Source organism: Hibiscus syriacus, unplaced genomic scaffold (genome assembly GCF_006381635.1).
Source record: "Hibiscus syriacus cultivar Baekdansim isolate YM2019G1 unplaced genomic scaffold, ASM638163v2 tig00110384_pilon, whole genome shotgun sequence".
NCBI classification, from domain to species: domain Eukaryota; kingdom Viridiplantae; phylum Streptophyta; class Magnoliopsida; order Malvales; family Malvaceae; genus Hibiscus; species Hibiscus syriacus.
Genome location: NW_024062715.1, coordinates 6,144,697 through 6,216,785, shown reverse-complemented (window position 1 = coordinate 6,216,785; position 72,089 = coordinate 6,144,697). Strand labels below are relative to the sequence as shown.

The window sequence follows — 72,089 nt, the reverse complement described above, 5'->3', positions numbered from 1 at the left end:
GTCAGCAAAATAAAGAATAATTTATATGTATTAAAGAAGTTTATGAGGTGGTTATGTGATGATAGAATAAAAAGTTTGGTCATTATTGTAAGGCAATTAAAGATTGATAAGGAATTTTGATCGATTGAGTAATAAGAATTGATGTTATTATTTACATGATAAGTGACCGTAAAGAAAGGTAGTTGAAGAACTAAAGGAAGGAAGGCAAGTTTCTAATGATGACAGGAAAGATTAAGCAAAAGAAACAGTATAAGAACATTAGGAGATATGTTTTTATCAATTTGCGCAGTAAAAATTCGAGGATGAATTTTCTTAAGGGGGAGATTTGTAACATCCTCAATATCGGGTTAGTGACCAAATTATTAAATTTCAAAATTTAGTGGATAAAGTAGAATAATGGAATAGTTCAAGTACTTATATGAAAATGTTGTGTAGGATTAAATTATAAAGAGGGAAGAATTGAAGGACAAAATGGGTCTTTTTAGAAAGGAAATAATTAAATATTGGTTGTGGGTATTTTATAACCCGCTGGAATTCATTTAAGGAAACAAAAAGTTTTCAGACTTCTCTTCTTCATTTTCTTCTTCTCCAACGTGAAGCACATAAGCTAAGGTGAGTTTGCTTTTTCATGGTTAATTCTTAAGAGTCAAGAGAGGTTTTGGTTAATAAAGCCTAAGGATAGATAGTGGGGATAATAAAGAACCTAGAAACACAAAGAGTTCTAAGTTATAGAAGATTAAAGGAAAGAAGTTAATAAGTGGAAATTTAAATAAGAGGGTTTAAATGAATTTGGAAGTTGAATTTGACTTGTCATCTATGAGAATTAGAAGTTATAAGAGTTAGAATTAAGTTTGGATAACATGGAAAATGTGGTAAGATTTTTAGTTTTAAGAATTTGGATGAACTATGGGAGATTATAAGGTGTTGGAATGATAGAAATTGGTTATAATGGTTATAGATAAGTTTGATAGCATAATAAGAGTTTTATACATGAAAATTTGAGTGAAGTATTAATGAATTTCGGGTGAAAACAGCCTATTCTGGGAAGGTGTATCGGTACACTATGAATAGGTACCGATGCACTAAGACCAAATTTTGAAGAACAGTTACATAGTGCATCGATACATTCAGGGGTGCATCGATACCCGTGTATCAATACATACTGGCAGGCATCGATGCATGGAAATTTCGAACCTAATTTGTGTATTGATACACCCATAGTGCATCGATACACTCCTAAAGGAAAAATTGAAGTTTGGTTCATTAAATTAGCTTAAGTTATTAATATCAAGTTATAAGGTTTAGGCTTCTGATAATTGTCTTGAAAATTATATTTATGTAGATACAGAGCCTAAACGAGTTCCGGACAATTGGGAAGTAAGATCGATCAAGGGAAAGACAAGGAGATCTAGTGAGTGCATACTAGTTGTAAATGATGTGTATGGAATAAGACTTGCGGTAAGTCTAATTCCAATATTTGATTGCATAAATATATGAATGTTTGTATGTGTTTGATAGGACTATTATGTATGCATAAATACATAAATAGATTCATAGAGGTTATATGTTATTGGGTGTAATAAAAATACATAAATAATTATATGGTAATAATGTATAAAGTAATGAATTAAATCTAAGTGATTGAATGAAAATGAGAATAGAGCCTAAGTTAAAGGATATTGACATAAATTAGTATACAAATGTGTGTCAAATAAGTTATATAGAAAAGTTTATATGTTTAAGTGGAATGACCTAGACTTGTTTGATTCCTATGTAATATGAGTTAGAATATAAAGATTCAGAAATCTTGTGAGAATGTATGTCTACTCTATGAGACGTTACCCGAATATTTTATGGTATACTTAATAAGAAAATAGGAGTTTATATGTTTCTGTGAAATGAACTATATAAGTACATGTTTATAGAAATGAGGGATATGACTATGTGTTTATTTATGAGAAACATAAACATAGCAGTCATGTGACATGTGAATATGAAATATGGAAGTGTTTTATATGTTGATATGAAATAGGACATGAATATATATATATATATATATATATATATATATATATATATATATATATGAAATAATAAAAACTATGAGACATGATCTATGCGATTTCTTGTATATGTGATACATGTTATATGATGACTATGTGAATTATGTTTATGAGAGACATAAGAACAAGAGCATGTGACATTGAATATCATATGGAAGTGTTTTATATTTGTATGAATAGGACAATATATATATATATATATATATATATATATATATATATATATAATATGAAATATAAAACTATGAGACATGATCTATGCGATTTCTTGTATATGTGATACATGTTTATGATATGAGATAGTTTTTATACTACCTGTGGTATTGATAGAAGAAGTAACATGTGATTATAAAGAATGCTCATGTTATATGATATGAGAGATATAGGTATAGTTGGCATGCCAAGAGTCGAGAGTTACCTATGTCTTTCGAGACATATGAATAGTTTACCTATGTCCTTCGGGACATATGGAAAGTTACCTATGTTCTTCGGAACATATGGATAGGTCCTTCGAGACATAGAGTTCATATGCCCTTTAGTGGATTCTATACGAGCTTTGGTGACAACATATGTGTGCACAACTTCATAGTACTCATATACCTTGAGTTCTCAATAGTGTATATGAGCTTATGATGGACATAAAGAGTATGTATATAATTGTATTTGGATAGTATATTACATGTTTATATTTGTAAAAATTCTTTTTTATATGTTTATGCCTCACTAAGTCTATAACTTAGTGTGTAAGTGATTTACACGTAGGTATCGGAGAACAAGAAGACCAGCCTTAAGAGCAGTAGGGCAACATATCTCTGTGTGATGATCAGATCAGAAGTACTTTACACAGTATGTTTTGGTTATGTAATAGATATGTTGGCACGTAAATAGAGTCGTGAAGTACGCATGCTCTGACCAATTTTGTAATGGTTCGAACTTCAATATGTAATTACCAGTTTATGTTAATAAAAATTTAAAATTTCCTATAGGTTTTATAAATATATATGTTTGAAAAGTCAATGTGACACCTCAGATTCGTATCCGGGTCGGATACAGGTTGGGGTGTTACAATTTTGGTCATGAAAATAGAGGGGAGGTGTTTGGCTTTTAGGCAGTTGGGTGGTCGGAATAGTGGTTCTGGTTATTAGGTGAGGGCCAACATCGTTCGTGAAACAGTTTGGATGATGGTCGGAGATGGAGGTAGCCACCGAAGCTTGGTGGCCGACGTTAAGAGCTTTAGAGCTTTCGGCGAAAGAAAGAAAAGGGGTGAGGAAGAGGAAGAGGAAGATGAAGAGGGAGTGGTGTTTGTGGTGCTAAAAGATTAGTTTAGTTTAGGTTTTGTATAAAATTTTTGGGTTAATTGTTATTTTAGCCACCGAAGCTCAGGGATAAAATCATGTTTCAGTCCTCCTAATTTCAGTGTTTTTATAAAATAATCATCTATATGACCATTTTCGAATTTACCCTTTTGTATTTGTCTTGGTTTCGTTATTTTCAAAATTTAAGTTTTAGATATAATTTTCGGGCTATTTATGGTTAAGTCATTCATATTCTACGCGTGTTTTATTTTAGTCCCTAGTTTTAGTCAAGTTATTTATTTGTTTGACTTTTTATACATTTGGTTTGTTATTTTGAAAATTTTCCATTATAATCCAATGCATGTTTAGGGATTTATTTTTTATTTCAATGTTAGTAATTATGTTAATTTATATTTTAGTCCCTTGGATTTTGTTGTGTTATGACTTATAATTTTTAGTTTTCATGTGACTTGAGATGTTTATAAAATAAATTTACATATATATAGTGCATATAGTTTATTTCGTGTTTATTAATTATTGAACATGTGCTTTGTATTATTATATATATATATATATGTGTGTGTGTGTAAATCTATGTTTCTTTGGGGGAATCTTTCTATATATATATATATATATATAATGTATAATCATAGATACGTATGCCATATGAGATCTTTTATAATAGTAATAGTCATTCGCATAATGTGTTTATATCCTTTAATTACATTTATCAATTTAATATGTTTAAGGCCATGTGAATTTATTTGATTAGGAACATGTAGACTTATTTTTTATATACTTTTCAATTCGAAAGAAATGTATGAACCTCACGAGCATAACTCGACCTATCACGTAATTAGATTAAGGGTAATTCACATTTAATTTAAAATTGTTTTGAGGGGCTTGTCTTAACTTATTATAGGGTTACTTTCGTGATTTTAAATTAAAAGTGTATCCCATCAGTGACACCTAAAAATTGGTTCATCGTTTAAAATTATGGAACGAAAGAAAAAAAAGTTCGGTTATTTAAATTTTTCGAGAAAAGATTGTTAGAACTTATCTAAGATCTGGTCTCAATATTTTTAAATAGTCGAATATTCTTTATCTTTCTAAAAGGCTTGGTAATTTTGATTTAATCTATTGTGGTGCTTTTGAATATTTCATTATGAAATTTGCATCTTTGTTGTGTTATAGATCATAAATCAAATTAAAGTTGAATTTGTAAATTTCATTGCAAAGACGTTAATTAATCGACTAGTACATATTTAGGGCGTTGTGAGGGTGTTAATCCTTCCCCACACGTAACCGACTCCCGAACTCATTTTCTGGTAACGCATACCTCAATTTGTTGTTTTAATTAAAATTAATTTTATTTAAAATGAAAAAATTTTTGGGTGCCCAATCACACCCTAATAAAGATTGGTAGTGACTCAGCGAACCGTATTTTTCTATAGTAAAGGAAATCCCAAAATTTTCAAGACGAGAAGTTTTTTTAAATCACGTTCACTTTTAATTAAAAGTTAATCATAAAGGATAATTAAAATGACGTGGTTTTTTAAAATCTCATTTCTTAAAGCGGTTTCGTGAAACGATGGCCAGAGGTGGGCTATCTTTTTTCCCGGCGAGGGGGAAGGGAGAGAGCTTTAAAGGGAAAATGGGTTTTCTATTGTTAGCAAAAAAAAAAGGGAAATGAAGCAAATTGGAGAGTTTAGCCGTTTTGGGCATAGTTTTGGGCTTAAATACAAAACGCTAAACGGTGTTGTTTAGGGAGAAGAGGTCTCCGAATTTTGGGTTAGGGAAAATAGCATTTTAGGGCCTCCTTTGTATGTCTTTCTCATTTTGATCATCTAATGAAATGGTTTATTTATGTTTTAAGTCATTTACCTTTTTTATGTTTATTTCCTTATCCTTATTTATTATTAAATGTTATTTGAGTTTAATGTGGTTGAATGGTTATTTATCCGCACTTTAGGCCCTTCTGCTTTATTTGTGTATGTATTTTAGTCACTATTTGAATGGTTTATTTCTATATATGGTCCCTATAATTTATTTTTCTTGTGTTTTAGCATTTTTAGATTAGTTAAATCTTGTAGATAGTCCTTATTTTTTAGTATATTTCCAAAACAGTCATTTTTAGATAAATGCATGTTTTTAAATCATCATGTCTTCTTGTATGGGCAATCCATAGAAAAGTCTCTCAGATATAAGGGAAGTGTTTTCCTAAGGATTATTCATACATTATATTAGGTCGATGTAGTTTTAATATTAATATTTGTAAAATACAATCTAAGGCCACCTTAATTAAAGATGAGTCACTATTATTTTGTATTGGTAGTCATTGGAAAAGTCTTTCAAATACAAGGGAAGTGTGTTTCCGCGAAATATTCATACATAAAGGTCATAATTAAAATACTATTTAAAATTTACAATTCTCAAGTATAAAAGATAACGTATAATCAATTGGGTATCAATTCTGGGCACTATAAGGGTGCTCACCCTACCCACGTGTAATCGACTCCCGAACCCCATTTTAAAATGAATTTCTAGTTCAACGTAGACTGGTCTTTTTATCTTTTAATTTAATTGTTTTCTAAAATTGTTTTAAAAGGTAATAATTTTAGGTATTTGACCTACCTAATATAAAGGTCGATGAAGACTCCAAATTTGTTTTTCAAACCTAAGTTTTAAAATTCTGTTGGTTCGATCTCATTCTAGCTCGTCAAAAAGCTTAAGGATCTTTCCGACAGGGACTTAATTGCAAGTTTGTAAATGTGATGGTACTATTTGAGTATGATACTACAATGCTGGAAATAATTACTTGAATGTTGATTTTCAAGTTTAAGTATTTGTTTGGGGATCAAATTTCAAGTTGGTAAAGTTAATGGTTTAATTTCAAAAAACTATGAAAATTTAGGATGAAATTGCAAGTATTCAAATGTTAAAGTATTGGATTGGGTGTATTATGTACATGCTGGAAATTTAATGTTTGATTTGAAATAAGTGAAAATGATGAAGGGCCATTTTGAGCTAAATGGAAAGTTGATGTGAATTCTAAATAGAATTCATAAATGGTGACTATAATGCAAAGTTTATGCAAGTTAAATGATTGATGATGGAAATGAATATTCATGGAATTGAATAGATACTTTGGAAATGTTGAAGATATTATGGAATAGTAATTTGATTTTATATCAATTAAATATCGAAATTTATTTTATAGAATTTTATGTTATTGAGTTAATATTATGTTAGTATAATACTAACATATATGTTGAATATTATATTATGTATGTGATGTCGTACAGAATACGACAAATCTTTTGATCCTAGTAATTTGAAAGTGAAGGAAAAATCACTTGAGTAAAAGGATATCGTACATAAAGTTCGGTAGTGAGGCAAAGATGAGTACAGTATATTTATGTAATTATTCTGATTGAGGAAGACTTGTGATAAGCCAACCTCGTATGATTTTTAAAGTATTATTTAATTCAAATTATGGAATATTTCCATAATGTTTATATAAAGGTTTAATGAATGTTTTTAGGGTATGAACTGCCCAATTAATGATTTTTATATTGATGAATTGAAAATGACTCTGACTGGAAATGTTGATATTTAAATGAATATGATATGATCTGAAAGCCCATTGTATGTTGCATTAAGAGTTGTAGGTACGCTTGACATGCCATGAAGTTGAGTAATTATTATTCTTATTCTGATCTGGTACATTTTGTGTACATTATGTATTTCATCGTTAGTGCAAATGATATGATTGCACTTGGAGTGCATATTATGAATCTGATGATAGCACCTGGAGTGCTTAGTGCGTACATTTATCTGACTCGTGTACCTTGCATTCTATTAAATATACATTGGGCTATGAAAATAGAATATGAATGTTCTAAAATGTGTCTGAATAGAAAGATTATGATTTTTCAGGTTTTTGATGGGGAAAATGACTTGAATAAATCGGTTTGAAAGTTCAATGATTTTATTGAATTACATTTTAATGTTTTGACGTATTTATGATATTTTTATGTTCTATCTCACCTTGAATTATTAATATTGCTTCACTAAGTTTTACTTAGCGCATGATGATTTTCGTGCTTAGGTTCATATGAAGAAAATGGTGTAAAGTGAGGAGCCTTGCGAGCATCTTTTTGGAAATCGTACCTACTATCAGTATCAGTAAGACATCTTTAATATTGTTTTGACTTTTTAGTGACATGTACAATTTATCTGTTTGGTTACTCTGGTAAAGTTAAATTAAAATGGTATGTAATATTAATTTAGAATTGTTTTAATTTTGGTTAGTAGTAAGTATAATGGATAGTATAAATGAATAGTATGTGCATATGATACTATACTTTAAAATTAATGCTTTGTTTTTAACTCAAGCAATGTTAGGTAGTTTAATATAGTTTATGAAACAACATTGAACTGCTTAGTTGCTGCTTAAATTCAGATTTGACTTGATTGATAAATTATTATGATTTTACCCAATTATTTAAATAGATTTAAATCGTTAAATTTAGATTTTAAAATGGTCCAAAATTTTAAGGCTTTTGTACAAAGGATGTTTGGATGTTTAATGTGGAATTTTTAACTCGTATTTCGAGATGTGTACGGATTATAGGTGTTATGTGGTTCTCAGAGTTAAATTTAAATACATGAATTTGTATAAGTAATACATATTCAAATAAGCGATATATAAAGATGCTTATATGTCTGATTCTGAATTTGTGACAAACAATAATTTTAACACTTAAAATAATAAATTATCTAAATTAAAAAAATGATCCAATATTTGAATTTGTAATTCAAATTAGATAAAAGAAAAAATAAATAACAAATTAAACATTGAAACCAAATATAAGATATTAACTCTTTATGATTCTATTTATAGGAATCATATTTTCCACCGGCGATGGGCTGCAACAGGGGCTTTTCTACCTCCATCAGGCCTCTCTCTTTATGAACTTAAGCAATGGGCCTAAATAGAAGCTCAAAGTGTTGGGTAAAACTTTGAACATTATACAAAATATTGTATACATTTGGATATATATGTTGAACAACATCCTAATGGAGCTCATTTACCAGGAACATGGGTATCTACTATCTAGACATTATATATATATACATATATTAGTTTGCTTCAGGGAATGAGCCTGCATCTCTTAGGGAGAAGTGACCCCTTTTTTCTTTTTGGCAAAACTTCAAGTTATCGGACAGTACATGCATCAGAGGTCGGTACAGAATATGCAGATTCAATTGTTCGAACTAAAGTCATTCGAGAGATTCTACTACAAAATTAGAAATACGAAGTTAAGTCGATTTTTTTAATCGAAAGGGAGAGTTTCAATTTCGATAGCTGTCCACTAACCACCAAGAGGGGCAGAAAGGGGACCATGGATGCATTTGGCTTCTTTTCAACAATTCGAACCAAATGGGGTCTTACTGGAAGTCACCTTCTTCGTTAAAATGCAATGAAGTTTCTCTTTTTTTTATTTGTCATTGATTAACAGAGATAAGATCACCGATGTACCATAACCCATTTTGTGACAGTTGGTGAGGCTATAGACCATGTTAAATGACACCACTGATGTGTACCAAGAGGCCCCAGGTTTTGATATATCTGCCTTGTCAACTTTTAGCTGATTTTTATGCGCTTTCACCATTGGAAAGACATGTAATTTACTGAGTACAGCTGGGTTTAACGATAAGACAGAGATTAATATCCAGGGAAGGTAACAGGAGAGAAGAAAAGAGGATCTGTGATTGGTGCTCACCCAAAAATGTCAAACAAAAACCAACAACTTTGAATATTATATGGAATGGCTCTATTCCATGACCCAACTTGGTCCTCCTTTTTTGACTTAGTCTCCTCTCTTTCTAGTGATATTTTTTTATATCTAATAGGGGCATTAACTTCACCATAACCATTAACTCTCTCCCTCAAGTTGATTGTCGTTTGCAAAAACCCAGATTATTTTCATCTACCAAGGAATAATTAAATATAGGGTAAACAATGTATTTAATCACTTATCTATTCTAACAGTTAAGTTTTGATCACTCAATTTTTTTTTCAAAATCATATATAATATTACATTTTAGTTTCATTATGGTCATTTATTATTAAAATTTAACAGTGATGCTAATTGCTAACGTGTCATCATAAATAATATCACATCATCATTGAATTTTTTTAAATATATATATATATATATATATATATATATATATATATATATATATATATATATATATATATCAACTGTTAGTGTTAGATCCAGAAATTTAAAAGGTTCAAAATTTTAATACTCATTTTTGGAAAAAAATAATGGATATGCACTTGCTCCCTTAGGGAACTTAGTGCATTCGTCCCTATTAGCAGTTTTGATTATTTTTTAATAACAAATGAAAAAAAGAAATGAATACATAATATTAAATATGATTTTTTTTAAAAATTAAGTGATGAAAACTATAAGAATAAGAGAAAACAGAAATAATTAATTTACCCTTAAATATAAGTTCGATTTTTCTAAAAGTATGTATAGATTTGAATTATTTTTGTGCCTGGTTTCCAGTCTTAGAATTCTGCTTGCCAACCAAACTGCGTGCAATTAGCTTTACGATCCTTGGAATTCAATCCATCTTTTAAGGAAAAACAAAATAAATAAATAATCCTTGCATGTTGATCTCATGAGAACTGATTAATTGGGATAAATTGTTTTTAACGTAAATTTACATGGAAGAAACAGAACCACGTAGTCTGTCGGAGAAGGAATATTAATATATTATTATCTGGAAACCAATTAACTTCATAGTTGTATTATCATAATATTATTATCAGTATTTCTAGTATTTGGAAACTGTGTTTTTTTTATCTTTTTTGTATTTGAAAACTTTATTTATTATTATTAATTTTGTTGGTATGTGCAAAGAAAATGGGATGGGAACAGATGTTAGGTAGCACATGTTTTTCCAAATTAATTTTGTTGATATTTGAGCATTAATACATGTTATGGACGACTGACTTTTCTGATGAGGGGAGCTGTCCTCAATTACAGGACACTTGAGAACCTGAGCCAATAAAATACAAAATTATTTAGGTTTCTTTTTTATATAAATGATAAAATGTATAATTAAGGAATCGGAAATTGTTGATTAATATCTTCTATTGTTATTAGAGTCAGTTCAAACTATAAATTTGATATTCGATTCAATCCTTAGCATCTCATTTCTCATATCATTATAAAAATAGAAAAATAATGTTTTTACCATTTTTAAAATATACAAAATTTCAATGGCTAAACTGCCAGGTTAATGCAAATGGGAAACGTTAATTCCCAAAATAATGTTGTAATGCTATTATTTCCCCAAATGGGGTGTTTGCTACAGAAAACTAAGATTTCCCGGCGTCTTCAGAGGTGTGAGATTCACTAACAGATCTCTCGGCGTCTTATAGTGCTGCTAAGAGTGGGAGCTGTGCATGTGGCCCTGGTTGGCAGTGGGAGCTCTGCATGTGGGGCTGTGGGAATTTACGGGTGAGCAGGGAAATATCACGGGGCGAGCAGAGAGCTGCATGGGGTCTGGGCGTCTGCTGAATCGTGAAGCATGCATGTGAATCATTAGAGGATTACTCAGCGTCTTCTTCAAATTGGGGTGGCGGCGTCTTCTTCATAATAATGCATGCACGGGACGTGTTGGAAACATGTTTATAAGAGTGCTCGGCTCGGCGTCTTTCCTCATTGTTAGATTATCATTACAGAAGCTTGGCAAGCAAAGAGAGTGAGTGAGAGGGAGGATATCGAAGCAAAAAGAGTGAGGCATATACATCATCGTCCTCAAAATTTGAGGTAATTTAAACTAAGCCCTAGATCTCATTTTCTTCTTGTTTTATAGGTTTGGTGTTTCATATGGATCTAATAATATTCGTTTCAACATTTAGTAATTTTGTGATTATATGTTATTACATACGTCGAAATAATGATGTATATGTTGTTACATAATTTGAAATAAGCTTTGGATCATTTTGGAATATTTTAAAGTTATAGGGATCATTTTGCAAACTTTGAGAAATTTAAGGAATAAGATGTAAATTATTAAAAGTTGGTATACTATGCTGGAATTTAGTATTAATATGTTTAATTGGTTCAATTTGAAGTAATTTATAAATTTAGGGATTATATTACAAAGTTTGAAAATGTTAAGAATCAAATAGTAATTAGGAAAAGGTTATTGGAGTAAATTAGAAAGTAAGACTTGAAAATTCATGTGAGACCGATGAGTAATAGACAGACGAAAATGAAGTAATAACCAATCTAAGCTCTACTTGCAAAGGTTGATCGTTTTATATTTGATGTTTATTTTTATTTTTTATTAAAGTAGATAACATGCAATTGATTATTTGAATAAAACAATGTAATATTTGAGTGTAATATTTAAATTTTTGTCTAGATTTGTTGAAACATGGCAGAATAAAATGTTCTTTTGAGGCTAAATGGTCGATATATTGAGTCATTTGGGAGAACTGGTAATATGATCGACTTATTTTTTTTATTTGAGAACGGTGAATTAATTCTAATTACATGGATTAACAATTTGTAGGATGATGAATAACGAGTCCTTCGTCCTTGACTTATCAACTGTGAGATGCCAGATCAATGTATTGTTGATAATTTGAAAATAGTTGGTTTTTATGATGTTGCATTTGTAAGAGAATTTCGGTTGATCCTCGGTTTGATAAGTGCATTAATTGAACGGTGGAGACCAGAAACTCATACTTTTCATCTTCCATGTGGTGAATGTACGATCACTTTCGAGGATGTGGTTTTACAACTCGAGGTTCCTATAAATGGAATGGCAGTGGTGGGAAATATCGATATTGACGTGTTTGCAATATGTGAGTGTTACCTTTGAAGGTACCAGACAAAGATATAGCAAAAGGGTCACGGTTGAGATTATTCTGGTTGCCAAATGAGTTTAAGCTCGATCCTCATTGTAGTGAACAAAACATTATATATGTAACTCGAGCATATTTACTATTATTATATCAATAAATATAAATAATTAAAGTCAAGTAATTATTATTAAATCATTAAAGTTAAATCATTAAAATTAAATAATTATTATTAAATCATTAAAGTTAAGTAATTATTATTATATCGTTAAAGCTAAGTAATTATTATTAAATCATTAAAGTTAAATCATTAAGTAATTATTTTATATCATTAAATTTAAATCATTAAACTTAAATAATTAGTATTAAATTATTAAATTTAAATCATTAAAAATTAAGTAATTATTATTAAATCATTAAAGTTAAATCATTAAATAATTATTATTAAATCGTTAAATTTAAATCATTAAACTTAAATAATTATTATTAAATTATTAAATTTAAATCATTAAACTTAAATAATTATTATTAAACCAATTAAAATTAAATAAATATTATTAAATTATTAAATTTAAATCATTAAAGTTAAGTAATTATTATTAAATTATTAAAGTTAAATCATTAAAGTTAAGTAATTATTATTAAATCATTAAAGTTAAATATTTAAAGTTAAGTAATTATTATTAAATCATTAGATTTAAATCATTAAAGTTAAGTAATTATTATCAAATCATTAAAGTTAAATCATTAAAGTTAAGTAATTATTATTAAATCATTAAAGTTAAATCATTAAAGTTAAGTAATTATTATTAAATCATTAAACTTAAATAATTATTATTAAATATGTACTCAAGTAATTGAATATAATAATAAAAATTTATAAAATAATAAGATTATTGTTGCGGTCTGTATTGTGGAAGGTTTAGACAATTTCTTTTTGAATGATCTTCACCTCTATATAATCCACACCTCTTCGGTTGGCCTTTCTCTCTAATATGTATCACAATCACCATATATCACCTCCTTGCCTTCTCCTTCGCAGCTAAACAGGTTTGTATTTTACATTGTATCCGAACTGGTCTCGAATAGATGCAGCTAACCCGAGCAAGAGATCCTTGGATTTGTTCAACCAAAACCTTCACATATTGACAAATTACATCGGAGTCCAGTAGTCGGTGGTCTTGTTCGATAGAGTTTTGCAAACATGTGTGTGGACCATTGTACCTTGTGATGACCCAAGCATCTTGCCTCTGTATTTTGGACACTCTGATCAGCCACTACACTCAGGCTCATATTTAACACACTTCGCGTACAACGTTTTCTGGTTGGACTCTACAACCTTGCAATCTACATGGCCTCTTATGCAATACTCTTTAATAGCCAGTGTAGCTTCTTTTTTTTTTCCTTTATATTGCTTCCCAACTGATAACTCACCAGAGTTATCGGACGATTCAATCATGTAGCCTGAAGTTAAATGTAGCATCTCCGGGAATTCAGGTGCCCTCATTGCTTCATAATTAATCTCCTGTATGTGAGGGGTAGGTTGATACGGTGTCAGATATTCACCAATATTGATATCAGCTTCATCACCATCGAACATGACATCATCCTTAGCCAAATGAGGTTCTCAGTTTCTTCATCTTCACTGGAATCTTCAAGTATTTCTTCCCATCGTTTTCAGCGTCATACTATACGGCTCCAGATGTTCCACCAACTTCATTTGCACTTTCCAACATCGCCACAAAGCTGTTCATCGACCTATATGTCGGGTTATCGAACTGTCTCTCGAAACCCATTTGAGATGAAGTTCCAACTGCATTTCTCGATGACCCAGGCACATTAGATATATTACACGGCTCAACAAATAACTCAATAATTGGAATATTTGTTGAGTCATTTAATTCAACAATAGTTATTATATCATCATCTTCTTCACTGGTATTACAGCATACCTGACCAGATTGGGACATACCATAAATCTGTACCTCAAACCATCAACAGTAGCACAAATTTTTCTTTCTATCCTCGCCTTCATCTCTACAAATGTGATGTCCCTTTTAAACATCATATTTATAGGTGCTTCATACTGAAAAATAACTCCGACCTCATTTTCCATCATATGTCCATTATAATGGACAATCGTGAAAAATTTGTTGCTCATTTTCTCTACACGTAAAAATATAGATATTCAAATTAAATTACATTCATAATTATAATGGATAATTAATAACCTGCAACCACCAACTTATCGAGATGTTAATGGATAATTAATAATCTCCAACCACTAACATGCTCGAGTTATTACTCAATAACAAAATCATAAATATAGTTCATTCTTTAAAATAAAATAAAAATTATCTAATTAATTTCAATTTAAAATAAAATAATGGAGCAATAAATAAAACTAACAAAATATTCAATTTATTTCTTCCATTGCTCGAACTTTTTTTCTCTTTTTTTCCTGAAATAACTCTCGAACATATAAGTTTTTCTTCTCTTCTCTTCTAACTTCTCCTCGAACTCACACTCACTCTCCCAGACACCACTGACTCCTATTTATAAATCATATTCGGTGCATTAACAACACCATTATTGCTTCACATGCCGCATATCATGGAGTGATTTCTGATTCATCCCCCACACCATGCAAAATTTTCTTTTACATTATTGCGTGCATGATTCACTTTTATATAATAAATATAGTTACTGTCACCTTTCTTAATGCTTTTGTTTAGTAGTGCTACTTTATAAAATTAATGATTTTATGTATACTTTTGTTTAATGTTATTCAAACTAACTCATATGAATTCCATAACCGACCCCTCTTATAAACGTCCATTGCATTGAATTATTGGCGGCACATGCATGCAATGCTGATGAAGAAGACGTCGAGAACTCCACCCCCAAGGTTGAAGAAGACGCCGAGAGATCCTGCATGCACAAGACGCCGAGACATCTCCCATTAAATATGAAGAAGACGCCGAGAGATCTCAATGCATGCATGCATGCATGCAAGATTCTGTGCCTTCTCTGCTCACGTTGACATGCCCCACATGCACCAGCTTCAGTAGCAGTAGCTGCTCACGTTGAGGCCGAGACAATCCAAGTTTGATTGGAATTTTTATCAATGAGGACGCCGAGACATCCTTTGAACGAACCTGAAGACGCCGAGCAATCCATTTCATGCATGGACATTATGTGTTAAAGACCCGACAAATCCTTTGAATGAATGCAAGCCATGACTGCCAAACACATATAATTTGCATATAAGACGCCGTGCAATCCATTTCATGCATGGAAATTCTTATGTTGAAGACGCCAAGAGATCCTTTGAACCAATGTAAGCTGAAGATGCTGAGACAACCTAAACCCTTTCCCTAATGACACCAAGAGATCACAACCTTTGCATGTTATCTGTAACAAACACCTCATTTGGGGAAATAATAGTCTTAGTAGATTATTTTGGAAATTAACGTTTCCCGCATGCATTATCTCGACAGTTTTGCCAAATTTCAATACTAAAAATCATATGGCAAATAGTGATAAAGGTAAAATTGATGTTAAGAAAGGTAAGCAGTTTTGCCAAATTTCAATACTAAAAATCATATGGCAAATAGTGATAAAGGTAAATCGATGTTAAGAAAGGTAAGCATCAAAGCATGGGTGGTCTCATTGTCAGCATCGCCATCAAAGCATGGATGTTGAGAAAGGTAAAGTTTAAGTCCTTTAACTTAAAGACATTTGAATTTTCTAAAAACCTTAAAAGACATTTGATTTTATGCAATGCCAACATAATTTCATTTCATCTCTTCCTTCAGTCTTTACGCACGCAGGCTGCTTGAATTTTTCTCCCACCTTTTAATCAACTAATTATTTATTTCAAGCACGTGACTTAATTTTAAGCTACTTTTAATTGTCCTTTTGCCACCCAATATATTCCATTTCTCTTTTTATATCAAAAATCACTAAAATATCTAAATTAGTAATTTAAACATAAAGTTAAATGAACAATCACATTTAAAAAAAATCGTATGGGGGAAGAAAGTGAGGGCAGCTAGTTTTGTAGTTGCTTGACCCATTGTTTGTTTATTTATTAGGTCAATATGAATGAGACTGAACCAAACCGTAGTGTATATTATGGAACTACCCAACACATTTATGCATCAATTAATCAGTCAGTCAACCAAGGTGATCATCATCAAATTCCAATTGGGTTGTGTCTAAAAACAGATCAAAGACCACACAGACAGAGACAAAGACAAGTGTACTATTCTTATCTTCCCCAGTTTTATCTTCCTTAACTTGTGAGCCAATGGCATACAGCCTAGGGAGATGCTTGTTTGGTGGGAACCCCCAATCCGTGATTGGTTTGTAAATAGTCAACAAAATCATATTCAATTACATGAAACAGTAACCTACTTTATGTTCCTAGTTGCCTAAAAAACCCAATCTTTACGACGACCTTTTATTGTTATAAAAACAACAATGTTGCCTGGTTTGCACTCAACTTGTATGTTTTGTTACAATACTATATTAGTAGTATAGTTGACAATCATATCTGAACAGCTGATTGGACACTTCCATCCAAAGTTAGGCAACACTCGGATCGGTTCCATTACCACCCCAACCTAGGCTTGGTTACTTACTAACCACGGTCCACCCTTACATTTTCATAATATTATTCCAATTGGTCATCTCAAATTCAAATTCAAATTCAAGTTCATAAAATTAAAAAAATGCATAATGTCATTATATCAGCCTCGTTAACAAAGATATGTAGACAAATACATATGATGGTAGATATTGATATGGACACATGACAACCAACTTGGTTGATTGGTTGAGGTCATCAATTCGACCTTAAAGGGGGCGTCATTTACTAGTTACAACTTTGGTTAAAATGACGTATTTTCGTTTAGGAGCACCTTTTGTCAAGCTCGGTGGACAAACTCAAACTTGGATGTAAAACGATTATGTTTATCACCCAATATTAGTTGCAAATTTACACACAATAATTGTTTTTCAAATGGAATGTCTGTAACTAACTTCTCTCAAACCTATGAATTATTTCGTGTCACAGAAATGCCCGACCTCTTCAAGGGATTGAAGTTAACTCGTCAGCGTTAATCTACAAGACAGGCGGTGTGATTGTGATTTTTCATGTTCTGAAGTATCCATACTCATATATCATAACAGCTTGTTCTTATACCCATCAAGACTTTAACCGTTTTATGGATCCTATATACCAACTTTCAGAAGCATTTAAGGTATATGAATTTGAGTTCCCCCATAGCTAATGAAAAATACCCAGACGAGGTTCATAATTAGCTTCCGATTATACCAGATTCGTCCTTATTAAGGAAAGTAAGTCGTCCAAAATCCACTCGAATTCACTATGATATGGATATTCGAAAGACGTCCAAATAAAAAAAGATGTGGGCATTGTAGAAAAGTTGGTTGCGATATTTATAAGGCATCAAGATGAGATATTCAAGAGATCCACATAAAAAAGATGTGAACATTGTAGAAAATATGGTTTCGACTGATATGAATGATCTTGGTGTATGATAAATCTCGCAACCAAATTTATTGTATTTGGTTACGTCACCTCGCAGATTTTTGAATTGTCGGATCATTCAGTTGGGGCTCCGCAGTTTTGGCATCTTTGTATAGAGAAATGTATCAAACAACTGATTATCGAACAAATGTTATCGAAGGATGTCTCATACTTCTGCATTCATGGACGTGGTATCGTATGCTCTTGTTATGTCCAGTGGTGAATAACTCGTTAGTCTTCCCGTTATTGTTGAGGTAATTTCAATATTGAGTTCGTATATAAATAATTGTTTTGAATATATAATGAATATTTTTTTACACTTAATAGGTAGTCATGTATAAGGAAAGGTCATTGTCATATACCAGACAAATTAGAAGAAATTTAACAACTCATTGATCCAAAAACTTATACACATGTATGTATTTAAATTTTATTATTTACCTTTAATTATTGTTATATAATTAAAATATTATTTTAAAAAGAATTATATATATATTTGTTGTAGATGTATGGATGACGATGATCTCTCTGATATGTTATGTTATTATTGAGTGGCATCCGACTGATCGTGTGCTCCGACAATTTGGTTTCATACAATCTATTCCAGAAACACCTATGAATCTCGAGAATTTGCATAACATCGACAGAAGAGGAAAAAAAGAAGTTAATTAGCTAATGAAACACAATAAGTGAGTGATGATATGGGAGAATCGACGTGAATGCATTACCCGTTTGGAGTTGATTTATGTGGATCAATATTCCGTTGTGGATGACAACTACTAGTGGTTCGACATTAACGGTAAGTCGTTTCTTCTTTTCGAGGAAGCACGAGCCCATAGCATTCATCGATGTCGAGAAAGGCGTCCATTATCACAGTCGCATCATCCCCGACTCGTGGACAGAGAGCAGGCAATTCCAGTTCGTCTTTAGCTGCATCACTGAAACCAATACAGCAGCCACTGTTTACACCGAGTTATATTCCGCAGCCATTCCAGATTGAGATGCAACCATTTTAGATGGCTCCACAACTGTTTCAGACGCCAACGCCTCTATTTTAGATGCAACCACAGCAGGTTTCAATGCCATCATATGGTTTTTATGACCCCTATAGCAGATATTGCAGTTCCATGCTAGTAGATCCAGCGTAGGCTTCATATGCTTCTTATTTGGCAAGTAATACACCACTACAAACACACACCTCCGTCGCAACTTTCGCATTCATCGATGTCTATGTTTTCATAGTTTTAATGAGCGATAGAATGATTAGTCATACACCTCAGGATCCTTATTCTACGGAGGTGGTACATCGCCATCAGTCCCTCATAAACAAAATGTATCTGCTACTGCTGATGATGATGATAAGAGTGAGGAAGAACAACTTATACGAAGAAACCCTCATCAAAATAGATAGTGACCGTCTTGTGGAACACATTCGACGCAGACATCGATAAACTTATTTAAATTGTAGTTTTTATTTAATTTTATTATTTAACAGTAAATGTAATATTTCTTGATACATGCACCAGAGTCCATAATACATGCATCTTTGGAATAATGTTTCTACTCGAACCTATTAGAAGAACAAAGTCTCGAAGATTCAAAGCATATATATTCGGTAAGCATAATGTGAATGAATTATTAAACTATTCTAAAGTTGCTCCCTTTAATGTTTCAGATTCGAGGTCGAATCGTTTTGAAGAAAGGGAGGATGATACATGCATCACAAGGCTCATATCAAAGGAAGAAGTAATAACTCTTCCAAATGATCCACTCATCCAAGCTTTGGAAAAGAAGATCAAAACAGCAGCATACTTGCGACAACTTTTTGAATGGGATCCTGATCTTATTTGGTCGACATATCTTCTTAAGTTACAACCGTCTGTCTCTTATCTTTCCAACGGTTCTTTAATCGCATCAATCCGATATCGGGAACTCAATATATAGCCATTTTACTGAAGATGGTGCATGCAGAAAATCTTATACTATATTAATACGAGATTTTGTAAATATTACGAATTTTCAATTTTTTATTGATTATTTGTAATATAACTTAATATAGGATGATGCATTATCTTTTAGGATTAGATTTATTATTTTATTAGGAATTAAGGTTGGGTTAAATATTATCTTTAGTTTATTATTTTATTAGGAATTAAAGTTAAGACATATTTAGTATTATTATTTTATTCATTAGTTATTTAGGACCTTTAGAACTCAACCCCTATATAAAGGAGGCTTCATTCAACTTTTTAATTAAGATTTCTTTGATTAATAATACAACGAGAGTTAGTTTTTGCAAGTGCTGATTGTCTTGTGCCTTCGGAGCTTCTTCTCCTTGAGTTCTTTCAAGTTCTTGTGAGGGAGATTAATCTTCACACTCCAATTTGCCTTTTCATCGCGACTAGGAGGGTTGGTTAGAGTCATATTATCGTGTTTGCCTTTTCATTGCAACTAGGAGGGCTCGATAGGACACTTATCCATCTATTTTCCACAAATCCATCCTCGACATCATCATCTTTACCGTTCACCTTCATAAGGGGGATCTTTTGATTTCTTTATTATCTTATTTTATTTTTAATTTCTTTATCTTTTGTTTATCTTGTTCTATTCTTATTTCTTACCTTCTTTCCATCCCTTAAAAGAAACTCTAAAAGTCCCTAGTTGCTGTCACCACCTTCCCATGTTCATCCCCTTTGTTCTTCATCGAGTCTAGAGCTTTCTAGGTTTGATTCTTCAACAAGAGCAACGTTCATCAATCCGCCACCGCTTCCCTATCAATTGGTATCAGATTTGGGCCGATTCTTGGAAAGAAGCAAGCAATCTTGTTTGTTCTTGCACACAACACCGTCAAGGTACCCCAACGAAGCTAGTTCAGAGAAGATTCATCGTTTCAGGTTATTTTTATTTAATTTTAATTTAGATTCAATTCTTTCTTGTTAGTTTGCTATTTTTTCCAAAAAAAAGGCAAAAAAAAAAAACAAAAAAAGCCAAAATTTCAAAAAAAAATTGCAAACGAAGGTATTTAGGGCTGATTTTCTCCAGATATCATATTCGTCTTAAGTTTAATCTCCAGTCCAAAATTCACTTCGATCAGAGTTCATTAGATCCTTCAAATTCATCATTCAAGTTTTATCGGCAGATTCGGTCTAGAATATTGTCGAATTTCTTGAAAGTTCTACAGGAGGAATTTTGTGGTGAAAATTTCCAGATTGCAATTTCATATATTGAAGATTATTCACACAAAAAATCATAATTTTTGGAGATCAAGAACAACTTCAAACAAAGCGATCAAGAAAAATAGATTGTTTGAGGACTCACTGTTCAACAGTATACTGGATACTACTGAAGGTATTTGGTTCTGAAATTTTACAGGTGGTTTCTTGTCGCATTTAAAGACATTCAAGAATTTTTGGACACCGGTAACCCCCTCAAAAACGTTGCTCAAGTTGATCCAGCGTTTTCTAGGTTTTCTGGTTTGGTCCTTTTTTTCTTTGACTCTTAGTGCTTTAGGTTCTTTTGATTTTCCCTATTATTGTTCTTTTGCATTATCTAACACATTAGCTTCCTTGTGTTAGTAGGACTAAAGAGTTTGCATACTTCTTCATTCTTTGCATTCTCGTTCTCTTGGAGTCTAACTTTTTGTTTGGCCTCTTAGAACTTTTAAGTTTTTCTTATAATCTTTGCTAGTAATCAAACTCCGATACGAACTGTGGAAGACTACTTGGTAAAGTGAGTTTTAAAGAGTACAAGATCGGCTTACTTTCCTCTCGTTGTGTTGCTTTCTTGGAGTGACTTGTGAGGTTTCTTGCTTTGTTGAATTTTCTTTCTTTTACTTTAAAATTTTCTTTTGAGTGTTATGATTTCAGAATGGGCGACAATAACAACAAGACACTTACGACTATCTTAGCCACACTTTGCCCGACTCACGACTCAAGTTGAAAGCTTTGATGAAATCGTGAGAGAACGACAAGAACCACAACTGGATCTACCAAACCAGAATTCAAGACCAAACAATGTTGAACTTTTGGGACCCGGGCGAGAACAACCACGTTTCCAAGCACCCGAACTCTTTACAAAACCAAAGTTCACGATCCCGTCTTTCAAATGAGACAACGATCCAGACAGGTACATCGAATGGGAAGGAAAAGTTGATCTCATGTTCGCATACCATGACTGCCCCCAAGCTAAACAAGTTCACCTCATCACCATACAATTTGAAGGATATGCTCAAACTTGGTGGATGTAAACAAGGAAAAAGATCCAGAACTTCCAAATTCCAACAATCACTTCTTGGACCGACCTAAAACAAACCATGAGGAACCGATTCCTACCGACACATTATACACAAGAAGTTAAACAACGACTACACCGACTTCGACAAGGTAGAAGTTCAGATGAAGATTACTACAAGGAGATGCAGTCCTTACTCAATAGGGCTAACATAACCGAAAAAGAAGAAGTCACCGTGTCAAGATTCGTCGTCATCTTAAACTCAAACATCACTGATCTTCTTGATCTACAAGGGTACGAAAACCTTGAAGATACACTAAAGAAAGAAATGACAATCGAAGCACAAATCCAAAGGAGATCTTGATTCAGTGAACATTACCAAGGTACTTCAACCTCTTACCAAGGTAATCCTTCAAATCCTTCATCATCTTCTACTCCATCTTCTCTGAAAAAGCCAAGAGATGACAAACCTAACAAGGAGAAAGAACGACCAGGAAAGAATGACACACTTCCAGTCCCTAAAGATCAAATGATAATTTGTGAGGAGGTAGGGAAAGCAAAAAAAGAAAAAACTGAGAAAGAGGCCAAAGTTAAAGAGGTCACTAGTTACAAAAGCCAAAAGAATAATGACCCATGGGAGGTGAGTGAACCTAATTGTGAGAAGAAAAGAGTGACTCAAAATCTATGTGTGAGCACAAAAGAATTGAGAGAGAACCTTCTTTACAAACAACCTTCCATCATTGTTCGCTTTAGAGAATCAATTGTTTCGATTTCTAACTTTAACAAGGATTTTCCTAGTGTGTTTTCATCTTTGTTACAGGATTTCCGAGAAGAATTAGGTGATCCACCTGACGGATTACCACTGGAAAAAGGAAAACAACACCAAACCAATCTAATTCAAGGTTCTATCGTACCTCATCAAACATACAATCTCAAAGAAACCAAAGAGTTAGATTTGTTACAAAAAGGCTACATCCATGAAAGCCTTAGTCGTAATGTCATCTTAATGATGAAACATGACTTGAAAAACTCCACATGCTTTATAGTTCGTGCACAGGGAATCCATGTAAATGATGAGAAAGTAAAAGCAACACGAGACTGGCCCACACCATCTTCCATCGCCAAGAGTTGTCGAATAGTGCTAGGTGACCCTCCTGACGGGTTACTACCTGAAAGCCCTAATCAATATGACATATCAATGAAGAGTCACGATTTACAAGAGTCCAAAGGTAAGTATTTTATTACTCATTTTAATGACATTGTAACGTACTTCTTCTCCTTCTTACAAGGTAAGGCTCGTGAAGTTGTCATCCATACTAAACACAACTCCTTTAAGTGCGTAACATACCGAGGTAAGCAAAACACAGTAGACGATACACTACCACGAAGGTATATTCTTACCTATCAAACTCATACTACTATTCCGAGAATTGAACATATCAAAGATGTATATCACGATAACTCAGATATTTATGATATTTCTACCCATACTTTTAAAAGTGCTTTTAATGAGCTTTATCTTGTATATGAGTTTCCTTGTCAACTAAACAGGTTCTACAGTCCACAAATCTCCTCCCGAGAATCATTAATTCATGAACCACACTTAGGAGACTTAAGGGATTACTTTAACAAACCAGTTGACATGGTTTTTAAACACTCATTCTCGCCACACACGAATAAAACCATGGAGAAATTATTTGAAATAATCATATATAAAGCCAATAGTGGCCGGCGCCATGTTGAATTTCAACCAAAACATCATATTACAAGACTTGTATGCAAAAGAGGATTTCAATACAACAAGAAATCAGTTCCTACAAAGAAGAAACCTCGACTAAAACGCATAAAGACACATCACATTGATCCTGGTAAATGTTTCACAAGTTTTTCTTTCAACACATCTAAATCTCTTTCTTTTGGATTTTCATATACAAGGACGAATCCTTTTAAGGAGTGGGGGAATGATACATGCACCAGAGTCCATAATACATGCTTCTTTGGAGTAATGTTTCTACTCGAACCTATTAGAAGAACAAAGTCTCGAAGATTCAAAGCATATCTATTCGGTAAGCATAATGTGAATGACTTATTAAACTATTCTAAAGTTGCTCCCTTTAATGTTTCAGATTCGAGGTCGAATCTTTTTGAAGAAAGGGAGGATGATACATGCATCACAAGGCTCACATCAAAGGAAGAAGTAATAACTCTTCCAAATGATCCACTCGTCCAAGCTTTGGAAAAGAAGATCAGAAAAGCAGCAGACTTGCGACGACTTTTTGAATGGGATCCTGATCTTATTTGGTCAACATATCTTCTGAAGTTACAACCGTCTGTCTCTTATCTTTCCAACGGTTCTTGAATCGCATCAATCCGATATCGGGAACTCAACATATAGACATTTTACTGAAGACGGTGCATGCAGAAAATCCTATACGGGATTAATACGAGATTTTGTAAATATTACGAATTTTCAATATTTTTATTGATTATTTGTAATATAACTTAATATAGGATGATGCATTATCTTTTAGGATTAGATTTATTATTTTATTAGAAAATTAAGGTTGGGTTAAAATATTATCTTTAGTTATTATTATTTTATTAGGAATTAGAGTTAAGACATGTTTAGTTTATTATTATTTTATTCATTAGTTATTTAGGACCTTTAGAACTCAGCCCCTATTTAAAGGAGGCTTTTATTCAACTTTGTAATTAAGATTTCTTTGATTAATAATACAACGAGAGTTCGTTTTTGCAAGTGCTGATTGTCTTGTGCCTTCGAAGCTTCTTCTCCTTGAGTTCTTTCAAGTTCTTGTGAGGGAGATTAATCTTCACACTCCAATTTGCCTTTTCATCGCGACTAGGAGGGTTGGTTAGAGCCATATTATCGTGTTTGCCTTTTCATTGCGACTAGGAGGGCTCGATAGGACACTTATCCATCTATTTTCCACAAATCCATCCTCATCATCTTCATCTTTACCGTTCACCTTCATAAGGGAGATCTTTTGATTTCTTTATTATCTTATTTTATTTTAAATTTCTTTATCTTTTGTTTATCTTGTTCTAATCTTATTTCTTACCTTCTTTCCAGTACATAAAAGAAACTCTAAAAGACCCTAGTTACTGTTACCACCTTCCCATATTCATCCCCTTTGTTCTTCATCGAGTCTAAAGCTTTCTAGGTTTGATTCTTCAACAAGAGCAACGTTCATCAATCCGCCACCGCTTCCCTATCATTTCTCTATACGAACTTTCTTATTTATTTTGTGTCTATTAATTAATTTGTTAAATTATTTTTATTATTTAGTTTGTCTAACTTTTGTACTTAATTTTCACTTGAGTAACCCATTAGTTGAACATAAACGAAAATAAAATAACACAAACTGGTATTTCAGAAGAAGAAAAAACAATTTCATCGACACAACATCAATTGTTACATGATGGTAAAAGCGATAAACATGTTTTCCTATTATGGTAAGGATTCTACAATGCCCACATCTTTTTATTTGGACGTCTCTCGAATATCTGTATCATAGTGAATTCGAGTAAAGTTTAGACGACCTGTTTCCTTTAATAAGGAAAGATCTGGTACAATCGGAAACCAATTAAAAACTTCATCTGAGTCTTTCTCATTACCTATGGGGAAACTCAAATTCATATACCCTAAATACTTCTAAAAGTCGGTATATGAAATCCACCAAATGGTTAGAGTCTTTACATGTATAAAATAAAGTTGCTATGGCATAGGAGCATGGATACTTCAAAGTTTAAAAAAACTCAACGTCACACCACTTGTCTTGTATATTAACTCTGAACGAGTCAACTTCAATCACTTGAAAAGATCATGGCATTTATTTGACATAAAATAATTAATAGGTTCAAGTGAAGCTAGTTACAGACATTAAGTTTGAAGCATCAATTCTTTTTTGTAGATCTGCAACTAATCTTGGGTGATAAACGTGATTGTTTTGCATCCAAATTTGAGTTTGTCCACCGAGCTTGCCAAAAAATGATCTCAAACAAAAATAAGACATTTTAACCAAAGTTGTAACTGATAATGGTGCACCTCCTTTAAGGTCTAATTGATAATCTCAACCAAGTTGATCGTCGTGTGTCCATATCGATATCCACCATCATATGTATTTATCCACATTTATTTGTTGAAAAGGCTGATATAATTGTGTATTTGCTCATTTTCACCTCGTAATTCTTGAAGTATTGAACCAAACGTTTGAGGTAGTAATTCATAATCTGAGTGATTTATGTAGTATTTACCGTTAAATTCCCATAAAAAATGAAAATTTTACAAAAATAAAATTAAGAAATGTGATATATTCATGCACAATCGTAATTGACGTTCATCATTCTTCTTGAACTTTCCATTATAGTTCGTTGTAATATGTCGAACACAATCTTTATATTTGACATAAGGTGATTGTCACATTGGAATCAAAAAGTCCATTGCTGCTTTAATCCCAGGATTCAATCTGCGTACTACCCTAAAATAACTTGGTAGTTCGTTGTAGGTTTAATTTCACTCACATTTTTTTAATAGTATTTTGTTTTACCTTCCATACTTTTTTGTAAGAGACGGTGCACACATATTGAAACTGTATAGCTGAAATCAACACAACAATAACTATATAGGAGCTTGTTTTGACCATGGGTATGATTACTTACAGATAATGTCGGAATCCAAGTTGAGATAATATTGGTTGATCCCTTTAGCACAACATGTATAAAGACCTTTGTGTAGTTTTAGTTTTTATATTTTATTTTTCCTCATTCTCTTGGATACATAAACTATCCAGTTACATCCGTTATCACGTTAGACACAGTAATAGATATACTTTTCGATAGTTGATCGATTGATTAGAGAGTAAACTGAATTTTGAATATTGTAATTTTTAATAGCAATCATCGCTACTTCTTTCGATGGAAACTCTACTCCGATATATAACTCACCATTATTGACTGATGAGTTACATTTATAATCACCAACATTAAGCATATCCATAAATTTTGACCCGTAAATTTCACTATAATCAACTTCATACATGTATGCTGCAAGTTTAGTGTGTATTGTAGTTGTACAAATTTAATCTACATCATTATCATTAGAATTCATGTTGAACTGCAATGATTCTGTCTTAACAAATAATAAAATCTTAGCATCATCTGCACCTGACACACGAAAATGTTCTTATGGAGATTAAGGTTCCTCCGTGATTCCGATATTTAGATCAAACAAACTGGTAGTTGAGTGCATTCCCCTTGAACTTAAAAGCATCGTGTCATACGGGTTTTAGATCGAGTGATGTGTCGTATGCATCTCGACATTGAGGTCGAAGAAGCTCACAGTTGAACGACTCTCTCTAAAAGTTAAAGGCATTATGTCAAATAAGTACTGAACAAATTGTTATATTGATGGCATCCTCATATTTAAGTCAAAGAAATTGACAGATGAATATCTTCCCCTTAAACTAAAATCGTCGTTACCATACGGATTGTTCATGAAGTCACCTCTATAAACATCATAACAAGTTATTAATGAATACCTAATTATTTAACTTGTTGGAATGATATCGTGATGTGAATTTTCAATTATGACGTTAAAATCATTACACATTACTATATTTGAATTGTCAACTTAATCAGCTTGTTAAGCCAACTAATAGTGGAAGCTTTATGATATACCACGAACCACATATACTTTAACAAATATCACATATATCTGTGTATCGACATTTGAATTTTGATTATGAGAATCAATAATCATAACAAAATCGTAATCGTTAGAAAGCTCAAATGCTATATAAGTTAAGGGAAATAATGCTATTGAAAATTTGTACTGAAATGAATACAGTTTTCTAGTAATTCGAACATAAACATTCCATGAAATTTTAGTAATCAATTCCTCAAGTGTGATGTTTCTCTTGAAGGATATTCTTACAAAATGATTTGATAAGAAGACAACACCTGTTTAATCTTTCATGATTTCTTCATCTTTGTAAATAATAACTAAAATAAACCTCATTTTAAGAATTTAAAAGTTTGAAAGATTGAGTCTTATATATGCAAAAAATAATAGATTAAATACACCTAATTAAATAATAATATACGAACTTAAAAATAACTAATGCTAAAACATTTAAAAAAAATTCACAGTAAATTTAATAACACAATTTAACAATGTTACCGTCTTGAAAAAATATCCCAATATTTGATATTGCCTTCCATCTTAAACCCGCACTAAACAAAATAAAATCATTAGTAAAAAAAATTTAATCAAATAATTAAATTTAAAATGACAATAAAATAATAAAAATTAATTTTACCTTCTAAAAACTATAAAAAATCTACTTAAATTGATAAAGAAAAATTATAGAATGAATAATAATTAAATTTTAGTGTTATTTTATGTTTATTGACGATGCTATTTATATAGGAGGGTGACTGATTCACAAGGTTCGAGTAATGATGGAGTACCTAATAATTTAAATAAATAATTTAAGGAAATTAAATTTAAAATGACAATAAAATAATAAAAATTAATTTTACTTTCTAAAAACTATAACAAAATCTACTTAGCTTAATAGAGAAAATTATAGAACAATAAATATGAAATTAAATTTTGGTGTGATTTTATGTTTATTGACGATGTTATTTATATGAGAGAGGTGAGTGATATACAAGATTTAGGTAATGATAGAGTACCCAATAATTTAAAGAAATAATAGAATACGTGTATGATAATCTATGCCTTCGTCACATGTCAAAATTTTATGAAGACACATATAATAATTCACGCTTTACCTCTATGTGGCATCAGCTCAAACGAACCTCAAGAAACGCATATCATCAAGTCTCTTTTTGTCACGTTAGCACAAAAGATGTTAGATTGATAAATTTATAACAATCAATGAGGTAATAATTAAATAATTAAGTGGTTTTTTTTAGTAAAAGCGCCGTCGGTACAACACCCATAAAAGACATGTGCCCCTATATAGATACTTCAAATAGAATGGAGAGGGTGGCAGTCATAGAACCACAGACCATGAATGCGACTCTCAAACGTTAAATCAACAAACGAATGTGACTTTCAAACGTTAAATCAACAAATACCACCAAATATTTTTGACCAAATCCACACTAAACTTCTACTCTATAGTGAACAGATGCAGTATCCTGACAAAGCAACATGGGAGCCTTTAAAGATATCCTTGCTAGAAGTGAAGAAAACGAAACTAGAAGGAGACGATATGTTAGTTTGTTAGTTTGTAATTGCTTTTTTAAAAATTGAATTCTAGAAAATAAATTTTTAGAATTTTAATTTTGGAAAATAAATTAAATTTCTATTTTGAAAAATATTTTTCATAGAATGAGATATAATTTTCTAAAAAATATCTGAAAAAACGTTTTACGATGTTTGGAATATATTATTTAAATTTTTTTCACTAGTTGAATTTTTTAAAAAGTATTTATTACAAATATTAAATACAATAAATAATATTATTTATCATAAAACTTAATATTATTATTTTAAAATATTAAAATAATTTACTTATTATTAAGTATTATTTTTTATAATTTTATTAATAAAAATATTAATATTGGTATATTGTATTGAAATAAAAATATTATAATTATATTAATTATTTATTAAAGTAATAGTGTTATATTATATTTTAAAAATGTTAATTAGTATATTTTAAATATCTTTATTAAAATATTATTAGATAATTAAATTATTATTAAATATACAAATAATATTATTCATTATTAATAATTTAATAATATTATTTCTATGTAATTAATAAATAATATAAATTTATTAAAAATTTATTATATATTATTATAAATAAAATTATATATATATTTAATTATATTTATTATATTAATATTTTGATTAAAATATTTTATAAAATATTTTATTAATATTAAATTCATTAAAATATTTTATTATATTAAATTCATTAAAAATGACTTATAGAAATAAAATTTTGACTTAAAACAAAAGAAAATTCCATAAAACAAAAGAAAATTTTGTTAACCAGAAAAATATTTACGTTTCTCCAACCAAACACTAGAAAATATTTTTCAGTAAATGAATTACATAAAACAAACACGAAAAAATATTTTTCAAAAAATAAATCACGTGAAACAAAAAAATAAATCAATTTCGTAATTCATTTCACACGAACAAACATAACCAATGAAATACGACAAAGGAAAAGAATGACGAGTGACCACGATTGCCCCGAGTGTCGGTGTCAAGGGGACACTGAAACAGTTAGCCATATTCTGAAAGATCGCCGAATTGCAAAGGAAGTTGGGGAAATCACGGAAAGAACCACTGGAATGAGATAAATAAACGAGGCTGACTTTACGACTTGGATAAAGAGGAATTGCAAATCGAATAGAAGAACCTCAGAAGGTCTGTTTTGGGGAAATATCTTCTCTACTCTAATGTGGGGATTATGGAAAGAAAAAAATAAAGCTATATTCCAGGGGGAGAACAGGAACCCAAACCATATATTTCAGTATGGCCTCAATCTTGCAAGAGATATAAACAAAGCAAATGATAAAAATTTCGAGAAAATTACCAGAGAGCCACGATGTGTAAAATGGAATAAGCCACCGGCCGGTTTCTTCACACTCAACTCCGATGGAGCATGCAACCGTGACTCGAACATCGCCGCCGCAGGGGGTCTGATAAGAAATGAAAATGGTGATTGGGTTACGGGATACACTATAAATATAGGAGACTCGTCAGCGTTAATAGCTGAACTATGGGGATAAAAGAAAGGTCTCACCTTAGCAAAATCTCGTGATCTGAAGAAGTTGATTGTGGAATCTGATACATGGGAGGCGGTCAAGCTTATCAACGGATATGATTCGGGAGACCTGCGTACACAAAGTTTAGTGAGAGATTGTAAGAAGCATCTACGAGATTTAGAGACTGAGGGAGTGAATCATATTTGGAGAGAAGGTAGTAAAAGCGCCGACTAAGCAAGACAAAGGGAGAAGAAGTCTTGATAGATCCGCCTGATGGTATTCGATTTCTGCTCGAGGAAGACAAAAGGGGGAAAGAAGCCCTGAGGCTGTGAAACTTTGCCAATTGAAAAACGGTTGCGTTTTCCATCTCATCTTTTTGTACCAAAAAAAAATTAAAGCAGATAAAATTCATAATTTTGATTTTATATTTTTTTTAAAAATAAAATAAGATATTTTGTTACCGAAAACTACCTAATAATAGTGATTATTGATTTCGATATAGAAATTAGTGATTGTGGATTACGTTAAACATAATTAAAAGAGTTAATTGTGTTGTTTAGCTATAGAAATGATGCCATCACGTGGGTTGGCCCGGAAAGGCGGGTCGCTGTACACGTCGGCACAAGATCGAGCAACAGTCAATGGTTTCTTATTGATCACTCAGATTCCCATTTTATTTTATATTAGGTTAAATTATTTCATTAGTTATTAAATTTTAATTTTTGTATTAATTTTATCATTAATTTTTTAACAGGAATATTTAAATTATTTATATATTTTATTTTATCACTAGATGTTTAATAGGTATGGACACGGACGGATTGTGATGGGTTTTTTTGTTGTCTTGATCCCGACCCGAAAATAAATTATTTCAACCTGATCTCATCTTGTCTCGATACCCGACCCAATAATTACAAATTTATGCATTTTAAATGCATATAATTTGTTTTAACACCTTGTAACAATATGTTGCATTTTACATGTTGAAAACTCTTTTTTTTTGTTACGAAAGAAAAACAAACAGAAAGCAAATAAAAAAGTGCATCGACCATTCACACTTCAAGGATCAGCTTTCTCCTACAAACATTGAACAATGAAGGTGTTTTTTCTGATTCGAGCCAACCAGACGCAAACAAACAATTGTTAATGGTATTGTCCTGAAAATTGGAAGGGGGGGGGGGGAATTCAAATGAAGAACTAAATAAGGAGAAGAAATCTGAATAATGATTAACCTTAAAAAGTAATGAAAAGGGACAACTAAAATTTGAAATAAAGAATGGAACGAAGAAGCAGATTTTGCAGCCTCTTACCAGTTCTAAGTAACCGAGGAGAGGAGAGGAGGCAGGGAAACCGAAAAAAGAAAAATCCCTAAAACCTAAATATATTATATAAAGAGGGTAATTTAGTAATTTAAATCAGATTGGGTCGAGTCGATGATTTTTAACCTTAAATTCGATCCTGTCTTGATCTCGAATATCTCTGTTATATAGCCCGTCACAACCTATCTTGAACCCGAAATTTCAACAAAAAAACTACTTCTAATGAGATCATATTAAGTCGGAACATGCCGGGTTCGATTTGACCATCCCTAACGTTGAATCATGAATGGTGTAATGATATTGTAGTGTCTTCTCATTTTTATAAGAAAATCACCAATTCATTAGTTCATTATTTACAATCAATTATCATCCGTCACTAATTTCCATTCACAGTAAGATTTGAATCAAATGTTTGTATTTCATTATATTTTTCTTCTTTATATTGATTTTTCACAAAATTCATCTAAATATTAAATGTTATGTACTCTTACGAAAGTCTGCTTGATGATACTAATTTTAATCTATGGTGTTCATATTGTAAGAAAAAAACCATTATTGATATTTTTGAACAAATCCCTTAAATCTAAAGAAGTTCTTAAACTTCCAAAATAATAAATTCTTTGTGTTTGATTTCGTAAATTCTGAAAAGATTTTATAAAAAATATAAATCACTAAAGTGGTAATAATAATGAGACAAGTTCGCCTGGCATATAAGATCACTACAAAAGATGACATAGAATGATGATCTTTTATTATACTTGAAAATGAAACACAAACTAAATTTAACAATCAATGACTAATTTATCGTTTATTTTATTTTTAATTTTAATTTAACTGTAGTGTGTTAAAGTAAGTCATAACAGCAAAAAAAATATAAAATTATACGCCAAAATTTCGAGAACCGGATGCGCGTGTGAAAGTTGGAACAAGGATAAGAAAAACCAAAGGCGTGTAGTTGACGAGGCAGAAAGTTCCAAAACAAGTTTTCATCTTCTCCTATGTTTTCTTAATCCTTTTCTTTTTTCATAAAATAAAATAATTGTTTATACAATCTCTAATTAAATTTAAACACATTCAAATTTATAATCTTTTAACGTATATAATCAATATAAAACTATATTTTGATTTTATGATGCTTAGGTTATGTGAGCAGCGATGGATTTAGACGAGAACAAGCGAGTGGGTAGGAGTGATCGTCCTCTAAAAATTTAAAATTATATATATATATATAATATTTTCTCACCTATTGGAATTTATAAGTTGAAGTTTATTCACTTAAAATTTCACAAGTTAAAGTTATCTAACATTTTTATGATAATATAAAAAATTAGAGTTAGTTGATATGATTAAATTTCAATTGAAAAGGAAAATTTAAGATCAGAGTTACTTTTAATCAATATCTATAAAAATCTATAAAATATACCCAAACGGCTTTTTTACCGAAATATCATCCTGACAGGTAATCAGGCACCATTTCTTTAAATTTTACCGATCTAGTACTCTTTCTGACAAGGCGCGGATGACGACGTCATGAAAGGCGCAGATGGTCATTTGCGCCTTATCCTAGCTGGCGCCACGTAAGGGCAGACGCGGATCGCTATCCGCGCCTTTCTGGGTTTCTGACACGCGTCAGTAAGGTGCGGATCACCATCCGCGCCTTCCATTAATACCCCAATCGTTCACACCTCCCACATTAATACTCTGTCCGGCTAAACCTCCTCCCCTCTCCCTATAATTGCCCCATTCCTTCTTTATTCAAACACACACCAAATATAAACATCCTAACCCTCTTAAAGCTCAAACCCGCTCAAATTCTCGCAAAGCTCAATTTCTATTAAGAAGGTAAAATATTTTATTGTATTATAATACATTAACAATTTATTATTTTAATTAAATTTTATTATATTAATTTTTTTATTAATTTTTGCAGTTATAAAATAGAATGTGGTTTGCTACGTTTAGATGGACATCGTATCACGAGGCATTTAGCTGATACGATAAGAATTTTAAATTCTATTTTAATTTTTAATTATTGTTAATATTTTATTTATTTAATTTGTTTAGTATTAGTTTATATTTTAATTTCTATAATATTTATTAAATTAGGAGAGAGATCATATATTAGATCTCTTCATCTGTAATCTTAAGTTAGAGATAGAAACCCGTGTATGGATGTATTTAGTCAAGGTTGGATTCGGTTACGTAGCAAAACATGAAGGGCACTGTAACCTAGAATCCAACATTATTTCTGCATTGGTTGAACGGTGGAGACCATAGACACACACATTTCATCTTCCATGTGGAGAGTGCACAATTACGCTGGAGGATGTTTCCATGCATTTGGGGCTTTTGGTATATGGAGATGTGATTTTTGGGGTGGCGCATGGTGACTAGCATTCATTGTGCGAGGAGTATCTTGGAGGTGTCATGCCTAATTTCAACGGGGGTCGAATTCTATTAAATTGGTTGGATGTGACTTTCAAGCATTTGAGCAACAACAACTCCGAGGAGCAGGTTAAAATGTATGCACGGGCTTGCATACTACAGCTCATAGGAGGGCTCCTGATGCCGTGACAAAACGCGTAACCAATTTCATTGTATGTGGTTGCGTCACCTCATTTTTTTCATAATGTTCGTACACTGAGTTGGCGCTCCGTAGTTTTGGTATTTTTTTTATACGGAAATATGTCGAGCTGCTAACTATAGAAAAAAATGCTATTGGTGGATGTCTCCTTCTGCTCCAGTCTTGGGTGTGGTATCGCATGCCCTTTTTATATCCGATGATGAAAACCCGTTGGTCTTCCCGCTATTATTGAGGTAATTACAATACGAATTTTGTATATTAATAATTTTATTTAGTATATAATAAAAATTATTTCATTGAATAGGTGGTCAAGTGAAAGAAAAGATCATCAAGATTTACCCGATGAATTGGAAGAAATTAGGCTACTAATTGATCAGAAGGCTGTCACTAAGGTATGTATTTAAATAACAAAATGTACTTTTAATTATCGTTATATAATTATATTATTATTTTGATAAGAATTATATATATTAGTTTGAATGGGCTCCTTATTGTACTGAAAAGATGAGGATTTCTATCCCACATCACTTAAGAGGCTCATTAGATGTCTGGATGGCGGTGATCTCTCTTATATGTTATGTTATTGTCGAGTGGCATCCCACTAATCGCGTGCTCTGTCAATTTGGTTTTGTACAATTTATTCCAGAAGCATCTAAGAATCTTGACGATTTACATATCATCGATAGACGAGGCAAAAAAGAAATCGACTGCCTGCTGAAGCATTATGAGTGGGTAATGATATGGGAGGATCGACGTGGTCGCATTCCCCGTACATAACCCATTTATGTGGATCATTACTCTGTTGTGGATGGTTATTATGAATGGTTCAACAGGAACGGGAAACCTTTCCTACTTTTCGAGGAAGCATTCATCGATGTCAACAAAGACGCCCACCGTCACAACATCATTGTCCCCCGACTCGTGGACAGAAAGTAGGAGCTTCCGACTCGTCCTCAACTGCAGCACTTGAACCTTCACAGCAGTCATCATCTACACCATTGTAGATTCTACAGCCGTTTTGAATGGCACCGCAGTCATATCATATGGCTTCGCAGCCAGGTCAGACACCATTGCTTACATACCAAATACCACCACTGTGGCAAGGTATATGACCCCTCATGACAGATATTATAGTTCTATGTTTGTAGATCCAACTTAGGGTTCATATATTGGTTATTTGGCGGTGAAGCTTCACCATACGCACAGACACCTTCTGTACAGTTTTCACACTCATCGATGTTAGTCTTTTCGCAGTTCTCACAGTTTTCTATGAGCGGTGGGATAATCAGTCATACACCTCCAGGGTCCTTATTCTATGGAGGTGTTACATCGTCATTCGTCTCTCATTAACAAAATGTATCTGCTCCTGATGATGATGATGAGAGTGGGGAGTCAAAACAAGTTATACGAAGAAATAATTCATGGGTTCTAGAGAAGCTTGTTACATACATTCTATTTGATGCAACAATTCTTTTTTGTAGATCTATAATTAATCTAGGGTGATAGATATAACCATTTTGCATCTAAGTTTAAACTTGTCCCCCGAACTTGGTAAAAAGCGCTCTCAAACGAAAATATGTCAGCCACCCTTTCACGTAATTTTACGGGTGAGAAAATGCTCTGATTGAAGGAAAGGGAAAAAATCTGGTTGGATGACGTAAGCGAAAAAGAAACATACTGGACTCCGGGGGATGAAGATGAAGAGAGAGCCACCGTGGAAGCAGCGAGCACAAGCGCAACAAGGGGTCCAAATTCCTTCATTTTTCTCGGTTCTTTTCTATTTCAGCAACCGAAACTCAGATTGAGAGTGATTACTTTCCGAAAAATGGGTGACATCCAACAAGCTTGGCCGGATCTCAACCAGCTGTTTTCCCCTTCTCTTAATTTTCTTTGCGTAAAATCATATCGACCTTCATTGTGAATGGAGCCTTTATATTTTTCTCAGAATACGCCACAACTCCTCCGCTCCTACACAATTAATGGAATTTAATTTTACTCTTAGGCCAGATTTCATTTTCTTGAAAAAATTATGTAGCTTTCAATACTACGTTGAGTATAAGGCACCCTCCAATATTTTGAACCAATAGGGAATGACCGCGTGTGCTTAAGTATTTGCCAGTATGGCCTGAGGAAAATGACAGAAATATAAAATACATTAAGCATATCATAACTTGTTGAATTATATTTAAATAATTATTTTAATTATTAAAATTTTAAAAATTATAAAACAATATTCATAAAATTATTATAAATAACCATTATAATATTATTATAAATATATAAAATTTTATAAATTAATAATTATTTTTGTAATAAATATAACAATTACTAAATTTAAAGATTATTTTAAGTAAATGTAATTCAATAAGTTATAATATAATGTATGCTTAATATAAAAATAAGTTATATTTTTATGTATTTATGTCGTAACGGTTGTTAAAAAAGTTATTAAGTGACATGTGTTGTATTTACATTTTTTTTAAATTTTATTTTTAAAAAATTTAAATATTTTTTTATTTAAAAACCTTAATTCTACTAAAATATCAAAAAATCCCAAAAATCCCAAAAATAATAGTTTTTTTATTGAAATATTACATGTCAGGCACCCTTTAGTCTTTCTGGGGTTTCGTCCGAGTTATGTCACGTCATGAAAGGTGCGGATGGTGATCTACGCTTTACGTAGGTGTGTCAGATGCCCCAGAAAAGCGCGAATGATGATTCGCGCCTGTCATTACATGGAACCAGCTCAGATAAGGCATGTATGACCATACATGCCTGTGGCGCCAACTCGGACGAAACTCAAAAAAAACGCGAATGACGATCTGTGCCTTGTCAGAAAGGGTACTAGATCAGTAAAATTAGACGAAATGATGCATGGCATGTAATTATTTATTGTCATGGTGATATTTTGGTAAATCGCCGACCCAACCGTGATCAGATTTCAAAGATGTCGGCAAATCATCAATGCACTTGCTATAATTTTAGGGGTAATTTGGTAAAACGAATTAGGTGTCTTACGATTTCTTGTTAAAACTTTGGATCAAAATTAGTGTAGTATTAAAAAAATAAGATATTTTATGGGAAATTATAATAAATATAAAGTTCAAAATTTTATTCTAATTTTCCGAAGCAAAACAAGGGCATGATCTAGTTCTTAGAATAAAGTTATAATTTTTTGGTTTTTAAAAATAAATATAGTTGTGCACATCTTCCTTTCTTCCATTGATAATACAAAGCAAGAGCTGTACATTGATGAATTATCAAATGACACACATAGAATAATTCTCTACTAGACTACTAAATGAATTAGTTTGATATTTATTTATTTTGATCATTTTGATTTTAATCTTCTTTTTTATTAGTTTGATCATCAGTTTTTTCTAAACTAATAGTTTTAATTAGAAAATTGTTTGAACTATTAAAATTTTTAATGATATTGATGTAAACGTTCATATGATACTTCATACAAATGATATAATAGATACAAATTATCTTATAGGTTGATATGTTATTTCATTAAAATTTTAAGGTGAAAATATTCAATGTGTCTATAGTATTGTTTTTTTTAATGTGGTCATTCAACTCATAAAATAAATTCAATGTGATCTTTGATCAATGTTTTTCTTCGTTGATTGTTACGTTGCTGATGTGATAATCCACAATAATTAATGCAGTGGTGGATAACATGACAGATGAATTAAATTGGGTTTTTGGTTTTATTTGATGACCAAATTATTTTCTTAAAATTTAATTGCTTATTTATTTTTTTGAAGAAATAAAAATTATTTTAAATAATACACATAATTATTCAAATATTTAAAAAATTTAAATATAAAAATACAAAAAATAAGAATTAAATTATTAAAAAAAATTAAACATGCGTATTAAAAATAATAAAACTATTATAAAAAATATAAAAATTGACGAGGATAAATTGACGAGGATGAGTCGGACTTGCTCTAGCGACCCAAGAATTTACGGTGGCTCCGGTGGAAGTTGCGACTTTGCTGCAGAAGGACCTAAGTGCAGCTGTTTAATTGCAGCTCGACTATAACATAAATTAAATTTTATTATCAATACTTGTACAAGGTATTCTTATTAGATTAATTGAGAATTGTAAAAATTAAATTAGTTGAGACTTATAATTTTTTTATTAGTCAAAACTTATTATGTTTTCTAATTATCTTTTTTGTAAGTTTCGACTAATTTTAAAAAATAATTATATAATAAGTTTCGACATAAATTATAATTAGAAAACATAATAAGTTTCGATTAATCCAATTGTAAGTCTCAACTAATTTAAATTTTGTAAGTCTCAGTTAATTAAGTAAGATTAATTTGTATAAGTGTTGATGATCTATCTATATTATATATTAAATATATATATATTTAAATTTTAAAATGATTTAAAAATTAAATAAACCCTTGAATTTAAAAAAAATAATTTGAACCTCGAACACAATCAAAAAATCAATTTAGTCAATATGTTGTGTAATCTATCTGTCATCATCCACATTGAATTACCATATTAGCTCAGCCACCTTAGATTGTCACGTCAACACCGTAGACTGTTACGTTAGTACTGTAATCTACCACATCAACACTGTAATGGTAAAAGATAGAAAACGTTAGTCGAAAGATTACATTTGATTTATTTTATGATTTAGAGAGCCGTGTTAAGAGAAAAATATAATACAAGATTCATATTAATTTTTCTAAAAGTATGTGAACCTCTACTACCTTTTCGTCAAACTTTAATAGTTCAATCAACTTTTAAATCTAAAATAATTAATTTAATCTATTTAGAAAATTGATAATCAAAATATTAAAAAATAAAATGAGAAAAAAAATAAATATTAAAAGCTAAATTTATTATTATTCTTATAATACATCGTCTCACTCCATTAGTCAAAATAATATATTTTTAAAATGCTGTGTTTTTAAAAAATAAAATATACGTCTATATAAATTTAATAATTATTGTAACTGGATTATGATATCATCAAATTTGTATATAGCAGGAGATCATACCATAAAAAATATACTAAAAGGCATACTCACACACACAGTCAAGTTCTTTTAGCTTAGGTTCTAAATTGTTGGTATTATGTAATTATCTTTGTCACATACTGATTTGGACGTATTAAAAGCCACTATGTATGTGCTTAGCCAAATGAAATAATATCAAAATTAGTCTCTAATGTTTATTAAAAATAATTTTTTTTTGAATATTTTATTTCTTAATGTTTCAGTTTAGGGAAAAAGATGTCTATTTTTTTTCTTTTAGCTCTCAATATGTCATTTTATGTTAAAAATACATCTATTTTGAAACATTAATTGTATGTTAACTAATGATTTCTACATACAAAGAATATTTTATTTAAAATAAAATATTAAAGATTAAAATACTCAAAATATAAAGACTACAATCAATATTTTGATACACGATGAGAACTAATTCCGACATTATGTATATCCAAATTTATCTCAACCCATACATCCAAATACAAAGATTCCTCCACTTTAAATAAGGGTGGCATGGCATAGGCGTCGGTAGAGCTTACGTGGCGCAGCCGCCTCGAGCCATATATTAAGTCACCCACAAACCGAAAATGCTTATACGGTGGGGAAAGTGGGATCATATAATTATTTGGTTTAAGATAATCACACCCTATTTTTTAATCCAAAAGTAGACTAACACATGGTTTTGCTTTTCAATATCAATACTGATCTCATATGCACCAACTTAATTAAAATATAAATAGGGAATTTCGAATTTGGTGACATGTAAACTATATATTCCTACACATATTCGTTATGATCTTTTATTACCTGAAAATTGTTTTAAAAATATTATCGTCTGATTTGTTATTAAAAAAATTTAATAAATTTTCATTGTGAATAAAGCCTTACCTTGAAATAACGAATGAGAACAGAAATCATTTGAGGATAGGCATGGGAGACGAACACGACCAAGATGACGATTAAATGAAAAAGAGGTTGGTGATGAAGTTTATCCCGTGAGGGAATTAATTAAACCGGTTAACTGATTTCTTAGTGGAATCAACGATGAGATAGATATGGGCAGAAAGATAATATAGAGTAATCCTTAAAACCCAAAATAATTATTAGGTTTAGCTAAGTAAGTAAAACGAGGAATTGTTTGTACGTGATTTTTTTTTTATTAAGATGATTATAAAAATATTTATTTTAAATATTTTTAATTATTTGATAATAAATATTTAATTATTCTATTTTTATTACTGATATTCAAACTTTTTTAAAAATAATAATAATAAATTTGACGCTTTAAAGGCAAAGAATTAGAGTTTTAAAATGCAGCAGACGTGGCCCCTACCATTTGGTTAGACTCAGACAACAGCCGACCTAAACGTGGAAAGCTGATTAAATGATAATGTAAGAGAATAATTATCACTAATACACTAACCCTATCAACAACATACAAAATCCATTTGGATTTCTTTCCTTCTTTCTTTTATTTTTATTTATTGATTTTTACTTTATTTTAAAAAAGATATTTTATGTTTTAAAATTTCACTCCATGCTAAATTTAATCAAATAATAAATAACAACAATTATCTTATTTTATATAAATTGAATTCATGCGCATCTCGTGAAATTGATGGAATTAATATTAATTTACATATGGATTTTACTTTTTAATTACTTCATATAATACCTTATAACGTAAATGTATCTTATAAGATGAGTTTACAGCGCACGTCGCACACCGTAACATATTATTAAAATGACATACTAAAATGAATTGCTAATTAAATTGTCTTTATTAAGTATATATTAAAAGAATAATTTATATGTTTAATACATACACTATCATTTTTATTTCGTTACCTAAAATTTATTTTTTTCAAAAACAAAAACGATAATTTATCCTTTTTAATATTTACTTAATAAGAATAATTTAACTTATAATACATTTGATACATCACTTTATTAATATGTTATGATATGATCACAAAATTTTTCATGCCTTATAATATAACCATTCAAATCGACTTCGAAAAAATAACCACCGAGAATACAAAAAGGGGTCCACCTTTTATAGTTTTAAGGGAAACAAATTGACTTTTAATTTAGAGAAAATCGCCTCAGTGACCAAAAATACCTTATAATATACGATTTTAACCAACTTTTTTTGGATTTGTCAAAATGACCAATAAAATCGCAACGCGATATCAAAATCGCAACGCGATTTAGAAAATCGCAACGTTAAAAAGAAAATCGCAACGGTCAAAAGAAAATCGCAACGCGAGCTTCCAAGTTCGCAACGCGATTTAGAAGAAAATCGCAATGCGATTGATAGAATCGCAATGCGATTTATAGAATCGCAATGCGATTTATATAATCGCAATGCGATTGAGAGAGTCGCAACGCGATTTAGAAGAAAATCGCAATGCGACTGAGAGAATCGCAATGCGACTGAGAGAATCGCAATACGATTTATAGAATCGCAACGTTGAAAATCGCAACGGTCAAAAGAATAGTTAAAAAAAATTTGTTTCTTAAGAATTTTCTCTAAAAAGATAGTATCCGCGCGGACGTGTCGAAGACACGTATTACCACGACCACGACCACGACCACGACCACGACCACGACCACGACCACGACCACGACCACGACCACGAGACGAGACGGCGGCGGCGGCGGCGCGCGAGAGTCCCCCTTGTCCTCTTTCACTCAACAAGGAAGTGCAAAATACAAGCCTTAAATATAATTCCCAATAGTGTTTCCAATACTATGTGGGATTGAGCATTACCAACACTTGTTCCCAATATCATTATTCTTCATAAGTTATCATCCATTACAATATGAATTATCGATAATAATTAATTCATTTTAATAAGTATTTAAAATTATAACTTGATAATACATGAAATAATTCTATTATTAAATAAAAATATATTTTTTATATTAAATTATTGAGATAGATATTTACTATAAAAGTAAAAGATTTTTTTTTCACGTACAACCTCTATGTGAATTAGTTTCACAATAAGGTATCGGTTATGCATTGGATTCTTTCGTATTAGATGGTCTTTAATAATCATCATCATCATTTTTGTTCAACAATACCATATATTAATGAGGTATATTGGTTCATTAACACGACTAATTCATATTGTAATGGATGATAACTTATGAAGAATAATGATATTTGGAACAAGTGTTGGTAATGCTCAATCCCACATAGTATTGGAAATACTATTGGGAATGGTATTTAAGGCTTGTATTTTGCACTTCCTTGTTGAGTGAAAGAGGACAAGGGGGACTCTCGCGCGCCGCCGCCGCCTCGTCTCGGGTCGTGGTAATACGTGTCTTCGACACGTCCGCGCGGATACTATCTTTTTAGAGAAAATTCTTAAGAAACAAAATTTTTTAACTATTCTTTTGATTTTATTTTTTGCGTTGCGATTTTCTTTTTAACGTTGCGATTCTATTCTCTCAATCGCATTGCGATTCTATAAATCGCATTGCGATTCTCTCAGTCGCATTGCGATTCTCTCAGTCACATTGCGATTTTCTTCTAAATCGCGTTGCGACTCTCTCAATCGCATTGCGATTCTATAAATCGCATTGCGATTCTATAAATCGCATTGCGATTCTATCAATCGCATTGCGATTTTCTTCTAAATCGCGTTGCGAACTTGGAAGCTCGCGTTGCGATTTTCTTTTGACCGTTGCGATTTTCTTTTTAACGTTGCGATTTTCTAAATCGCGTTGCGATTTTATTGGTCATTTTGGCAAATCCAAAAAAAATTGGTTAAAATCGTATATTATAAGGTATTTTTGGTCACTGAGGCGATTTTCTCTTTAATTTATCTTGCAAAGAACATACCCTAAACCTAGTTTCTCCAATTTATTACTTGTAATTTTCCGTATCATTATACAAAGGATACCGTACAAATATTGTTTTTGTTTTATTGCAGAAAAATATCCCTTTCCCATCTCCATATCTGTCCTTTTCACATTAAGCGAATATTAGACAAATTATGGCTTCTTCGCCCATATAAGGCGTTTGGAAAAAAAATCTCGTATAGGGTTATCATCAAATTATTTTTTAAATTAATGTGTTATTTATAGTCTCAAGGAAAAGAAGTAGAAATTACTATTCAATTTCTAAAATCTTGGTGTCCTCAAACTTTTTCATTTTTTTTCATGCGTCTTCAATTTTGTAGAGAAAAAAAAGAAATGTTAGCGGAGTGAATCAAACTTAAGATACATGGAAATCTTAGCGTCCTCAATAAGATACATGGATTACATGGCGTCTTCACACTCTATTATAGAAAATAGCCTATCCTGAAGAATAATTTAACGGGTACATTATTTGAGGAATAAAAAAACTCTGGGACACATTATCCTAGCAATTCAGTCAAATTATAAATAAAAAGAAACTTACAAACCATGCAATAAATTCACGTAAAAGACGAACTATATTTCCATGTTAATCCGTAACGCTTCAGCCTAGTTACAAATAGACTAAATTAAATTAAAAAGGTTATTCTCGCTTCTACAATATTTATCTGAATTAATTGATTATAAACTGAATAAGAATAATCATAAAAAAATAATAATCATTTATAAAATAATCACCAACTACATGTTGTTCTTATTGTGATAATAATTTTCTTTAATCTCTAAAATTTAGAATAATTAATCAATGAAAGATCATTATATAACAAAATTCCATAATATTTAATTTAAATCAACCCGTAGAAAAAGAAATCATAAATCTGAGAGTAGGTCCCCTATAATCTTAACCCTAAAGCCAAATCCACCGTCTCCAACTGCTGCTGGTGTTTTTGTGGTTGTAAGTTCTTTCCCTCTCTTAGGACCAGGACTGATCCGTACAACTCCAAAGTACCACCACCTTCATTTCTCTAAAACAACGTCATCTTCCCTAATTACGACATAATCCGAGTTTCATTAATGCCATAAGAAACAAAGACAAACCCCATCTCCTTTTATTAATCATATATTTATTGAAAAAAATATTATTATTCTAAGATAATTTAAATTCAAACATGAGAATTGTAAGATTATTTGAACATTTATTATTAAATAATTAATTTTTTTTGAACTGATACTATCGTATAACTATCTTATACTAATAAAAGAAATCATAACAATGGAAATTATCAAATCAATGAGCTGTTTTGGGTTTTGCATTATTGTAGTGCATGGACGACGAAAGGGGAAACCCACAAGTGATTGGTCGGAAATAATGAGGTGTTGGTGGGGGTTGATTTGACGATAATAATAATGATGGGGAGCTGGGGGAGTGAAGGAGATGAGATGGGGGCCTTATTTGGAAAGATTGTACAAGGTGAAGAGCCTAGCCAATAAAGACAAACCAAAACCATTGGTCCAAAAAACCCATATGCTTGATGGAATTTTGTTGTTGGATGAGCCTTTTTCTTCAATGTCTATCCTTCCGTGCCCCACTACCCATCCATCCTAGTGGAACTCTTCGAAAACTCGATGTTTATCTTCTTCTCCATTGGATTTTTATGAAAACCACAGCAGTATCAGCTAATATTATCCAACACAAAACAAGGTCTTCTTCTCTATTCAGTCCCTCCAATCTTCAAACTACCCAAATTTATTCCATCCCAGGGACTGAAAGAATAATTAGACCTTACATAGGTGTACAGATGGAGGAAAAAGAAGGATCCAAATGGCAAAATGCCATGCTGATCCCGGTGGTAGCTGGTCAGCGGCAGGGGGGATGAACTTAAAACAAATACACGGTCCACAGTCATGTGAACCCCATCAACTTGCTAAGTTTGGGGTCCCACCTTACCATACACAGCCCACAACATCCGCATACTGTTATCTTCACTCTTTCACAACTATTTTTATTAGAGTAAGTCACGAATGTAGTCACTCATTTATTATTATAATTCTGTTTTGATCATTTAATTAATTTCTAAAAAAATCATATTTTGGTTTTATGTTTTGGTCACTTATAATTAGAAAATAATCATATATGTTGATGTAATACTTTTTATTCTTTTCAATGACGGCATGATATTGTTTTTTAATGGCATATCAATAAAATAAAATTAAAATATGAAGTTATATATCATTTTGAAAAAATAATGTAGTGGTCAAAATAGAATCATATGAATAGATGGATAACTAAATATGCAATTTATCTTTCTTGAAAGAAACCTATTTTTTCCCTTTCTGTCGCCGCCCTCCCTGAAATGAATCTTCCTAGTTCCACTTACCATATACCCCTTCCCCTCGGGTTGACCCAATACAAGCCCCACATCTCCGTATCTCATTACTCTTTTACCATAATAACCAAAATGATAATAATAATAATATCAAATTAGTCGTATACAAGTAATTTAATAGTAATTTTGATTTACAACACTTACCTATCCCCTATATATACACAACACATCATCACACCATAAACCTTCAAACCAACTCCCATCTCTCTTAGTTGGTACCTTTTCTGATTTCCCAGTCAAAATAACAAATTAACAAACCTTATTCTACCACTACTACTACACCAACTTCTTTGTTTGTAAAAATTCTAGAGTAAAAAAAAATGGATGGGAGCTCCATAGATGAGAGCACAACGAGTGATTCCGTATCGGTTTCGCCGTCGAATGTTTCACCTTTGCCTCAGCTGACCAAATCCCCCGACTCTCTGTACCGACACGGGAGTGGAACCAGCGTGATAGTGGATTCCGAGTCCGGCGTCGAAGCCGAATCGAGGAAGCTTCCTTCATCGAAATACAAAGGCGTGGTTCCTCAACCCAACGGCCGATGGGGTGCTCAGATATACGAGAAACACCAGCGCGTTTGGCTCGGAACTTTCAACGATGAAGACGAGGCTGCTAAAGCTTATGACATAGCGGCTCAGAGGTTCAGGGGACGTGACGCCGTCACCAACTTCAAACACCTCCATGAAACAGAGGAAGACGACATCCAAATCGCCTTCCTCAATTCGCATTCCAAAGCCGAAATCGTGGACATGCTGCGTAAACACACGTACAACGATGAGCTCGAGCAGAATCGGAGAAGCTACGGATTTGACGGGAACGGGAAGCGTATACAAAAACAGGATGGCTCCGGTTCCTCGAGGTTCCAACTCAAAGCGCGTGAACAGCTCTTCGAAAAAGCCGTGACCCCGAGCGATGTGGGAAAGTTGAACCGCCTCGTCATCCCTAAGCAGCACGCAGAAAAATACTTCCCGCTGCAAAGCGGCGCCGCTTCCTCCAGAGGAGTGCTTTTGAACTTCGAAGACGTGACCGGCAAAGTATGGAGGTTCAGGTATTCGTACTGGAACAGCAGCAAGAGTTACGTTTTAACAAAAGGGTGGAGCCGCTTCGTTAAGGAGAAGAATCTCAAAGCCGGCGACATTGTGGGCTTCCAGAGATCATCAGGGACGGAGAAGCAGCTGTACATTGACTGGAAACCAAGAATCGGGTCGGGCTCAGAAACCCCGGTCGTATCGGTTCAGATGTTACGGCTATTCGGGGTCAACATATTTAAAATACCCGGGGGTGAACACGTTGGTGTAGGCGGTTGTAATGGAAAAAGGCCAAGAGAAATGGAGCTTCTAGAATTCGAGTGCAGCAAGAAACAAAGGGTAATTGATGCTTTGTAACATTTACCTAATTAATATCCTTTTTTGTTTTGTTTTTGTTGTTTTTTTTTTGGAGCTTTTCGGATGTGTTAATCAAGTGGGGGGTATGAAGAACAAAAGCAATGGCAAGTTGTAAAAGTTGAATTGTATATTACATGACAAAAAGGCTGAAGAAAGCTGAAAATTAGGTGTAACACATTTGTTCCAAGGAAAAAATATTATTGGTCAATTTGTTCCTTTAGACCTTAATAGCTTTCATGTGTTGTTGTTGTTGCTTTCCCCAAATTATCTCAAATGCTCCAAAAACCATGCTTCATTTGAATAGAGGATAAGAATGTACAAGGCATGCAATTGGTTATCATTTCTTTATCTGTCCAATAAATAAAAGATGTAGTTTGTCCCTTTCATAACATGTTCTTAAAGTTTTTCTTTTTTAGCTTAATACCAAAATAATTGTTAAAATTATATATATATTTTTGAACATGTGCATGAACAATTTTTTAATTTATCCCGGTACCTATAATTTTATAAATGATACATATTTAAGTGTTTGGGTTGTCAACGGTGTTATTTCTTCCGTTAAGTGACGCATATCATAACTTGGTAATTTTAAAAATTTTATTTCAAATAAAAAAATTAAAATTATATATATTTTTAAAAAGAAAACACAAATTTTGAAATAACCCCAAAACTTTAAAAACATTTATTTTAAGCCATAAACCTACGACGAACTGCTGCATTTTTCCGTCGACAAAGCTCCACCTGACCTCCTCTCCCTCGACGACCAAAACCCCCATGAAATCATGACCGATCGACAATAAATTAACGTTTATACCCTGCCAATCTTATGATGAAAATCGCAGTCCCACGCAATTTTGAAGGTCAATCGACGGAAACTACGACGACGTTTGAGTACGAGGATGGTAGGGACTATGTCAGTGGCAGTGGTCGTGGCTGGAAAAGGCGACAGCGATGAATTAAGGTTAAGATTTGAATTTTAAAAAATAAATTTCAAAATTATCAGATTATGACATATGTCACTTAATGGGAGAAATTAACGTGGTTGGCTTCTGACACTTGAATGGTTATTACTTGCAAATCCACATGAGACCATTGATATCTTTAGCGTTGATTACTTGTACGTGGAAATCTACAATGAGAATTTTAAAACCATACAAAGATTTGATTCCATGGGTTTTTTTATTTATTTAATTTCATGATTCGGTCCGTATGAGTGAGAATTTTCCATGAATGTTCCTCTAATTTCCACGGAAATTGCCGCACATGATTATTGGCCTCTCTTCATTTTGAAATTCATGAAGCTCAATTATTTCTACGTATTTCACTATTTTATTTTTGTTAACACGTTTCAAACTACGAGAACAGCGAATTTTTCAGGATCGGAAGTACAGTTATATACATATATAATGAGATACCGTATGTATATATTGTACAATGTGGGTAAAATTCTGTTATTAGTCTATGTACCATGCATGAATTGTGTGTTTAGTCCTTAAATTTTAATTCGATCAAATATTAATGTTTATATATTTTGAGTTTTGAAATTTTAATTATTATCCTATGGTCTAAACTATATAGGGACAATGCTTCTAAATTATAGAAATTTAAAATGATTAAATTGAAGAATAAGAACTAAAACTAAAACTTGTATCGAATAAGAATTAATAGTAAAATTTGACTTAACAAATTTAATGGTTATTGTAGGTTCAAGAACATAATTTTAAATTTAAAAAATGAACAAATTAATATATATATATATATATATATATTGATATAAAGTCGTTAGTTTTATTAAAAATAGAAAATATCTAAAAGTACAACGAAGATTTACAAGCATAAACGTATACTTAAAATATAATTATGACATTTTTCTATTATCATTGAGACAAAAATTAGCCACCTAGATCGCATAAGAACCAAAGAAGGAAAATGTTAAAAAAACCTAACAAAAAAAACTCGAATAAAATAAAAATAAGAACAAATATGACTGCATCAGAAATGAACCACAAAAGGGGATGAAGCTACTGAAAGATCATCGAAAAATCGCAAATCAGAGTCAAGCGACGTGAGAAAACTATCCACGAACGTAAAACGCGTATCCAAACCCATCCAAGGGTCGAAAACAAAGAAGATCATCATGATAACAAATAGGTGCCATCTTGATCAGTCGTGGCGATGCCAAATCCAATCCTGAGAAAAAAATGATAAACAAAAACAACGGCAAAAAAATTATAAACAACGGAAAAAACTTGTATGTTACCAAAAGGTAAAGAAAAACATACCACAAAGACAGAGATAAACGTGTCATAAAGACAGAGAACATGTGACAAATACATAATTATTTTTATTAAAAAACTAAACAAAATAAAGAAAAAATAACCGATGGACGGCAACCAACATTAAAATCGGTGCCGCCGCCGGTTAAACAAAATTAAAGAAGAAAATCCATAAAATTGACATAAGTTGTAAAGAATAAAAAAGGAAAAATAGATAAGAAGGAAAAAAGCGGCAAGTTTTTTTTAAGAGAACTTAATTAAATTTAATATATATATATATATATATTATGTTTACAACCTAAAATATAATACATAGACAAAGAAAATTTTGTCATGTTAGCACATAAAAAAAAGTGTATTATAAAAGCCGTCGGATCACCCATTTTATTTCTTGATTTCTAGATATCACATATACTCATATGAAGCCCAGTATCCCGCTGATGATTATTTCTTGCATAATTTAGTCCTTAAAATATACACCTTTTTTTATATTACTTAGATTTTATTATGTATGATTTTTTAAAATATGAAATTCATAGGTTAATTTCTGTCAAAAACACTTTTGAGTAAGGATAGAGTGACCTTTACGTTAGTACTATATTGCCTCCAATTTTTATAAAACATTAGATGTTGATTGAATGATAAAAAATTAAATTATAACTTAGAATATTAAAGAAATGTTTATATATTCTCTTCTAATTCAAACGGAGGACACTAATAATTTATATTTATTCATATTATTGATTATTTCATATTTTAAAAATAATATTTGAAGTATATATTTTATCAATTTAAAAATACCATTTAATTTAAATTTTAAACCAAACAAACTAAGATATGGTTTGAAATTGTTTTTGGAAGCCCAAAAGTATTTATTTGAAGAGAAACAATCTTAAACAAGTAAACTTCTGAAATAAAAAATGGCAAAATTTTGTTATTTTTTTTAAAACAATGTTGATTTTCGATTATTTGCTCGGATGAAGTCGCATTATACTCCCAACTATAACGGTGAAACGCCAAGTATTTCATGCGTCCTCCATCGTGAGACACAACAATTACAATGCGTCTCCCATGCTCCTCGTGATCCTGCCATGAAATTGGAAAAAAAATAGTGAAGGTTACATGCAAAGGCCACGTGAAACTGCATGCATGACAGTAATAATGGGGTTATTATCGATGCCCAATAATGGTACAATAATTGTGTGTAAATGGGGATATATAAGAGTGATGATATGAGTGAGTTTATTTGTTTCGATTATTTTTTTGTTTAGATTAATTTATTGTTAAATTTTTTTACAGATTTGTTCAAATGGAAGAACAAAATCAATTGCTATGATTTGACGGTCAACATATTTCTAGCCATTTGGGAATGATGATGTTATTATTATTTAATAGAATAATATATTATTTATTTTAGAACAAATTATTACTCTTAAAATGTTATAAGTTTATTTTTTTTGATTAATTTTATGATTTAATTAATTGTAGGAAGACGAGCAACGAGTCCTCCGTCATTGACTCAATATTCCCGATAAGCCACACTAATTGATTAAAACTAACTTGGAAGAAGTTGGATTTTACTATGTTACATTTGTTCGAGAGTACAAGTTAGTCACGGCTTTGATCAGTGCATTGATTGAACGTTGGAGACAAGAAATACATATATTTCATTTTTTGTTTGGATAATGCACAATAACTCTGAAGGATGTGGTCATGCAACTCGGGTTCCCAAAAAAATGGGATGTCATCGGTGCTAAAAAATGATTACTATGATGTGGAACTACTTTGCAATGAGATTTTTGGGTAGACGGTGGTAGCACCAAAGTTAAAAGGGTGGCATTTAAGGCTATCATGGTTGAAGAATCAATTTAAGCTCCAACGAAATAGTACCCAACAAAAAAATTTATATGCAACTTGAGCATATATATTGTAGTTTATTGGGGGGAGTTTCGATGCCGAATAAATTCAATAATCTGGTTCACAAGCAGTATCTCCTGTTGTTGACATATTTTGAGAATACTCATTAATATAATTGGGGATCGATGATATTATCGTTCTTGTACTGTGAGATGTGCTATGTAATGCCCCCAATCTCATGAGTTTTGGGCTAACCGGAGAGGGCCTTGATTAAACCCATTAGCCAATAGTGAAGCTTGGTCCAAATGAGCATTGATTTGGGCCCAATGGATGATAAAAAAAAGGTATCCTTATGTTGTGATCAAAGTTAGGAAGCAATTTTATCATTTTTAGTTTAAAGAATGAATTTCCATTGAGGATAAAAGATCTCATGCCTGAACACCCTTCTCTTTTTCTTTATCCTCATTTGTCTTCTACCTCATTTTATCTTTTTTTCTCAATCTTGTTAGGTGGCAAAAAGATAATAACTTGGTGGCCTTGCAATCTTAGTTTGGAATTCTAAAGGTAAAAATCATAACCTTAATCTTCAAAGCTTTAAATCGAGCCTTCAACCTCTCCATTTTATCATGGTAGCCTTTGGAAAGGTTCAGTGTGGGGGGGGGGGTTTAGAAACCCATATTAGATCAGCTCATTTTTTTATGAACTCAAGTGTAACATCCTCAATACCGGGTTAATGAGCAAATTGTAAAGTTTCAAAAATTGGTGATTAAAGTAGGATAATTGAATAGTTCAATGATTTATTGGAAATATGATGAAGGTTATTTAGTAATTATTGGATGAATTAAAGGGTAAAATGGTAAATTGATAAGTAAGATTTTTATATTCGTTTTATAAGAAAAGGAACCACGTGGAAAAGGAGAGAATTATCCACATTTTTCTTTCTTCTTCCTCCTCCTCCCGTATCTCCAAGCTCAAAGGTGAGTTTCTTTGTTTATGGATTAATTGTTGATTTTAAGGTTGGGTTTTGATTATTAGATGATAACTAAGCTTAAAGAAAGCTTAAGTTATCATAAAATCAAAGTATGATGGAGTTAGGAGGGATTAAAGATTTGAGGTTCTTAGGTGAAATCTTGAAATAGAGTTCATAACTAGAGTTGGAAGTTAAATTTGACTTGTCAAGGGTCTAATTAAGAAGTTAGAAGCCATAGAATTGGAATTAAAACATATTACAAATTTGGTTTAATTCTTGAGTTACATATGAGGAATAGAATTTTAAAGTTAAAGATGATTTATATGGATATAAATTGGTTTAAGCATGTGTATATGAGTTGAGAACATGAAAGGGGATGAAAGATGAAGCATTTGAGTTGATTTGAGTAGATTTTTGGGCTTAAAAATGAATTTTGGGCTATGTGCACCGATGCATCAAGGGTAAATTTCCAGAAATTGTTCAATGTGTATCGATGCACCCATTAAAAATGGAAACATCGAATGCAATTAGTGCATCGATGCATAAGGAGTGCATCGATGCACCCCCTTAAAATGAAAACATCGAATGTGATTTGTGTATCGATGCATGGGTAGTGCATCGATGCACTTCAAGAGAAATAGAATTATACTTTTCTTTTGGTCTAAGAAATGATGGATTAGTGTATATCAATTGGATACTAATATGTATCAATGTATGATTATATAGATATCGAGCACGAACAAGTCCCGAAACGATTATCAAGTTATGATTCGATCGCAAGAAAGGAAATTATAAAAATGGATTGGAACTTAGTGAGGCCAAGGTGAGTGCACATTATTTTATATATATGTTGTTTAATGGGAAATAAGAGTTGCGACAAGTCTATTTTCTATAGTATTGTGCATGAAGCATGAACATGAACATGTGTTTGTTATGTATGAGTTATATGTTATAGTATGTGTTGACATGTTATTGTATATGTATTTCATGGTTGATGTGAATATATGATATGTTATGATGATATAAACTATATGATATGATAAGAAATTATATGACTATAAAAGAGAAGTTATGTGATAAGATCTTTGAGATATATAGAAATGGAATATAAAATTACGCGAATACATGATATGGGATCAATTAGGTAATAATATGAGAATATGGTAAAAAGTCAGTTTAGAAGAAATGATAGGAATGAAGTAATCAAGTGTAAATGGTATATAAACAATAAGAATGTGAGTTGGGTAAGTGAATAGTGGTATGAATATTTATGTGAAATAGTAAAATAGAATTATATCATTGAATGGGAATTGAAACAAGATAGATAATATTGACCTATATGATGGTATGAGAATAGTAGATCAAATAGGAGACTTGAACATAAGTGATAATAGGAACATATAAGATGAGTTAGATGGGAAATATACATATACTTAAATAAAATTATGATATATGGGTTGTATGATGGAAATCTACGTAGTCATATTAGAAAATTATATGTACTATATGAATAGAATTAGGTAAATATATTATATTAGTATATAAATGAAATAATATAAGTGATATATGTTTATGAGTATGACAGAGGTGATATGATCTAGGTGAATATCATAGAATGAGGTATAAGTTATATGATATGATATAAGTTATTTTATACATATATGATATAAGCTATTAATCAGGACATATGAGATTATGAGAAGGAGAATATAAATGATGTGAATACAAGTATAGGAAAAATGATATATATATATATATATATATATATATATATATATATATATATGAAGATGAATTATATGAATACACATTTAGATGATGAAATGATGGATTATATGAACATGTGAATATATATATATATATATATATATATATATATATATATATATATATGATAAGACATAAAAATAAGATATAAGCAATGTGACAAGAAATGTGAAATAGTATGAAAAGTGGATATGAGCTACGTGATATGTGAAAGTGATTTACGTGTTTATACGTATATGTGATTCAACTTATGTGGCATAATCTACGTGCTATGTGAAAGTGAACTACGTGTTTATGTGAAAATGTGAAATGACATAAATGATGATGCCCATGTTATGTTTTATGAGGGCTAAGGTATAGTTGGCATGCCAAGAGTCGAGGGTCTACGCGGTCCTTCAGGATATATATGTATTCTTTGGAATATGTGTGAGGTCTTTTGAGACACATACTTGATCCTTGGCATAGATATATGATTCTTAAGGAATTTTCTACGTGGTCCTTAGGGACAACCTTATATGGCACTTCGGTGCATTTTTACGCGGCACTACGGTGCAATTATAAGTGGCACTTCGGTGCATTTATACGAGCTGTGGTGACAATATTAGTGCACAACCTCTATAGACTCACATATCTATAGTTCTCACATGTGTACATGAGCTAATAAAGAAATAACAACAAATATATTACATGTGACTTGTATGCTTTTGTGCTATGAATGGTATTATATGATTTATATGATAATATGTGGATTGTATGATTACATGAGTCAAATGTTGGTTAAAATGCTATGTATAAGAGGATATGTATTGAGTGATATAAACGATAATAATATTGATAATGAAATAAGGCTAATGATGAAAATGATGAGTGATGAATATATGTGTGTATATGTTCTTATATGAAATGATATATTGCATATGTGTTATAGGGATTTGTTACATGAATAAAGGTATGAGTGATAGTAGTAATTGTTCATGCATGATTACAAGCTATAGTTTATATTTTATGTTTATTGCCTCACTAAGTCATAGACTTAGCGTGTGATTGTTTCACACGTAGGTTACCGAAGTGAGATGAGTTAAGAGCAATGTGGAGCAAGACATGTCAGTTCTCCTTACCAAAGGTCAGATCAGAATGAAGGTGAATAATATGTATTTTAATATATAAAGTTCTAGTGGGCATGTATTCAAAATAATATATTGTATAAGCTCTGAATAGTTCGGTAAAGGTTTTGAATAAGTTATATGTAGTAATAAATTTTAAATTACTCACTATTTTATACAAGTAAAGGTTTTGAAAAGTCAATGTGACACTTTTGACTCGGATCCGGGTCTGATACGGGTTGGGGGTGTTACATCAAGTCTTAGGAAGTGTTTTGAATTCCTTTCTAAGATCTCAAACAAGGTTGTAATGTAGCATCCCTAATTACAGACTAGTGACTAAAATATAAGTTTGGAAATTTGAAGTCTAATTTGGAAATATTGAAAAGTTTAGGGATTTGTTTGGAAATATTCTTTAAAGGATTGTTTGGTAATTATATGATGAAATAAGGGTAAATGGGTCTTTTCTAAAGAAAGATTTTTGTTCTCTCTTTATAAGGAATTAACTACGTGGTTTTGGGAAGGAAAAGAAGAAAGAAAGAGTCTGGAGATGAAGCTTATTCTTCTTCTTCACGTGAGCCATTTCAAAGGTGAGTTTTTACAAAATGATTGTAACTTTATTTTTAAGTTTGGTTTTGGTCTTTGGGTATTAGAAAAGCTTAAAAAAGCTTAAAGATAAATAAAAACTTAAAGATAGATGAGTTATGAGAGATTAAGTAAAATGAGTTTTTAAGTGAAATCTTGGAAAAGAGTTATTAATTGAAGTTGGAAGTTAAATTTGACTTGTCAATGGTGGAATTAAGAGATATGAAAAGATAGAATTGAATTAGGAACAAGTTGAAAATTTAGGATGATTCTTGAATTCTATATGGAAGATAGGTTTTTGAGGTTAAAGATGTGATTAATGAGTAGAAATGAGTTTAAGCATATGTATATGAGTTATGAATATGTAAAGGGATGAAACATGAAGTGTTTGTGAGTAATTGAGTGAATTTTCGGGCTTAAAACGTGATTTATGGGCTAGAAGTATTGATACCCGTTCAACAGGTATTGATACCTCAAGAGTAAAATTCAGGAAGATATTTAAAAGGTACCAATACCTTTCAGGAGTATATCAATACCCCCTTGAAATGAAATTTTTTTTGAATGTAATTTGGGTATAGATACCTAGGTACTATATCGATACACCAGTTAAGGGATGTACCGATACCCTATAGAGTGTACTGATACCTACTTTAGATAAAAAATGAATTAGCCTTTCCTTCAGTTTAAGAAATGAGAAATCAGAGTTTGTTATTTGGAATACTGATATATATAAATGTATGATTATGTAGATATCGAACATAAGCAAGTTCCGGAATGACTGAAAGGTTAGAATTGATCAAGAAGAGAAAGTAAGCCATAGGAGTAATTGATAGCAAGTGAGGAACATGTGCGTGCACATTATTTAGTATATGATGTTTCATGGGAAATAAGACTTGCGATAAGTCTATTTCCAATAGTAAAAATGCATGAATTCATATATAGAAGTATGTGTTTGTTATGATTTATAGTTGTATAAGTATATGTTAGTGTGATAAGTCATGTGGAACATTACAAATGATCTATATGGTTATATAAAATTATGAGATAAGCTATGTGATAAGGGACATAAAGAATGAAATGAACACGTGACATAGGGTATAAGCTAAAGAATCATTTGATAGAAATATATGTGAGCATAAGATATTCAAGTATAAATTATATTATATGGTATAAATGATGATATCAAACTATAAGACAAGTGTTATAAGGATGAATTATATACTTAAAGGAAACTATTATATAGGAGTCATGTGAAGTTGAACTAAATAAATAAATTAACTTAGTATAAATAATATTAGATAAGTAATAAATTATATGTTATAGTATAGATTACATGATCTGTATAAATTCAAGATAGTGTAATAAATCATATGACTGGGTATAAATAATTATGTGAGTTAATGGAAAAGCGAGACAGTATAAGTATTTACTTATAGGATAATATGAGATAATATGAACATATAGTATAAATTTATGAGAAAGACTTAGGTCTTATAGGATTTAGGTTTGAAAATAATCTATGTGTAAGTGAATTATGTGAACTATGTAAGTATAAAAGTACAAACCATAATTATATGATACGAATAAGTATTATATGTACATGATGTATGCTATGAGATGTGATTTATGTGATGAAGGGAGAACGATATTAGCTATAAGAGTATATGTACATGTGAATGATATGGAAATGAACTACGTGACTATGTGTGATCTTGTGAAAATGTGATAATGGGCTATGTGAAAGAACTATGAGATTATATGTATAGGTGTTATGAATATGTGAATGTGTGATAACATAAATATTAATGCACATGTTATGTGTCATGAGAGCTAGAGGTATAGTTGGCATGCCAAGAGTCGAGGGTTTGCGCGGTCCTTCGGGACATATATGTATCATTTGGAACATTTATGAGGTCCTTTGAGACACATACTTGGTCCTTAGAATATGTATATGATTCTTAAGGAATTTCTATGTGGTCTTTATGGACATTTTATATAGCACTTCGGTGCATTTTTACGTGGCACTTCGGTACAATTCTACGTGGCACTTCGATGCATTTATACGAGCTGTGGTGACAGCATTAGTGCACAACCTCTATAGACTCACATATCTATAGTTCTCACATATGTACATTAGCTAATATAGGAGATGATATAAATGAACCTTGTATGATATTATGTGCTTTGTTTGTTATCTTTATGATGTGAAGTAATATATGTGATATGATGATGTGTATATATACTTTGTTCTATGAAACATGTTACAAGAATTAAATGATGATATGTGTGCTTCTTTGTGAAACAATATGTATGTATATGATATACAAAATGTAATAAGTATAAGATATATTAAACATGAGTAATAATAATCGGAATAATGAAACGATATTTATATATATATATATATATGTTTATGCTTGGATTCATAATGCATTCTATAGTTTATCATGATTAGATGAAATGTGCATAATAGGAATTAGTTATGATATGCTATAGTAAGTTTACTTATGTCTCACTAAGTCATCGACTTAGCGTGTGAGTGTTTCACACGTAGGTTCCGGAAAAGCGAGAAGATACGCTAAGAGGAGCAAGACAAGTTAGCATCTCCTTTACGAAGTTCAGATCACAAAAGTATTTGTACATTTATGTATATTGTTATATTAATTGTAGTTGGCATGTACCAAGAGAATTGTATTGAATATACTCTAATAGGTTTTGTAAGACCAAATGTTTTAGTTAATGAAAATCATTCACTTTCTCGAATTGTGAATTTAAATTTTTAACAGGAGAAAAATGTTTTGTGACACCTCGGACTCGGATCCTAGTCGGATATGGGTTGGGAGTGTTACATTTAATGGTATCGGAGCTAAGGTTTAGCCGATTCTAGGCTTAAATCGAAGTCAAATGAGGTTTAAAATCATGTACATGCCAACTCAAAGTGAAAATTTCTTATCTGATAGTGTAAGGAGTATGTTATATTGCTAATAGAATAAGATTTATATGATATAGTAGAAATTGCTTATAGGAATTGTCGAAGTGAATCGATAGCTGATAAACCTGATGGTGATAACAATTCACCTGCCCTGGCCAGGCAGGATGAAGAGCGGACACCTCAGGAAGTGTCTCATAAGATTAAAAGTTTATTTCAGGAAGTTGAAATCATGTTAGAATGACGTTAGAAGGTCTTTATTTTTTTGAATAATAAAATTAATAGTGAGTAATCTCGTTATTACGCGGATAAGATAGAATATGGTGGACGAATGTCACCATAAGAACATTAAAAGATCAAATGATGTGGTTAGAATTTGTAGAAGAGTTCAAGAATAAGTGCATCAGTGACAAGTTTATAAGATGAATGAAACCATAGTTATGAATTTGAAACAATGAGGTTATACGGTGTATAAGCAAGAGTGTGGATATGATAAGGGTCTGCATTTTAGATGGAAAGAGTTAGTGTGAGCTAACAAGATTACGTGATGAAAAATGTTTTGGAATTATAAGATTTTAAGATATTGTCAGGTTAAGATAACCAAAGATGAAGTGGATCTGGATACGGTTGTATATTTGATCATATGAATATGATGTAGTGAAGGAGGTAAGGATTCTTATGCTTAAGGGAAATTAAGGATTGATAGAAAAAAATGTAAGGTAATATGAAAAGAGTAAGAGAGTATGAAAGAAAAGATATGACTGATGTTATAAGGATATTTTGATTTATGGAAAGTAATGGAATAAGGAAAGGAAATGATAGAGTTTACAGAATCATATATGACAAGGGTTATATAGAAGTATCGATTATAAGTTTGATATATAAATAAGAAAAGTGCGTAAAGTAATATGAAAAGATCATGTGTATTGTAGTACAAACAATGATTAAGAAATGAGTAAAAGTTTGGTTTATGTGGCAAAGCAATTAGAGAATAAGAAAAGAAATCAATTGAGTTATGATATTGAGAAGTAAGGATTGGATTTTTCTGTCTATATAATGAGTAGCAATATATGGATTTATAAAAGTCAGATGTATATGATTGGTTTATTAGGGCTTGTGCCCTAGATTGAACAGTTGCTATTGATTATATGTAATAGTAAAGGTAATATTGTAAGATTTGGAAAAGATATAAGGCTAAGTTAATCAGGTATGATGTGGATTTGGATATGGTGGTATATTCTGATTATGTAAAGGTTGTATAGCTAAGAAGATAAGGATTGGTGTATTTAAAGGAAGCTAAAGATAGTAGTAGTATATGTATATTGTAAATAAAATAAGGATTTTGTATAAGGACAAGATTTTGAGCCATTCATGTGGATTGTAAGAGTTATGAAGATGTAATAAAGATGGGTATTCAAAGCTAAGTATAAGTGATATGAAAAGAGTATGAGAACACGTGTGAAAGATATGGTTTAGTTATGTTATAAGGAGATTTTGATTATGAAAGGATAAATGGAGAAAGAATATGATTATTGTAATTTGGATGAATATGATTTAAGAACAAAAGTTTTGGTTATGGTGGTAAGGTAATTAGAGATTAATAATGAAGTAGTTTGACTCATGATTTTGAATAGAAAGGATTAAGACTTACTGGTTATTGTTTATATGATAAGTGACAATAGATGGATGTATAAAAGAAATAGGTAGTTGAAGAACTAAAGAAAGGAAAGCCAAAATGACCTGACCTAACCCAAACTCGACCCAAGTTAAATTTAAACCCGAAATGACCCGAACTGAAATAACCTGAATCGAACCCGATACAAATAAGAAACATTAAATACAGTGATAAGAATTATGACATATTGTTTAGCTTTGAAGTTATGACATATGTAAAGAATTGAAATTATGACAACATTACGTTCCTTATTTGTAACAATTTTCACTAAGAAAAGAGAGGAACAAACACAAATATTTATATTAAAGGATGTAAACTTAAGAAATTATATTAAAAATTTTAATAAATGCAAAGTTATAAAAATTTTGGGGTGTAAAATTAAATAATCCATAAAAATACAAAAAACTTATAATATAAGATAATTTAAAATTTTAGGGGATGCGACTGCACTCTAACGTCCCTTCAATCTATCTTTAGGAGAAAAAAAAATTCTTACTCCTAAACGTAATGAATCCACAAATCTAGAAGAAAAGAAATGTGTCAATTAAAAGTTTTAATCATTTATTATGCTTTAGAGATTAGTGACATATGTTACGTTCTTTTATGTATAAAGACATTTATTGAGAAGAATTGTTTCAATTAACAAGAACATAATGCAGAAATGTAGCACATTAAATTTCTTTGATTACCAAAAACAATTTGACTCCTTCAATTTAAATCCCTCTGGTTACCGTTGTTACCGTCAGATGATTTTAAACTCGAGATATGTTTTTCCCGTCGATGCAAGGAACACTTTCACCGCGCAAATCTCCAAATTGAAGTTTGGATCCTGAAAAAAAAACCCTAACTTGTTAGTTGTTTTCGCTTATATTTTCTAAATGTTAACTAATGATTTTGTAGGGTGAGGCCGGTGTGCGAGGGATAGCGGTCATTGTCGTTGTCGTTATCTTCGATCGAGGACAATATTGCTGTTAGAAAGGAGACCGACCGTTCATCTGCACTTAACGACTATCAGGCTTGGGCTCGGCTGTTTGGGCTGGAACAGACTTGCTAGGGGCTGGACCAAAGCTTGTGTATGGCTCTAATTGGAGCCATTGTTCCAATTGGGAGAATGTTGTTCGGTCACTTGGAACGGTTTGGGTTAAGAGTGTAAATTTGAATAAAACGATTAGAGTAATTTGGTTTTAGGGTACTTAATCATTCCCTGAAATTAAACTCTAAAATTTCCTAAATTCGCACCATTTGATAAACAAGAAATTTTATTATAACGAAAATCATAATAGGATATTACATGCATTCTGGTTGCAAATTGCTTCAAAGCTAAATATTTTTGGAATCGTGATCATTTTTATTCTAAAAATATGGTCTCACGTGGTTTATATCATAATTTTTATTCACCATTTGATTTGATATAAACCCAAATATATGATCAAATTTGATCTGAAACTCGAATTATATCCGACTCAAACCACACCCAATCCGGACTGAAAGTTTTGTTAAAGCGCATGAGGCAGTGTCTGTTGGTAGGCAACTTGGACTTTTCATGGGTAATCCTTAAACTGTGGTTCTTTAAAAGCTTTGTCGTTAGCTATGTGTTCTCACAGATTTTTTTAGTTATAGACGGGGTTGTTTAGGTATTATTTTCGGTCTTTGAGAAACCTTAATTTTTTATCGATTGGCTAAGGGGTCTGGATTGATCTCTTAAGTGTGTAATTTGTTTTGATTATTGTTTTTGATGGAGTGAGTTTAGGACTATTTATGATACCGCGGATGAGAGGGTGAAGGGAGCTCTTTTTGGATGGTACTTGGTGCTGTTATAGTCTTGGATTCAGAGGTGTTATGGTGGTTTTTCTTTCAGAAGGCTAAGATGTTTTCCTTGAGGATTTATTGTCTGATGTTTTTGAAGTCTGACAGTCTTGTTTTGTGGGGTGGAATGGTGTAACTGGAAGTTTATTTTGTGGTTAGTGCTTTAATACTAGGTTGATGTAGTCTTCTGTTTCTCAGTGTGTGTTTTCTCAATAGTTAGTTTATGGCTTTCTGTTCTTTCCACCTTATGGTTCACTCTTATTCCTCCAAATAGGTGTAGGGAGGTTTTCTAATGAGGTCCATGAGATGGTGTACCTTGTATCCTTATCAATACAAAGTACTCATTTTTCAAAAAAAAAAAACCACACCCAATCCAAAATTTAGCTGACTCAGTATGAATCAATATCCAATTTGACTCGAATTGAAATTAACCCGATCCGAGTTTAACTCAATCTAAAGATAACCCGAATCAAAATTAATCCGAACCGAAAATTTATATATACTTGATTAGACTTATAACCGAATTAAGCCTAACTGATAAGATTAACAAACAAGGAGACATTTTTACAAGAATATATCAATAATTCTATATACTTGATTATACGTAACAATTCAACCCGAATTAACCTGATCCGAAGGTTGAACCAAACCAAAAATCAATCAATTCTATATTGACCCGATTTGAATCAATCGATTCGATATTGATTCAACCCGAAATCTAACTGATTTGATATTAACCTGACCCAAAAGTTAACGGATCTGATATTGGTCCGAACTGAAAAACAATCGATCCGATAATCACTTGACTCAAAAACTGGCCCACCCAAAAATTGACCCGACCTAATACCCAACTTGATTTATCATACCCCCAGATCTGAGCCGACCTGAATAAAATTAAATTGATTAAAATCTAGACTAGAAATGAATTGACCCAAAATGACTCGACTCAAACCCGATCCGAATGACTCGTTTGCAACCTCTACTCTCCTAATAAACCAATTTTGCATTAGGTAAAGTATACAAATGGTCTCTGATTATATACTGCTATTTTATTGAGTTCAACGACTATTAAAAGTTATGAAATAATCCCTTTACTTTAAGGTATTACTTTGTTGTGTCCTCGATTATTAAAAATTACAAAATTATCATTTTACTATTCATATGTTTCAAACTCATCTTTTTCTATTAAAAGTTGACGAAAGTCTGAACTGAACGTTAACATGTTGACTGTAATACGATAAAATTTGATCTCAAAATCTAAATGACTATCATATCTCAGTTAACAAGTTAACGTCTAGCTCAGACTGTCATCAACTTTTTAACAGAAGATGACGAGTTTAGAACATGTTTATTAGTAGAGGGACTCCATAAAGTAACACCCACTAATCAAGGGATTATTTTATAACTTTTAATGGTCAGAAAACTAAAAAAACAACACTATATGGTCGGGAACCATTTGTCTACTTTACCCAATACAAGGTTGGTTTATTAGGAGCCGTAGGGGTTCGAAGAATACGATTCGCTTCATGTTATAGATTAAAAGAAAAGAAAAGGTTTATGAGAAGAATTTAGACGAAAGAGAGAGGATAGAGAAGAAAAATGCATCATTCATTTCATAAAGGAAAATATTGTTTACACAGCAGTTTATTTTCATACAGGCTGTTACAGGAATCTAGCAAATGCCAGCTGGCATTCTTCACTAACAGATTGCCTAATAAACTGATTCTTTGTTATCACAGGTACTGGGCATCGGTTGGGGGCTTATCCTCCTTGTTCTGGTTGACTTTAGCCTGCTTCAACCCATCAGGTAATTTTAATTCTTTTTCCCCTCGTGCTTCATTTCTCCCTTTCAATTCAATTCCCAAATTACTTCCAGAATCCCTAACCCTTGTTCCTCCTCCATCCCCAATTCATGCTCATTCGAATCCCGCTCACTTCCCGATCTCCCTTTCTTCTCCAACTACAACAATACCCACCCCACGAGACGAGCCTGTCTCCAAGGATCAAACGTAGGAAACTGCCCTCGTAAGACCGAATAATATTCCAAGTATCATTTGCTTCATCAGATTTTGTCATCGAACCAAAGTTGAGTGATTGGTTTTCCATTTCTGTGTACGATTTGTCTCCCAACAACTTTTAAGGGTTTGATTCGAACTGACCATCATCTTCTATGGCAGGAGGATCTGTTGCAGCACGCGAGGAGTCCCGATGAATTCTTCAAGAGACTGACATGAAATACTGGGTGGAGTCTCGATGAGGCTGGTAAGTCTAATTTATAAACTTCCCCTATCTTTTCCATACCTTGTAGGGGCCATAATATTTAGCTGCTAATTTCAAATTTTTCGCAGGGCAATTGAAGATTGCCTATATGGCTGCAATTTGAGGTAAACCAAATCTCCAACAGAAATTTTCTTTCTGTATACTTTTATTTCTTGCAGCTTAATTCTGTTGCTAGCTATTCCAATTGATGTTTAACCAATTGCCTCATATGTTCTCTGTGCATGATTCACTGACTGACTGTAGAGTAGTATCTGTAGGCCAAACCATAATAGTGGTTTGTACCCATATAAAGCCTGAAATGGAGTCAGTTTTAAAGCAGTATGGTAAGTGGTGTTGTACCACCACTCTGCCTGGGGTACACCATTTAGCCACTTTCTAGGTTGATATAAACAAATACCCTTAAATACTTGTTCCAAGCATTGATTCACCCTTTCTGTCGGTCCATCGTTTCAGGATGATAAGCAGTGCGAAAGGGTCTTAGTACCCAATTGCTTCATCAATTCCTTCCAAAACAAACTAGTAAAGGTCTTGTCTCTCAGAGATGCCATTTGAGGTTGACCATGTAATTTATAACATTGTTAAGTAGAGTTTAGCTACCTCTACTGCAGAATAAGGATGTGATAGGGGCAGAAAATGACTGTATTTTGTAAATTATCCACATGACCAAAAGTTTTTCTTAAAAGAAGTAGGCAACCCTTCAATGAAATCCAATTAGGAACAGGCAGGGGCTGTAGCAAACTAGGTTTTGCTACATGTTCAACCTTAGTTTTCTGGCAAACTTCACAACATCTCACATAAGTAGAAACCATAGATTTTAGGTTTGGCCAATAAAAATTTGTCCTGATTCTGTAATATGTAGCATGTGCCCCAGAATGTCCCCCCTGAGCAGAATCATTTAGAGATTGAATAATCTTTACTCTAAGGCTCCCATTAGCTCCAACATAAACTCTCCCATCATATTTAAGAACAGCCTTAGAATATTTCCACTTACTGTCAGCAGAAGGAGTAATAGTCAGAATTAAAATCCAATTCTGAGCTAAAGAATCACCTTGGTAGCTTTCTTCAATTTCTTGAATCCAAGTAGGCACCAAAACTGTCACTTCCATAGCCAAATACTGAGCATGCTCCTCCCATATCCTAAATAAAGCATTAGCAGCCACATTCAATTTTCCTTTTCTATACTGAATAGTATAGTCTAATCCCAACAGCTTTGTCAACCCTTTTTTCTGAATAGTGGTAGTCAGTTTCTGTTCTAGAAGAAACTTTAAAAGCTCATGGTCAGTCTTAATCACAAAAGGTTTACTTTCCAAGTAGTGTCTCCATTTAGAAACAGCCAAGAGAATAGCTAGATATTCTCTTTCATAGATAGATAAAGCTGAATGTCTAGGACTTAAAGCTTTACTCAAATAAGCAATAGGCCTACCTTCTTGTGACAGAAGAACCCCCACACCTCCAGAACTAGCATCTGTTTCTAGATAAAAGGGCTTAGAAAAATCTGGTAGAGCTAATACTGGAGCAAAACTCATAACCCTTTTAAGTTCTTCAAAAGCAGTACAAGCAGCAAAAGTCCATTGAAACCCATCATTCTTTAACATTTGTGTCAATGGTATGCTAATAATGCCATAATTTCTTATAAATCTTCTATAATAACCTGTCAACCCCAAAAATCCTCTAAAAGCTTTAAGGGATTTAGGCTTGGGCCAAGTATGCATAGCTTCCACCTTACTAGGGTCTGTAGACACCCCTACAGCAGAAATAATATGACCCAGATATTCCACCTTAGTCTGTCCAAAAAAACACTTGGACATTTTTGCAAATAACTGATTCACTGCCAAAACTTCCAAAACAAGCTGTAAATGTTCAACATGTTGTTTCATACTGCCACTGTACACCAGAATATCATCAAAGAAAACTAAAACAAATTTTCTAAGAAAAGAACTGAATAATTCATTCATGAGAGCTTGAAATGTAGCAGATGCATTAGTAAGGCCAAAAGGCATTACCTTAAACTCATAATGCCCCTGATGAGTTCTAAAGGTTTTCTTATAGATATCATCTGGTTGAATTCTGATCTGCCAATATCCTGACCTCAAATCAGTCTTTGAAAAATAAACTGCCCCATGTAACTCATCCAACAAGTCTTCCACTATAGGAATAGGAAATTTATCTTTGATAGTCAAACTGTTCAGTTTTCTATAGGAATAGGAATAGGAAATTTATCTTTGATAGTCCCCATGTAACTCATCCAACAAGTCTTCCATTGGACCTTGTTACATCTAGCAGAACTGAACAATTGTTGGCCATTAGCCACAGTAAAAATGATAAGCAATATTAACCTGTATGCCAGCATCAACCCATTTAGGAGTCAAGAAAATGTGTGTACTGCCACTGTCAATTAAGATACTCAATGGTTTTCCTTGAATAGTGCCCTAGATTCTTAATGTATTATGGCCAATGCAGCCAGTAATAGCAGTAAAAATGATAAGCAATATTAACCTGTATGCCAGCATCAACCCATTTAGGAGTCAAGAAAATGTGTGTACTGCCATGTCAATTAATACTCAATGGTTTTCCTTGAATAGTGCCCTATTCTTAATGTATTATGGCCAATGCAGCCAGTAATGCATTCATAGAGATTTCCAATTCTCCTCTTCTGTTGTTGAAAGCTCTCCTCAAGGTAAACTTCTACTAGAAGTGTCAATTTCCTCAGTAATTATATTTAACTGCATGGTCTTACACTGATGACATAGAATGTATTTCACCATTTAAAACAGACTGTTTTGCCTTCTATACTCCATCAGATTTGTTTTGGATTTGACATAGAAGTAGTTTTGTGGCTACTGGTAAGGTATTTGTCTTGGATGTAGGTATGGGGTTGGGTAGGGTAGGACCTTAAAAGAAGGCCTGAATCTTCTACTTTCAAATTCTACTGACAGTTTCATATAGCTTGGCTTGTTTATGCTTCACACAAGCTCTTAGGTCTAAGGCCTAACCCTATGCTTAATTCATCTCGGTCCACTAATAAAAAGTGACAAAAAATTCTTCAGTCAAAGTAGGATTCTGTAGAAGCATATAAGGTGTAGCTCTTCAAACTTCTCCTGGATAATCCTCTATAGACCCTTCTGTATCAACTTAGTAACTCCTCTACAATATCAGAAAATGATCTATCACTAAATCTGTGACAGATATCAGCTTCAAATTCATGCCAATTGATGGTGTTTCTGCATTATATACCCATCAAACCATATTTCGCTTTTCCAGTTAAATACATAGTGGCTACCTCCACTCTGTTCCATAGGCACACTGGAAATAAAAAATACTTCAAACATTTATGGATCCACCCTCTAGGATTAACTCCTTCAAAGAAAGGAAGTTCTATTTTTTGTCTGTGCCACATACTTCCTGAACTGTTAAATGAGCCCCCTGTACCCCTTTTTTCAGCTTCCAGTCCCCACATAACAAGTCTAGTGTTACTGTTTTCCCCCATTTGATTCTCAGGCCTATAACTGTTCTTAAGGGCTAAACAAGCATCAGGCTTATCCTTCAAAATTCCAGGTTAATCCATTTTATAGTTGAATCGTGATTTATCCTTCACTACCGTCACCAAAACAGGATTTTTCTCCCCATTTTTAGAGCAATTAGGAGTGTATACCTGATCACTTGCAGATTGCTCTTGTTCACCATTTTTGCCCGTTAAGATCTTCAAAATATCCTCCACATAGCCATGATTCTTGTTCATCCTTGCCTCCAGTGCAGTAATCCTATTTTCCTGAGTCTCCCACCATTTAGGTGGATTTGTCTCATTTTGGCCTTGTTTCACCAACGCAGCTAGGTCCTCAATTTGTTTCTGAATCCCAGCTAAATCAGTTTCCTCCATAAATTGATTCTTCTTTGGCATGCCCTTAAAAAATTTCCCTTGCCAGAATCGTAGCTCTGATTACCAATTGTTATAGATTGAAAGAAAAGAAAAGGTTTAGGAGAGAATTTAGACGAAGAGAGAGTTGATAGAGAAGAAAATGCATCATTCATTTCATAAAGGAAAATATTGTTTACACAACAGTTTTATTTTCATACAGGCTGTTACAGGAATCTAACAAATGCCAGCTGGCATTCTTCACTAACAGATTGCCTAACAAACTGATTCTTTGTTATCACAGGTACTGGGCCATCCGGTTGGGCTTATCCTCCTTGTTCTGGCTGACTTTATCCTGCTTCAACCCATCAGGTAATTTTAATTCTTTTTCCCCTCGTGCTTCATTTCTCTCTTTCAATTCAATTCCCAAATTACTTCCCAGAATCCCTCACCCTCGTTCCTCCTCCATCCCCAATTCATGCTCATTCGAATCCCGCTCACTTCCTCGATCTTCCCTTTCTTCTCCAACTACAACACTTCATTTGGGGCTAGCCACATTGCATATGTTGCTGAAGTTTTCTTGTTGCATTGGCACGCCCGAACCACTTTTTTTAGTCAGTTTCAGCCGCACTCTAATGTGGTTTCTAACCAGTCTCCTATGCATTAAATTGAAATGTAATGTGAAAAAGTAAAACATTGAAACTGATGGGAATGTGATGGAATAAAAACATTTTCAAATTTTACTAAAGGCGAAAACTAATGACCTATGTTCGACAAAAAACACTAGATTGGTGTATATAATATCAAATCCAGATCCTTCAGCAAATATAAACCTTTTTTTTATATTTTAATCAAAAAGGTGATTAATTAAATTAATGATCGTCATACTAGCTCAAAAAAGAGCATCAACTTGTCTTCTCCAACTTTCCAACAAGGTCAATGGCACTGTCCACCTCTCTCAACCAATTTCCTCCATCAACTTGCCCAAACATCGCAGAGTTTTAGGTTCCAATTTCTCATATTCGAAGCCTTTCCAGTTCCATGGCTTCGACGTCTCGTCAAGATCCTCTAAGTCCTTCTCCACCATAGCCTTCTTCTTCAAAAAGAGCAAGCAGGCCGAACCTGTTCCTCCCAAACCCAGTAAGTACAATTCCACCTTGTTCCTTTTTTTATTTTTAGAACTTGTGATTGATTTTGATGATTGGGTTTTCAGCCCAAGTTCAAGAGCTACACGTTTATGAACTCAACGAGAGAGACAGGAACAGCCCTGCAGTTTTGAAACTGAGTTAAAAACCAGTAAACTCACTGGGTGATCTCGTTCCTTTCACCAACAAGCTCTACTCCAGAGACCTGCAGAAAAGGATCGGCATCACGGCTGGACTATGTGTGCTGATCCAGCACTTTCCCGAGAAAAAAGGCGATCGATATGAAGCCATTTACAGCTTCTACTTCGGTGACTACGGCCACTTAGCTGTGCAGGGACCCTATTTAACGTATGAGGATACCTACTTGGCTGTGACGGAAGGATCAGGGATTTTTCAGGGAGCCTACGACCAAGTCAAGTTACATCAGATCACTTTCCCCATGAAGCTGTTTTATACTTTCTACTTGAAAGGCATACCCGATTTGCCAGCTGAGCTTCTAGGGAATCCAGTGCCGCCGTGGCCCGCTGTAGAGCCGTCCACGGCTGCTAAAGCGACGGAGCTCATGCTACTATCCCTAATTTTACCAAGTGATCATAAAGATCGGAACTCTACTATTTTGAGTCATTAAGCGATCTAGATTTTCCATTATTCTGCACTTAGAATTAGATCCTTTTTTTTTCCTTTTTTTTAATACAAGTATGAATTAATTCTTCTTGTCCTATGTAAGACATGTTCATTTTTTTTTATGAAAAAAGATAAAGACTAGCACTTCCTTTACTTCCAAATTGCAAGCAGCAGAATCCTTTTGTAGTAAAATAGTTACTTCCAGCTGTGAATTGTAGAAGACACTATGAACATCGCTTCTTGTTGTAGCTATCCTTGCCATTTTATCGGTCACCTTATTCGTATCTCGATTTATATGTCTCAAAGTAACATTACATTCCCGATTTAATAAATCATTAACTCGATCTAAAAGAGTAAAGATTGAACCTCTCTAAGTTTTTCCCTGTAGCATCCAAATAACTTTCAAGCTATCTGCTTCCACTCTGACTTAAGACATGTTCATTTTGATTACCGTAAGAGAGGTTTACCGGTTTTCCAGAGCATTATTGTTGAATTATGTGTTGTAATGTCAATTGTTTTAATTGTAATATTTATGTTTCGGATTTGTTAGGTTAATGTTTGAACAGTCTGTATGTTTATAAAGACTTGCTGTACGTTATACCCAATGATGTGCTCAAGATGAGCATATAATTTTATGTTATGTGTACATTTTTGAATTTTAAAATAAAAGATTTATAAAATTTTAGAAATAAAAATTAAATTATCAATAAAAATAATAAATAAATATTTAAAATATATGATAATTTAAAATTAAAAAATAACAATGGCTATTCTCCATCCTTTTCCTCCCATCCCTGATTATATTACAATAGTAGATTATTTTGGCAGCCAATACGAATACATGTGTGATGGAATTTCTTTGTTGACTCATTTACACTTAAATAGTTTGACTGCTTTAATTAAATCGTTTTAAAGTAAATAGAAAAAGGAAAGCTCTTAAAAGTTAGACCATTATTTATATCATTTTCTAGCCAAGTAATTATAAATAAAGAGTATTTAAAATATATATTATTATTTATAATAATATTAGATTAATAAGAAGAAAATATAAATAAAGAGTTGCATGAATGAAGTTATTATCCATTAAGATATTAGATTTGAATACTATTTATATCGATTATGAGCGAACATTATTAAATAATTTAAAATTTTAAATGAATACTTTCTTATATTCATCTCATATTATTAAATAAAAATATAAATGGAGAATCCATACGGAATTGGTAAAGACTGACTGAATCCTTCAAGTTTTAGGTTAGGCTTCTTCCAAGGAAACTTATCAGTATTAACTAGGGTTACTAGGCAAAAATTTTGCTTAAAAGAAATGTATATATATGAAAAGTTAAGGCAGAAAGAGAGGAATTACATTGTAGACAAATTTAATACTATAATTTTAATTAATGACACATTGGTAAACAATTATCAACTGATAAATATTATTTTAAAATAAAATCTCTGAACTCGTTAAATGATTTTATATTAAAAAATATATTATTATTATTAAAAGTTAAAATTGAACAATTAACTCTATAAAATATATTTATATTATTGATAAATTAGAAAATTAGTCATCTTTACTATTAAAAAGAAATATCCCCTCTAGACGATTTTACAAGAGTGAAAGTCAACTGTGGTAAGAAAACTTATCCACGCAAGGAGAGCTCTATCCATAATCTCCGATTCGCGATAGGACAGTGGGGGGATCTAGTTCACCCCCGTCGTACAATCTGACCCCACTTTTATTACTATAAAAATATCTCGGGTTTAATTCTAATTCAGTCCATGTAATCTTCAAATGTTTCATATTTAGGACTCTGCTTTTTGATT

General features: G+C 32.1%; 1 protein-coding gene and 1 pseudogene across 1 annotated transcript; both read left to right on the top strand.

The window, feature by feature from the left end:
• The first annotated feature begins 46,232 nt into the window (after positions 1-46,232).
• LOC120121988 (AP2/ERF and B3 domain-containing transcription factor RAV1-like) lies at positions 46,233-47,583 on the top strand. Its single transcript, XM_039141251.1, has one exon. The coding sequence runs from the start codon at positions 46,331-46,333 to the stop codon at positions 47,393-47,395; it is 1,065 nt and encodes a 354-aa protein (XP_038997182.1). The 5' UTR covers positions 46,233-46,330; the 3' UTR covers positions 47,396-47,583.
• Positions 47,584-69,368: 21,785 nt separating this feature from the next.
• Positions 69,369-70,229, top strand: LOC120122241 (annotated as a pseudogene).
• The last annotated feature ends 1,860 nt before the right edge of the window (positions 70,230-72,089 follow it).

Excerpts from the sequence above, each read along its gene's own strand:
- LOC120121988 (XM_039141251.1), top strand. The coding sequence starts at position 46,331 with ATGGATGGGAGCTCCATAGATGAGAGCACAACGAGTGATTCCGTATCG.